Raw genomic sequence first — 72,089 nt, 5'->3', positions numbered from 1 at the left:
AAGACTGAATTGGTGAAAATTAAACCTACTTATGTTCGACCTGATCCCTAAATTGCTACTAAAGTTAGTGAATAATTTGAATGGCCTTAAGAATCCGAATTTACATTAATAATTTCTAATTTTCCTATTTTAGTAAAAAAAAAAGTTTTATTTTTATTATGTTGTTATTAATTTAACTAGTTATGAATTATTGTTTGGATTTTTTTTTAATTCCATAATTCAAAGCGCGATATTCAGTTGTAAAACGCGAGTGCATCTAGCAGCTCAAACTGAGCTGGAATTGGAGAATAGTGTTAGATGGTTACACACTTGGAATAGCAGGGTCATTAATTGAAATTAGGTTGATAGAGAAGTTAGAAGGTAAATGTTTTACATGGATTTGACCGTTGACTGACCAGAAGTTCTGACCTGGAAGTTTACCAGGACTGCCAACGATTGCTGCTAAGATCACTTTAGAGGGTTCCAGGCTCTTTCACTCACTGTACTGTTTTAAACCAATTGTTATTAATCATGTTGATGAAAAACAATTATCCTAAGGTTTTTTGGTGGACAACTTGTTAGCTAGATTTTAAAACAATGTCAAAATTCATATTTTTATTTTTAGTTTCATTTCATGTTTAGTTTGTAATAATATAATAGTAATAAAAGCAGAGAGTAAAAAGATAGTCGAAACTAAACAGAATCTTTGTGTGGTGGAAAAGTTATTAATCTCATAGCATGTTAGATATTTGTTTTAGGATTGTTTGTATAGACCTTGAAGTTGGGTAAAAACACCTGGTCTGTATTTCATATTATTACCTAACTTTTCATTGAATATGCCTACCAGAAAATATTCCATATTATTTCTTTTATGTTTTTTAATGTTTGAGCATGTTTTACTCAGAGTGACTAAGGCAGAGAATAGTCGATAAGTACTACCCAAAAACGGCTCTTCGCTTTAAAAGCAAAGATGTTTTGCGCCTTTAAAGGAGGTAAAACGTATAATAGAACTAACTTGTTTAAGTGTAATTCGAAAATTTTATGCACAATTACGTGTACTCAATCATAGATAACTCTTATTAATCTAAAAAACTATTCTAATTGTTTGTAGATCCCTTGTGCCATTTTATGCCTAGCAAACAGATTGTGACGAATCAGTCTGGAACCGCTTCCGAGACATGGCAGACATGGTAATTGGAAGTAGATTCTGTTCCTGACCATCCGTAAGTTTGTGTTAAACTCCTGTTTAATATGGATTCTTTTGAATTATATCATCAGATAGATTTTCTATGTCTTGATTCATAATAAGTTCTGTTTTCCACCGTACTTGGCTTTCAAAACTTTGTTTCTAATATTGTCAAAAGGTCCAGTACGTCCGTAAAATTATACTTGAGTGCCGTGAATTGCTTTCGGTCAACGTATGAAGGTGTGAGACTTCTTCGTCTAGAAGCTTAAGTCCAAGCCCTTTTCTTCTTCTCTGATAGAGATCTGTTCAGGGCTATCCCTTGTCAGGCAGTAAGGGTATCAGTGCATGCGTTTTGGTGTGTTCTTACAACAACTACAGGAGCTGTCACTTTTACATGGCCAAACGAGTTTTTTGTTTTTCATAATTGTGCTTATACTTACTTTTTCCAATTTTCTATGAACTTTTTTCAACACAAGAGACTTCTGCTGTATGATTGAGGTTTGTGAAGAAAACTCAGAAGTTTGCCAGCTTTTACTCGTATAAAAGGCGGTTCGTCGGTTTTCTGACACCATTTCTATACTGATCTTGTTGTCACCAACCAGTATCGTATGAATTCAGTTGCAAATCATTTATTGCAAACAAAATTTCTTTATTCAGTGTCACAAGTAAACTATCGGACAACAAATTTGATTAAAGTTTAGGGCTAATATATACCAACACTTAAGGATAGTGGTTAACGGCTTCAAAAAAAAAAAACTTACAAAATTGTCCTCTTCATGCATCGGGGCATATACTCTAATCTAAGGCTTGTTGAAGGGGTAAGTTTTTATTAGTATTTTTTTTTTTTTTCTTAAAATGTCTCCTGCTTTGTAATTTTGGAGTTAAATTTCTACTAGGAGTTGTTTGGAGGATGTTTGTTTTGGATTTTTGGTTCAGTATTGAAGGGTTGCTTATAATTTCATTTTATTATTTTGTTTACAAAAGTTTCCTTTACTAAGTAGCTTTTAAATTTTAATTAAGCCAGTAAATATAAAACTTATTGAGTAGCAAAAATCACTGCCTTTCTTAATTGCCAAGATAGTTTTCAATATATATTTTAAACGAGTTAAAAAAAATTTAAATAAAACATATAATTTGCATCTTTATTGTAATCCTTTATTAGAATGTTTGTAAAAATTTAAGTAAATAAGGACCACACAAAAAAGAATGAAAATCGAGCAAATATGTGATTCCCTTTTCGTGATTTTCTTCTTAGAAGCTCAAGAAAAAAAAAATAAGTAAATAAATTAATGAAAATGAAAGAAATCGCAGCGGAAATTTTTTTATTCTGCTATTTTCTGATCTACGTATCTTATAAGCTTTTCCCCGTGAAAAAGAAGTCTTTGAAATTTTGTATCAGTCTTCCTTCAAAGTAAAAAAAAATAAAATAAAATAAATGAATAATGTAAAAAACGTATTTGATAAAGTAATCAATAGTTTAAGTTTATGTTTTTCCTTTATACCTGTTTATTTTGTGTAATTTGGTTTTATATGTAAACCAAAATTTATAAATATTTTAGATAAAGTTTTTTGTCTTTGTAAAAATATTATTATACTTGGTGTATTCAAGTATTTGAAAAATTATATTCAACTTTGTGAAAAAAATCAATTTGCATTTTATATTGAAGGAAAAAAATTGATAAATTTAAATTTATCTTATTAAAGATAAGATTTAATGGCTTGCATTAAAAGAATAAACTTATTGTAAAATACTAATAATTATGAATTAAACTTATTATGATGTGGTTTTAAGAAAGGTAAAAGTACTATTAACGCAATTTTGAAGCAAAGTTTGTTGATTGTATGCAGTTTAATTAATCTGAGCTAAATTTAATCAGTCTGTTAGATCTGTCCGTCTAAACGCCTTCTTTAAACGTATCTGTTTCCATCATTCCTATTCTTGCCGTATTTTCTGGAATGGTAGTCCAGGTTATGTGTTTTATAGAAGGATCCTTCCCGTTTTAGTTAATGCTTTAGCAATAATCTGTATTCCTTAACTCCAGGTGAACTATCCATATCGCTTGTCTTGATTGTATATTCCATCCATTTGAATTCAAATAAGAACCAAATAATAAATCCATTCATTTTCAAAAACTTCTTTTTATGGAATCCATTAAAAATTCGGCATTAGTGATCCATAAAATTAACGGAACTTTCACATTTCATTATCTTTGTGAAGATTTTGGCTAATTTATTCAAAATAGATGCTTTCCAATTGGATCAGTTGCATAATGTTTGCATTTGTGTGTAAGTGGAGATAAATCATGAGATAGTAAGAAACTCGGGTCATTCTGTAAACGTCCTACGACCTCCGAAAGGATCCTTTCAATTCAACCAGCTGTTGAATGTTTCCAATTCCAATATATATGTTCTCTTTTCAGTAAAAAAAAATTCAGCGTAAGTCTCCTTCCAATTCTTTTCCAGTACTTTTCTAGTTGTATTGAAATTCTCACTGAACGACATTGTTAATAGTTGCTGCCTACACTTTTCCCCCATTTTATAATTGTCTCATTTCTGTAGCTGGATTTTGAGTTTCATGACACTTTTGTCATTATCGGAAATGCACAGGATTTAACGGTAACTATTCAAATATATTGTGATCAATTCTGATTTACAATTTGCCTTCTCAATATGTCTTTGAAAAATAAATGAATAATCTTAAAGCAAACCCTTTTCCTGAAAACTCCGGGCTTAGCAAATCATAAATACTTAACTTTCAATTGTGTCTCCCGCAACGTTTAAAAGGTGTGTGCAAAAAATAGAAATTTGGGAAACAAAGTAGATTAAATCAATAAAAATACAGTAAAATAACAGAAAAATTTTATTAATTTTTTTAATAACATTTTTAAGGAGACTTAGTTTATAATTATAGATTGCATATGTATAGTATATTGAGGCACACAGATTTATATTCATATGTATTACATATAATGTATAATACATTAACATTAGGTCGATTATTAAATACTATATGACTCTTCTGTGTACTTAATATATAGGCAGAATTTTTTGTTTGTTTGAGATAAGACCTTCTAATTTTCCTTGAACAGAAACTTCATTCCAAAACAAAATGAATTAACAATTCAATTGTTACCCAAATTTATTTTATGTAAATTTTATATGTACATACATATAAATAGGTGCTTTTTTTCTCAATGTGTACTTTTACCCTAATCAAAACAAATAAAATTAATTTTTTATTAAAAAGAAACAAAACAAATGAGTTATGAAATTCTGTATTGCATGCAATTTTTAAGAAACAACATGAAATTAATAAATTATAAATTTTTGTGTGGCTTGGTCGATGTAATGGTTAAAAGATTATTCCTTTAAAAAAAGAAATTATAAATTTTTTTAAATTTTGCTTTGAGATATCCAGGAATATTACCAGATTGCAATGCTTTCTACGCTATTTAAAATTTCTGGGAGAAAAGCTAATTTAAACAAAAAACAAAACGAAAAAAATAAGAAAAGGTGAATTTAAGAAAATGCGAGATACAAATAAAAATCTATTGAGTAAGTATATGGGTTGATTGAAAACATAATATCGATTTTATTGATTATTTATGTACAAAATTGGGGTAGATTACATTTAAAAAGGTAATGTAATGAGCTTGAAACTTCACCGGTCATTTACATTAACATAAGTCGCAAATGATTTAAATTTGGGGAAGATAATGACAAATACAGAATTTTGCAGCGGTCTTAATTGGTAATCACATGAAGGAACTTGAATTTCATAATTTAGAAATAATAATAAAAGATTTTTGTCTGGGACTAATCTTTACGTCCCAGTCTGTCTTTAGCTGTCTTCTTCATTTGGGAAGGTGCGTGGGTCGAGTGGCCTTGCATAGTTTATAGTCCTCCTAACGAATATCAAAAGTTTTTAATGGTTAAAAAGGAAAATATTTCAGAATTTTATTAGGTTAGGTGGTAAAAAAAAAACCTCTTGTACCTTTAGTTAGATTATTACACTTTGTAGATTTTACTTTTACTTCTGTCAGCCCTTCACCTTTGAAACTAAATAATAAATTGAAATTTATTCAAATTAAAACTGAATGTTACTAAATACATTATTAGTAAATTTAAGGCACAAGTCCTTTGATCTCCGTACTTTCTCAGTGTACTGTCAGTTCTGTGCTGTTTTGTCACTACAGAAAACAGCTCCTAGTTATTTTATAGAGTAATGAAACACATAGAAAACAATTATTAACAAATTCGAAAAAAAAAAAAACAATCTAAGGTCCTATTTTTTTTTTTTTAATACAAAACACTTATAGAAAGAAGTTTCAAGTTTAAAGATGGCTAGTTACGATTCTTGAGTTTCTACATTGGGCTGTACGTATTAATTGAGGAAGGACATCTAAGAATGAAGTATGACAGAGAATAGTCAAAAGCTTGCTGAGGAGCCCAGTTAAAGAATTAAAGGTAAGAGTTTATATGGTAAAAAATGTATACTCTCCAAAAGAGATGTGAAGATACGAAGTTAGAGTTTGACGTTTGGGAGAGGATAAAAAGAAAATAGGTCTGAATGGTGCTGGAGGTTGGATACAAGTTTGGACAAAGGGAAGGCTACAGCTGGTCGAGGTACTTCAATTTGATGAACGACATCGTTGGTATAATTGAATTCTGCCGCTTCCTGGGAGCATGGTGATCATAAAGTGCTGAGGATACGCTGTATATGGATAGCTGTCTCAAGAGTTAATACAGGCTGAGTTAGGTGTTTCCAATTAGTGGCGAGATGGAGCAGGAGACTCATCTCTCTGTTCAAAAGAGAAACACTTCTATCCAGCTCCGATATGCTTGGCAGAGTAGATGGTATTCATAAAAATGCGTAAGTGTTTGGAATTTTGTTTTATATTTTAATGCTACGTTCCTGTACATTTTAAACTAGTAATGCCTATTTTAATCCGGCGGGCTTAATGTCCAATAATAGATTGATCACTTATTATGGATGTAACCAAATACATGGAAAACGCACTTTACTTAAGTTTGTCTTAATTACAATATAAAATCCAAGAATCGAGCCCAGTACATTTTAGCTTAGCAAGCCGTGACTCTAACCGCTCGTCCAGGTTTCGCTCCTGTACAAAATTACTCTAAAATTTAATAAAATAAAATGAAAAATTAATTAATAACTGGCTTTGAGACAAGATCTCTTAAACGATCAGTTCGTAAAATATTGGTAGTCTCTGCATTTCTGCTAGTTGGGTTAGTGTGTCGATTCAATGTCTGAATTTATCGTTGATTTTGTGCGTCGTAGCACGAATGTATTTATCTTCCCTAACTAGTTATGGAGTTTCATCCTTCATCTCCAGGAAAACAGTAAGTTTATTGTAGGGAATTTCACTTCACTTATGTTTCCTTCTCACAAACTGGTAGGAGGTTACATGGTGTTTGTGTGAGTGAATTTACGCAATTCATTTACATTTATTTAATATAAATTCTTTATTTTTGAAAGATAAAAAGCTTCAATTTAGATGTAATCAGGAATTAAGTTTTATGAAACTGAAACTACATATGTAAATTTACATTAATGCTTTTCTATTCAATTGTGCAAGTTTGATTTTGAATTCTTTATTGAATATCTCCAATTGTTAGAGATTATTTTACTAAAACAATAACTACTGAACCATTGTTATTCAAAATTTACTACTGGATGAGCTTAACTTCATACTTTTACGTCCAGAAGAGCTAAAGATGAAGACTATCTTAGTAAACAGTAAGTTTTGAAACAATTTTAAATTATATTTGTAGAAAATTATACTAATATTTACAAACATGAACTTCAGGATAGAACATGTACATTGAACTAAAACTTTATTTACTTTCCTTAACTGCTTAGTTTACTGTAATGGTAAAATATGTATATCCCACTGGATACTACTCAGGCTGGTAAATATCTCTCTTTGGTTAATTAAAAAAAGGGGTCTCGTTAACAAGAGATCGCGATGATCGTCAGGAAGATCAAAAGTTGAAGCTTCTTACATTGTGTCAGCTTAGGCCCCTAACGAAATAAGGTTTCAGTGCAAACTAACAAATTAATTGTATAAATTAGGACAATAACTGTAACTTTCTTCGAAAAGAAATACATTGGTAGAATTACTAGGTTTAATTCTATTATTGCTGATTGTAGACTCTAACTGCTGATTCAACGTACTCCTTTTTTTTTGGCTGGATAATATCCGTCTTTGGTTAATTGAAAAAGGGTTTCCTCTGTTAAGAGAACGCAGTGATCGTCAGAAATATGTATGAATTTGAAGTTAAAGTATCTCTTTTCTTCATCTTTAAGCCCAGACCTGATACCGTTTGTTTTTCCTACCACCCATTATCAAGAGGTGAGAAATAAATATTGGAAGGTTTTTTACTATCTTCTAATATGCAAAATGTTTAAAAGTTATAATTATAACCTTTCAGTTTCCAATAAGTTTGAGATAACTCTATTACCCTCTATTAGTTTTCAAGATATAACCCCATATGGAAAGGAGTTCGAATTGCCGGCTCATAATTGGGATAAAGTTTAATCAAAGAAAAGTGATGGGCTAAATTTCCATCAACAAGCTTTATATGTAAGTAACCCATCAACGGTAGGTGCAATTCATAGAGATTTTCTTTCGTTGTAGATTTTTCTTGCTTTCTCTTCTCTATACTTAGTAATTATATTTTCGTAATAATTGATTGCTTTTAAAGTGACTGCTCCTTTTCTTCCTATGTTAGAATGTTTTAATAATTTCTGTTAAAATTGCAGTTAGTTTCAACAGGTGCTGTATCTAAATAAGTTCTTAAGCAAACAACCGAATCGGGATAAGATTTTCTTTAAGATACACTTTAAAGACTCAACGTAAAGGTAAAGGTGGATTTGACTTATAAATAACTCACTTCACTATCTACAATCTACAATCTTACTTCGCCTTTTCTTTGAAAAATAAAGTTCTTGTTAGTTTATTCCACCTTTGTTTCTTTAATTATCATTTTTTGAAAGCTCCATTCTTTATTAAGTCAATGTCTTTAATTTTTCTTGTTTGATGTTTGCAGCAAAGTAAAATTTTGCCTTCGCGTATCCTTTAATTAATTATTGATTTTTGTATTTTTATTAATTTTGATACATTTATTTATAATGTAATGAATAGTTATTATGTTACGTTTTGAATTGATCTTTTCCGCAACTTAACTTTCACCCCAACCATCGACCCAAAAGCTATTGATTGTTCGAATATTAAAATTACTAACCGTACATTAGGAGCTAGTTTTCCATTTTATTTATTTTTTGCTTTTGAGTGTTGATAAGATTTAATTTATTTCGAACCATTGGGGGAACGGTCTTTTAGAAATTAAATATGTGCATACATTTACATTACTTTTGTTCTGGCTGCGTACATTACTCCAAACTTGTGACTTAATTTTTAATTAATATAAACTACAAGTTTTATGATGATGCTCATTCAATTTAAATCACATATATTGCTGCAATTCTTAACTATCTAGTGATTAGCTGTTCTTCAATTAGTATTGATATTTCATTTTCAATCGAAATACGATATAATAATATGTTTTTTTCTTGAAATGTGTGACATACATTAATATGAACTGGTTTTAAGACATGCCTCCTCAGTCACCTTAACAATAGTTTCATTATCAAAATTATATCCCAAAACACTTCAAAATTAAATTGCAAGGCCTATTTATGTAGTAATACGCTTAAAATGACTTTTATGTGTAACAGTTTTCTTCTTTTTGTATAAGGGAATTGTATTGTATAGACAATTGTATAAGGGTTGATCGCCAGAAAGTGCACGAAAAAGCGAAAAGTTTAATTAAAAATACCCAACTTTGACCATTTTTATTCTATAAAAGATGTAAACTTTCTGTAAAATACAAGGTAAAGAGTTGGTTCTATTATAATATATAGCTTGTGAAGAGAGTGAAATTTATAAATATATTATTTTGGTATTTGCTGTAATTAAATAAAAAGAATAAATCAGAAATTGAAGTCCTCATATTTCAATTAAAGAAATTAGGCAGTCTATTAGAAATTCTATACATTCTGTTCTTACTTTAAAATTAGGAATAGAAAAAATAATAAACAAGATCATGCCAATGCGATCTAGCGGCAATAGCTTAAACTAGGAAGATGTAATTACATAGAAATAGTTCCAGTGATTACCGCTAGGTAGCATGAACATGTATTTTGACACTATTAAAGTAAACATTAAATAACCTCGTAACTAAACAACTGTCAGGCAAAGCAATGGGGTAAAAAGGTTACATTCGGTTTTGTCCAAATATTCACTTTATCATGTAGCAACAGTAATAATTTGCTTTATGTATAAAATGTTCTTCACCTACGTTGATAAACATTTTATATCATAAGTGTTTTAAAAAGAAGTTTTCCTCCAAAAAAATTTCCATGTTTAAAATTCACTGTTTACCTCATAATTTGATGTTTTTTTATTTATGATTACTAGTTTCTAGTTGATGCTGTTGTAAGTAAGTCAGTGAGAACTTTACATACCTTAGAAAACTGTATTGTCTATTTGCCTTAAGCGATAACTTCCTAGGAAATTAAAAAAAGTTGCTTTTGCATCATTACTGCGTTAAGAACTTCTTACAGGTAAGCTACATACATTTTTTGTGTATACTTTTATTTTTAATTACGAGTTGATCTGATTAGGAGTGTTTATTAAATTGAAATGTTTCCACAAGACAGTTGATAGTAGATGCATTTTAAGTGTACGCATGTAATTTTAAAATGTCGATTTTAGTCTTCATGATTTTGTTTAATAAAAATGTTTCAACGGTCATAAGTGGGTAGATTTAGTTCGTAACATGTTAATAATTTTATTACTGTAAAAGTAAATAGCTAATTAAGATTATGTATTTGGGAATTATGAACTTCCATGTAAATATTTACATTTCCCTCATTTAAAAGGGAGAGCAATCTCCATGAAATTTAAATTAATAATGTAAAGTTTAATTAAGTCCTAGAATTATGGACCTTGGATTTTGCAAGGTTCGCACCAGTAATTTTAAATTCTAACTTATTGAAAATTGATTTTTTTTCTAAATATTTGTAAATTACAATGAAAACAATGGTATAAATAAGACTTTTTGTTCTCAGCGTTCTTTCGACATTCTAATGGTACTTCTCAACTAGTTCAATTCAGCAAATGGCTGGGTTGATGACATTCATGATATTTTATCCAGTGAAACACATTTTATCTCCTACAGCAACTGTAAGTACATGTTTTCAGCTTACAGCATGTTGTTTCTCAGTTAAGATATTAGTTTCTTAGTTAGATATTAGTTAAGATATGTCTTATTATCAAAAGATAAATAATAAAGTATACAGTAATATATTAGATACCTAGAAAGTGCAATGATTTGCCTAAATTCAAACTATCCAGAAGGTATATGAACTTAGATTTAAGTGAAAAAAAAGTGCTTGTCCTTACACTTTAAATGATTCTCTATCATCTTAGGGCTTTTTGGATCAAATTGGTTATCTGAAGTGAATTATTAAGTAATAAATATTAGTGTTGTACAGATTGCACATTCAGAATATTTAATCATATAATTTTGTTGGTCTCTTTTCTTCTTCAAAACTGAACTTTTCGCGACAATTAAGTCAAGTATTTTAAATAGGAAGATGGGGCGTTTTTTCTTCCGATAATTCATTATTTCAACCATTTCATTATTTTGAAGGATCCTTCTATACTTCCAGCAAGTCCGGCCGGATTTATGAGGTAATTCGCATCCATTCTATTTTGGTGATAAACTAAACTAGATTCTCTAATTGTGGAACTGTTCTTCAAGTATTCTTATCTATTATATAAGATTACGCATTCCATTAAATAAATCAATGATGAAATCTCCGTACCTACCATGTTATCTTATGCAGCTGTTCTTCATGTAATTTTATCCATTGTTTATTACAGCTTAAGCATCTTAACATCAATTAAACATAATTAAATGTCTAGCTTTTTTCAAGGCAAATTAAACCTTTTTCCGAGTTAGTTGCAGAATGGTTTAATTTTGTTGGAAACAGACTAAACTAAGATTTTGTTTGTAAAATGCTACCGTATAGACTGGGACCTTCGCCCAAGAAATGAATAAGTCCATATAATCACTAACAATGTTTTGCTTTCTTGCGCTTTCATTATTAAAGATTGATCTATTTTTATTTAAACCTATACAAATTAACATTGATTTCCAAGGAGGTTGAGTTTGATTTGTAGGATCATTCAGGAAACAGTCTATCTCATTGTGTAATGTTATTTTTCAGAGTTGAAACAGGCGAAACTGGAGTGCTTCCTGCAAAGAATGTTCATCGAATTAAGCCAAAGTGAAAAAGACGTTGGAAAACTATCCAACTGCAGCTCTTCCAATTCTTTTATTATTTAGTCGATTATTTATAAAAAAATATATTTGAAGTTTGAAAATGTAATTTAAATTTAAATTTTATAATGTAGATAATTTTAAGAATCATTAACTAAAAGATGTAATTGAATTTAAAATGTGTTTGTATTTCGAAAGAAAAAAATGTATAATTGGTACCAAAATAAAGAATTATCTAGAAATTATGAAAAAAGTCATTATTTATTTTCTCTTTTCCCATAGTCTTGTATTTTTTATTATATTTGCAAAGTTACAACTAAAAACAAAGTTAAAAAAGACTAAAAATGATAAGAGGCCAATAAAGTAAAGTAAAACTAAAAATTTCGTTTACATTAAACAAAAAAAATAAAATAAAATAATAGTAGTATGAAAAAATGGCGTGAGAGAGCGTTAAAAAGCAGAAAAAGTGAAAAAAGTTGAAAAAATAGCATGAGAAAGACGTGAAACAAAAAAAAAGGATAATTAGTTCACATATTTGCCACCAGGTAGCAGCACCTACTGGACATGTTTACTATGTAAACAAAATTTAGTTTACATGTTTGCCACCAGGTAGCAGCACTAACACTGTTTATATACTACTGTCAAACAAGATGTCTCCTCAGTACGACTGCAGAGTCGTACTCGTGAGGAGGGGGTTATGTCGCTCGTCGCTCCAAAAATATCAATCTAGTCAAAACACCTCTCTTCACATAAACAATCTTGATAATATGTCATGTGTAATGGTTAGGGAGATGTGTTCACCTCGACGGTCGGAAGGCAACTATTCGCCCCACCCGGCCCGGCCCGCGCCGCGAACTTTCTTATATACCCTCCAGATGGCGTCATATCACCATGACAACGAGCTCCCCCCTACTTTTAGTTCCACCTGCTGTCACTAGATCGCTCGCGCTGTCTGTTTTACCTCTCGTAGCCTTGCTTGCACACTCTCTAGACTTCGACGGCCATTGTTGTAACCTAGCAATCTTCTTACACACTCTCTAGACTTCGGCGGCCATTTTTATAACCTTGCTTATTGCTTCTTACACACTCTCACGACTATGGCAGCCATTGTTGTAACCTTGCTTAGTGCTTCTTACACACTCTCACGACTATGGCAGCCATTGTTGTAACCTTGCTATCTTCTTACACACTCTCTAGACTTCGGCGGCCATTTTTATAACGACCCTGGCAGCCATTTTTTACCTTTTTTTATATTTTCTTTTAATTTCTACGCAATTTTTTCATTTTTTTTTTAATTTTTCATATTATTGAGAGATTAAAAGGGAAAATAAATACAATATTTTTATAATTAAATCGTTTATTATTTATTAATTATTTATACATTTTTTACAATAAATTTTTATAAAATCTTTACAACCTTAAACTCATATTTAACCACGTTGGTGACTCTCTAGACTTTTATACGTCTTCCTTTCACCCAAATTTTACCATGTTGCCGACTCACAAGGCTTATATAAAGGACCACCTTACACCCACTTTTAACCACATTGGCGGCTCACAACACTTATATAGGACAACCTTACTCATACTTTTAACCATGTTGGTGACTCACAAGACTTATATAGGACCACTTTACACTCACTTAAAATTAAGTTGGTGACTCACAAAACTTATATAGGACCGCTTTACACCCACTTTTAACCAAGTTGGTGAATCACAAGACTTATAAAGCACCACCTTACACCAACTTTTGACCAAGTTGTTGACTAACATGACTTATAAAGGACCACATAACAATCATATTTGTCTTATTTTTTTACCATGTAACTTGTATCCTATTTGTTAACTTTGTCAATATATATTTAAAAAAATTGGAAACCATATTTTATCATTCAAAGCGAAAACCTCGAAAAAATTAATATGTAAACTTCCACTTTTTGTTTTTTATGTATTTTTTAAATTCTACAGGAACTGGTAATTGCTTGGAACGTAGAATATTTTTCATTTTTTTTGTATATATAAATTGACAAAAGTGAACAAATGAATAAATAGGTTACATGTGAAGCGGTAAAAAAAATAAGCCAATAGCGAGTGTAAGATAGTCCTGTATAAGTCTAGTAAGACGCAAACAGGGTTAAATATGAGTGTAAGTTGAACTTATATAAGTCTAGTGAGTTTCTAACGTGGTTAAATGTGAGTATATGATAAACCTATAAAAGTCCAGTGAGTCGTCAACATTTTTAAATGTGAGTGTAAATTGTTCTATATAAGCCTTGTGAGTCGTCAACTTGGTTGAATGTGAAAGTAGAATTGTTCTACATAGGCCTAGTGTGTCGTGAACTTGGTTAAATGTGAATGTAAAATTGTCCTATTTAAGTCTAGTGAGTTTTGGTTAAATGTGAGAGTAAGATAGTCCTGTATAAGTCTAGTAGGTCGTCAACTTGGTTAAATGTAAGTGTAAAATAGTCCTGTATAAGTCCAGTGTGTCGTCAGCATGGTTAAATGTGTGGTTAAGATAGTGCTGTATAAGTCTAATGAGTCGTCAACATGATTGAATGTTAGTGTAAGGATAAGTCTTGTGAGTCGCCAACATGGTTAAATGTGGGTGTAACATTGTCGTATAAAATTCTACTTTGACATCAACAAGATTAAATGTTAGTGTATGTTAGTTCTTTATGTCTTGTGAGTCGTAAGCATGGTTAAATGTTAGTGTAAGATAGTCCAATATACGTCTAGTGAGTACTCAATGTATGCAGTCACTGTATGTATAACAAAAAACTTACTTATCCCAGTTACGTTCGGAAATCCGATGTTCTCTAAGCAGATTGCAGGAAAGTACTATATCGTTGCCAGGGGGTGAGATCCCACCAATTCAGGAAAATAGCCAGTAGCTGAAGCAGTGTTTCCTGTAAAATAAAAAAATAACTCAATATGTGGGTTGCACTTATTTATTTATAGGGATGTATAGTTGTGTTTTTGTTTTCAAGATTACCCTATTTTGAACCTATTCAAGTAAATATAATTTTATATCATGCATTCTTTTAGTATACTCGTATATATAGCAAAAACCTGCTTTCACTGTTCTATTTCATTACATTCGAAAAATACTTTTTACTACAGGATTAAAATCTACCTAAAATATTAGTTGGAATCCCAGAAAAAAAAGAGTTCAAGTTTACAGTACGGCTGTTTGAAGAATTGAAATAACTTCAATATAATAACAAGCAGAGAAATGGTAGCTTCAAAATTATGGTTTTTATAGGTAATGCTGAACAAACCGTAACATTTCTTAAATACGGAAGGGACATTCAGGTTCTTCGATATTCATGATTGCTCAGGCTCTTAGATAATATCGTATGGTTATTGGATATGGTAAAACATCTACTGGATGAATTTCTTATCTTTTCTTATTATTACTCGTGAGATTTTTTGGGTCCACTTCAAATGATTGCGGTCATTTTCCCTCTCTATGACCTCATTAATCTTGAACGATAAATGTATTATCTGTAATGAAACTAATAGTCTTATGTGTTCTATCAATTTCTGTTTTAAATTTACAGCATTGAACAGTGTAGGCAATACAGTTTTTGTTTATTAAAAAAATACATGCGTAAGCTCTTTTTCTTATTCTCATTTAATTATATTTATATTAATTACTCACTTGTAAATGCATGTAACAGGAGATTGAATGCAAATGGGGTAAATTTATACAAGTGTTTCAAGTAAACATACCAAGCTTAAACTAATTGCCACTCGTTACTTACGAATGTGGTCTTAACAATTTATTGAAATTACAAATTTTGTAATTTTTATTATATATTACTTGGGAAACTTGTTCACAAGATCAAACGCAAACCATATGTCTTGGATTGTGGCAAATACTTTTCATCCAATTCAAATTTTAACTAAAAATGTTCATGTTTGAAAAAACAAATTCTAACACAATTGATTTTTTTAAGTTTAAAAAAACACAAACCAACAAAACCGAAAACGTTGCGTTAAATAAATATTAATAAATGTTTAGGAAAAAGAAACAGATCTAATAACAAGGGCAGAACAATTAACAAAAATGCGTTTTGAGCGGTTGTTTTATTGAAAAAGAAAAGCTTATCTCTTTGAACAATATTCCATTCAACCTATATTTGTGCCAGTAAGAAAATTAATATAATCTCCTTTCGTAGTAACATTTTATTTCCATAAAAAGACAGCATGATGTGTTAAAGATCAAAGAAATAATTCAAAATATATCCATTGTCGTGGGAATGAGTTTATGTGACTTCTCTACAGATATTATTTACTCCCTTTTTCTTAACTACAGACTGCCGTCTACTACATACTGGTATCATCAAATCGTTCATTAGTACTTTTATTGTTACCCATTGTTTATTGTACAATACCGTTTTCTTAATGTATACAGTATTTCTCGTAAAAGAAAGATTCGGAAACATATCGAAAGATCACATCTAAATTTATTCGAATTCATTTTTTATACATATTGAGGTCTGCCAAATTAGTTTGTATCATTATCCTCCAAAAATAATTTAAATATCAACTAACAAGATAACTTGCGTTCCCCATTTATGAGGAATAATGTATAAAAATGAATACTTAACTGCAGCTGAGGTGTGCAAATGGCTTGATTACTTTTAAATTACGGATACAAACGACCCAAAACCTGTATTGTCTATTGTTTCATAAAACGATAAGTCAAATCCGACAAATCTAGGGAAACAACTTTACATCAGGTCTCGATTTCCAGCCGAGATACAATACTCCAACGAGTGAATACATGGCTTAATCCGTCAGCTAGGTTTCTAGTATTTTTGCTTCTCTTAAATTATTATGGCCATAGGCGCCCCTTATCTTACTTCAGGCTTACGTCTCCTTCCCTTAACCCAAATGACAAAGCTAGGCACCAAAATTTAAATTTTGCCTTTTTCACACCATCAAAGATTAAATTTCAATTGCTCGTTTTATGTATATACTTAAAATGACATTTCTTAAAAAAAAAAAAAGAAATGAAAAAGGGCGGATCACGAAAGATACATAACCTACAGTTAATTTATTTGTTTTAGTAGTAATAAATGTCAAATTTCTATTTTCACAGTTCTTCACAAAAAAAAAGGGCTGTTTTTTATTTAAAGTTTAAGAAGATACAAAGCAAATGTACTTACTCATACTCAAAAATCGAATTAACTTCATTCTTTTCTTTTGTCCATTTAGTTCATGGAATTATCTATACCAAAGACATTAAATTAGAAAATATTCCAGTTTTACTGTCACACTTTACAGCAAATTGCTTTATGCACATATCACATATATCTAATAGTTTTATGCGCTGAGAATTACCTCTTGCTTACAAAACTCTAACTGATCTTGCAGTGAGAAATTCAATACTAAATTTAAAACCCGTAATGAATGTATTGTGTTATCCTGGAACAAGTTCTTCTTTCATCATTCTTAACTAAGATATTCTTGCTTCTTCAACCAAAAGCATGATTATTAAGGATTAAAGACTTCACTGCTATTAATAACTGAAATATTGATAATATGCTCATTTTTCAAATAATTACTGTAAGGAAAACTCTATTTCCTTTTAATGTTGGTCATCAAACACGTTACAATTCTTAACATTGTTGTAAGAAATAATTCAGGTATATTTTTTTTAAGTACCACAAGACAAAAACACTGGAAATAATCGTGATTTTTAAAACCTATCAACTATTACTCTTAAGCATTCAGAAGGAAACTTCATAAAACGGTAGCGCTAAAAAAAAAAGAAATCAAAACAACTAAACTAATGTTACAAATCACCTGTTGTTAACAGAAATAAAGGTTATAATCAGGTTACATAACCTACACTGAAAACATAATGTTTTAAGAAAACATCAAAAATTTAAATAAAAATTGGAATCAAAATTATAATAAGAACATTTTCCTCAAAATAAGTTAATATATTGCAGATGTGTAAATCTATGGAATTTGAGACTAAATCGATTTTTTTCAAAACACTTGTTTAATCTCTCAACTACATTTCTAATGTAGATAACCCGACCTAAATTCATTTCCACAATGTTTGAATATACTAATGTAATTCAACGTGTCAATGGTTGATCTACTTTCCAAAGGCGGTCTCGATTTACGATCCCCGGGTTATCTGTTCTTAACTGATAATCGTGAAGGGGCTCTTAGTATTGATAGTAAAATTACTCAATTTCACCAGCAAAAAAATTCTACTTCTTTTAGCCAATAGGACCTACTTCTCTAATTTGAGAAACGTTCTTAATGGCTATCGGTTTATAATTGATTTTGTATTTTTTGAAAAAAGGATGCACAATGTGAATTTTCTATCTTCTTAAGTTTCTTTATTGCTAATAATTGTCGTGTTTTATTTAGAAAGCAAAGATTTAATATTTTTCCCAAAACGAGAGAGTACTGAGAGATTAAAACAGCTTGTCATTCTCCTGCGATTCTATTCTGTCAGCAAAGGAAAACGTCCTTACAAGCTCTTAAAAATAATGCATTTTTTTTTCGCACAAAAAGCCATTTCAAGAAAAACTGTAGGCCTAAAGCCTTTATTCTGACGAGGACATTCAAAATTTACGTACATCTATATTTCTTGTAGGCATCACTTTACTTACAGGGTACAATAAAGATTAAAGAGCAAAATGAAGAATGTCACATCTTAATTTCAACGAAATTTAAAATCTTTAAAAACATTGTTGCGATCTTTTGAGCAAGTGTTTTTAAACAATATCGCAAATACGCCCCTTTAGGTGAACATAACTTAATAACGTTGTCATCTGTAAAGTCGTAATGTTGCAAGTATTATGGAAAGAAGAGTCTGTTTGTAGTTCCATCAAATCCATGGAGATGCATCTATTAAATGTACTTAATAGAGGTATACTTTGGAACCTGGGGATGGTGTTGAAGAAGCTTGCAATTATTGATTGATCTTATTGTACTGTAAAGACTCCTCCTAAGAAATAGGGAAGATATTATGGATTTTAGGGTATTATTACAGAAAAGTGTAAAGTGTTTTTTAAGAGAAAGAGATGAAAATTCCAAACAAAGTAAGCACTCTCACTTTGAAATGGGTTGCTCCACGTCAGAAAGAGTTGTGGTGAATGTTGTTTCCTCCCTAACCAATAGATTAAATGATTTATTTTTGTAATTAAACAATATACTTTTTTTTTTTAACAGAATGTTATTTACATTGGTGATAATAGCTCTGGCACTACTCTTCATATTAGATTACAATAAACGCCAATATTGGACTAGAAAAGGTGTGCTACAGACGCCATCATTACCATTGGTTGGCCATTTTTTACCATTGGTTACACAACAGAACACTCCAAATGGGGTTTATGATAAGATCTATCAAATCACAAAAAAGAACAGTCAACCATATATTGGTATTTATGAATTTTGGCGTCCAACATTAATTATAAAAGATTTATCACTTGTTGAGAAAATATTGATAAAAGATTTCTCCAGTTTTTTGGATCATCCCAGATGGGTTTTTGATAAGAAATCCATGTTACATGATAGCCTATTTAATATGACAGGTATTTTAATTTTAGTGAATCTTTAATTATATTCAATTATTTAAAAATATTAAAATAATATCTAGCATTTATCAAGTATCTTTGGAGAAAGGGGATTTCCATAAATGAAATGACGAACTAAGAAAGATCTGAATACAAAATAAGATTCTAATAGAAACAGTTTTACTGTCGCGGAAGAAGGGCTTCATCATTCATTACCTGCAATTTCTACCATTAAACATGTTTTAATTTCTACTGTAAATTCGAGTGACTTTCTTAGTATCATATAAAATTTAAAGCTCTCATAAAAGATAAATTTTCTTTGCCAAGGCGACCGATGGCGAGCAATGAGATATCAGATGATTCCTTGGTTCACAACAGGTAGAATGAGATCTCTGTTTCCACATTTAATCAACTGTATCACCATACCTGATGGAGAATTTGAAGCAATGAATGTCTTTCGAATAATAGCAGCCGACACTATTGCTACATTTCTTGGCGTAAAAATTGATGATAAAAAGGAATTCCAAGATATGAATAAAGATTTGCATGATGTCTCCATTATGAGGTAAATTACTTCGTCTAAATGAATGTTTTTTGTTACTTTTGATGAAAATTTATTAATAATTTTGATTTCAGATACTATAGATTGCTATTAGTAGAACATTTTGAAAATTTTGCTGAATCTTTGGGATTAGCATTTCTAGATAGTTCTACTGAAAATTATTTCATCAATTTCACCAAAACTGTACTTTTAAATAAAGATCATTCGTTAGTACAACGTTTACAAAAATTATTAGTAGGTAGAAAGGTGTGCATGAGGAAGAATGATCTTTACAAGAAATCTGCAGATAATGAAATCTATACTTACGGTAAAATAATATTTTTATTTCAAGTTCTACTGCCCGTAAATAAAGACAGATTTTTTTTTTATTACAATTAATTACGTGGATGTCCATCTTCTTGTAGAAGTCACTGAAGAATTGATAGAGAACGTGGTAGCACAACTTCTACTGGGAGGTTTAGATGTAACATCAAATACTATGACATGGTTCTTGATTGATCTAGCTTTGCATCCTGATGTGCAAAAAAAAGCTCGTGATGAAATCAGAAATGTTTTAAAAACTCATGGTGGTTGGTCTTATGAATCGGTTCAGGAAATGAAATATGTTGCAAATTGTTTGAAAGGTAGAAAACAAATCAGGTGTAAACATGCATTCTAATTCTTACCTTTTTAAAATAAATTTTCGCTTAAATAATCCAAGTGGATAAAATCTAAAAATTTTATAGACTTAGCACTAATGGAAATGAAAGTTTTTTCCAATTAACACATTTTTGTCTGCAGGAATGTATTGCATTTCTATTCGATAACTAACAAAATTTAGTTACAATGTTAACAGTAGTTGAGCTGTTACCACAAATTAACAGAAATATAGAAAGGTCGAGAGTGTAATAATAGTTACCCATATTTTCAGATTATTATTCATTCAGAAATATTTCGCTTACCTTTTATTTTGTACCTGTTTCTCCATTTTTATTTCTTTAGAATCTATGAGAAGAAACGCAACATTTCCATTTATTTTTCGTCTGTGTACCTCAAATTACAAAACCCCGGATGGCATAAAAATTGAGAAAGGTACTAAGATTATCATACCAGCCACAAGCAACCAAATGAATCCATCCTTTTATTCAGAACCGGAACTTTACAAGCCAGAAAGGTTTGGACAGGAGCAAAAGCAAACTGATCTTCTTTGGTTACCATTTGGAGAAGGACCTCGAAAATGTACTGGTAAATATTTGTGGGTTTGTATGTGTTAACGTAATATATAATATAAAACGGTTGCATTTCGCCTTGTCTCTTGGTTGAAGCACAGTTTGAAAGACAAACCGATGTTCTTTTAGTGATTTGAATGAGTGGAAACTGAAGACTACATTTTTGTACCTTCATCTCGAAACAGATGATGGAATGTTCACTGAACTTCTTGGATAGGTTGGACAAAATTAGCTGCTTCTTTTCACTTTATTTCTATAAAAAGGGATGAATAGTTCCTATTTAAGCAACAAAAATATTTGTTCACCTCTTTTCCGTTTTCAGGGATAAGATTCTCACAGATGGTAATGAAGACTGCCTTGGGTCGTATGTTGGAAAATCATGAGATCATTTTAAGTGAAAAAACCAAAAAACCTATTGTTGTCAATCCAAGAGCATTTTTGGGAAGGCCAAAGACAGAAATTATTGTTAAATTGAAGAAAGTGCAATGAAATAAATTTACACTTTTCTTTAAAGGTTGTGTATATTTTCAATTACGTTTATCACAAAAAATGCAGAGACAATCTTAAATAAAAGTAACTAACGAGTGTAAATAAACCAAGTTCACTTCTTTTAAGCATATACTTTTAACTCTTAAAAGGCTAAGAAAGCTCTGTAAAAATTTTTATTTTTCACTGTCTTAAAATTTTACTAAGCTGTACTTCTTATTGCAATAATATTAATGACTTTTCCCCACATTCATTTAAGATTGTCAACATTTTTATGAATAAAATTGTTTACCTACATTAATTATTTCCATTGACTTCGGCCGGTTCGTTCAGTTGCACGAGAAATGTAATATAATCCTCTTCTTGAAAGTTACTAGAACCTTTTAGAACACAATTTCCACTTTTTATAACTTCTTTAACATCCTCTTCAAACTTCTGTAGATAAACAAATTGTTAGGTTAGATTAGAAACTAATTCGCAGCTACTGAAGATTTCAGAACGATTTCTGCAACCGAAGTTTAACCACTCTTAAATCACTTTTTGCATTAAAAGGTTTTTAAAAATGTTTAACTTTGATTTTTTTTAGTGATTTATTCGCTTAAAAATATAAATTTTTATAAAAGCAGGAGCTCAGCGCGTGAAACTAATACAAAAAGATATCTTTTTTTCATATTACATGAACATAAACGAAACACAAAATAAACATACACAAACACTTTGATCTCTAATTTCTTGCAAATATTAGCTCAACTAAATTGCAAAGCTATTCAATAATATAAACAAAAAAAAAGGTTGCCTTGTTAATAAAAGATAAACATTAAAACCACTTACAAGTTGTGTGACATCATCATGTCTTGTAAGGTATATATTTATCTTCTGGAGGACATCCAGCTGCAGTTGCCATCTTCGAGGAAATTGATTTCATTACCTGACTAAACGCTTCTGTCGATTCGAAGTTTTTCGCCATACTGAACGTTTAGAACCCATTCGTCCTTTACGTCGATACATCTAAACATTAAAAAAAAAAAGACTCTTGATAGACCTATGATACTAAGATATTCATAATAAGAGAATATGAAAACTAATAGAAACCTGAAATTTAAGATTATAAATGCAATTAAGATTCTAGGAGCTTGTAACTTTGAACGAAATGTTTTCAGGTTATTTAAAATGTAAATAAAACTGTCAGTGTCCAGAATTCACTTGTAGTTAAAATGGTTAATCAAACACAGGTGATGTTTAATGTAAAGTAATTTAAATAGGAACTTTATTGGCTAAAATTACTTATTTAAGTTTACAAAGAAGGAAAGGAAATCCATACTTTCACTTCGATATTAGGCCACACCTCCGGATAACTTATCTTGAATTTTACCCTTAATCCTTATTTACATTGTAATTTAAGTAAATCAACAACTAAAAATAAAATACTAAAAAGTACTGTTGGTTCTTCATAGTTCTTGGAAAGTACATTGACCATAGCCAATTGGTTTTTAAGCCAGCATTTAGTTAGATTTAGAAGTTCAAAATCCTACTCTAGGAAGACAATATTAAGGAAGAGTCACCAGTTTTAGGCTGGATGAATACACAAACTAATATAACTTACTAACTACAACTGTGTACAATACATATAGATAGCTAAGTAGGATGGAAATGAAACAAAAAGCACAACACACTGCAGTATCGTAACTTGGAACTAGACCCAATAAGTATAATAAAATATAGCAGTGAGCATAGAGCAATGAATGATTGAAATTTTACGATTAATGCAATCAATTTTTAAGAAGTAACACATCATTTTAGGTTCTTTTTCTTGCTAATTTCGTTAGAGATTTTTTATTAAAAAATTAACAAAAAGGGAAACTAGAAACTATAATAAACGCAAGCCTTGTAAGTGAATCTCACCACATTTGTTTTATACGCAAGAAAGGACAGCAAAAGGAACACTTTTTAGCTTAACGATTCTACAATTATTATAAAGAACTGTAGTGATTTATAATCATTATTTCATAATTTGTTCTTGGGGTACACCTTTTAAAAACATGAATAAAACTTCTTTTAAAACACAATTAATCTCATAATTAAACTATAATTGATAAAATAAAATAATACATACATCAAAAATAAAACTTCCACAAGAAATTTATGGTTACTATGATTATTCTTGCAAGATAATTAAGAAGAACTGTTTATAACCTTATCGCAGTTCACTCATCTCACTTAGAAAGGTTTTTTCTTCTGTAATAATTGTTTGTATATCATAATAAAGTATTGTAATTTATAATATCAGTACTTGCATATTGTTTAAATCAAGTGTTAGTGTCTTTGAGGTTTATGTAAGTTTTCATTATGTGTTAATGTCCTTCATCAGAGAAGGATTTATAAAAGAAAAAAACAGAAGTTAAGTGAAACAGATGTTCTAAATTTTACCCTCTGCATTTGCTACCCTGGTGTATTTATTATTGTTATTTTCAAAAGATAATTTGATGGAAAACTTGAAAGCCTCATAGTAAAAAGACTTGTTAAGTTTATAAAAGGTTGGTCTAGTAACTAGACTCTAGTTCAATGTTAGCCCCGATAGACGTACTAATACTAAGAGCTTTGATTTTATTGTACGAAAGAGTTATTTAGCAGGATGTATTAAACTGACATATTATTTATGGAATTTTACATATACAATAAAAAGTGATTGTAATTTATTTTATGAATTTGAATGTGATCATTTTCCAATAAAATGTTTTTGAGTTGGCAAGTCAAGTAATTTGAGAGTATTCACAGATCCCAATAATTGAAACTTCTTTACAAGTTTAAAATCAGGTGAGATAGTCCATTCGCAAAAGTTTTCTTTTACTGCATTTATTACATTACATACATATATTCAATCATTCTTAAAACTTAGAACTGTTGGCGTTTAAAATATTTATAAATGTAGGCATTAGAATATTTTAAGGATGGTTTATAAGTATAAATTAGATATTAAGCCAATCGTAAGCATAAATTGGTGATTTTAGGTTTTCCGATTTTCTTAAAGTTTAGACATTTTATTAAATACTTTATTTCTGGAAGTTTTAGTTTTATTAAATATATTATTTAATTTTTTACTTTAACGGAATCTGTCAAATCAGAGAAAACCGAAGTAAACCATGTCCTACGTCATGTTTTAGGGTAAAATAACGTTTAGGAATTGTTTTATAAGTTTCAGCCTTATATTATATGATAAAATATGTACTCGAATTTGTTTTTAAAGTTATTATGTAACCTAAAATAGAATTGATTGAAGCAATTTACAGTAAATAATTTACGATATGTTTCTGGAAGAATTGATAATCTTTTTTAAGCAAAAACTATCTTGAAAATGATCATATTGTTCGTTTCATTGGTGTATATCCTTTAAATTCATACTAAAAGTTTGATTTTGATGAACAGGATCTATTGATACAGCAAAAAAAAAATAATAGAAGAAATTATGTTTGGAATCGTATTTGTTGATTTAATGGAAGATTTTGAATCGAAAGTCTAGTACAATGTGATCCAGTTTGGTGGTAAGGGTAAAATATAATTGAAAGTATCAGTACTTTTGTTTGCTGTTAGCGTTCTCCAAAAATTATCTGGTAATGGGATAACTGGAATCTACAAGAAGTTATACGTCACTTTTCTTAACTTTTTTTTAAATCGATTTCTTTTTGGAATGCTGTACACCCTACAGATAGATAGATAACTAGATTTGTATTTATTCGCTTGCTTTTGTTACTATGGTAGCGGGTGGGATACTAAATAAATTTTACAAGCTTTATTGAGAAATATTTTGAGAGATGAATCGTCTTGCTCCAATGCTGTGAGAAATTGGATCTATGCAGACTCTAAGAAATGAAATAAACTGGGTTTCTAAATTGAGAAATCTTTTGATTAACTTAGGTTTCTCTCAAAGGTGGGTTAAGAATGATGCATTAACAGTAATGTTAAGTTTACAAAAACGAAGTCTTATTTTAATTTATCATGATCTGTTTACCGTTTTATAACCCCTAATTAGTCTGTGAGAACTTTGTCTAAGATTGAATGTAAAAGAGAATGAAGAAAAGAAGTCTCTCTAAAACTGGGTCTTCAGGGAAAACGGCGGTTCCCAAACGTTCGAGTAGGTTCTGTCTGTTTCGATATCGTCGTGACGCTTCAAATAATTACGAATACGATCACTGTCGTTTTTTTCCATATCAAACGCAAGCGCGTCGCTCGTATATTGCAATAAAAAGTTAAGGCAGCCTGCAACGAAACCGTTTTACTCCGTTCTGCGACGTTCCGTTCCGTATTCCGCGTATGTTCGTGTTCTTATAGACCTAGCGTAAGAAGGCATTATAGGGAATTATGCTGTTAAGTTTTTATTCAAAAGAATTGGTACATGCTTTCGTCTGATTGTGATTATCGATTTTAGCTTTTAAATGTAAAATGAAGATCAATCCAACTATTCTTATGTTAGATTGGCCCTTTTACTCAGTCTGTAGAAATTTCTACATATTCTAACTGAAAGTCTCTACTCGCAAGACAATCTGCTTCAGAAATTAGCAATTCGTAATTCTTGTGTTTTCTTGAAGTGTACATAATTTAATTATGTGATTTGGTTTGGAATTTGAGTTTATATAGACTATTTACCCTTAAAGTTTCTGTATTGCTTGCATTTATTGTGAAAGTTCCTATTTTGTTCTACATAAAGATAGCTTTAATAATGCCCAAATTGAAGGCTGCAGATTTACATCCCTGTTAGCTAAATATTGCTCTCTAACTGCGTTTTATGTAGGGATAATCGTTTCACATTTCAATGATTTGTCACTTTTAGTAAGCCTGCTAATGAAGTGTACAATGATTAGGGGTTAGTGGGTATTAGAGATATATTTGGGAGTTCATAGACAAAACTCAGTGCAATTGTTGAAGCGATACTTTGTTTGGAATTTTTTTCAATGCATATGGACTGGATTTGAGGGATAGATTCGCCGGATTAAAGGGATTGATGACCTGGGTGATTAGGGGGAGGGGATTGATGACCTGGATTAGAGGGATAGATTAGCTGGATTAAAGGGATTGATGACCTGGGTGATTAGGGGGAGGGGATTGATGACCTGGATTAGAGGGATAGATTAGCTGGATTAAAGGGATTGATGACCTGGGTGATTAGGGGGAGGGGATTGATGACCTGGATTAGAGGGATAGATGAATTCTATTGTAAAAACGATTGTTTCAAATATCTACTTATATTATGTATGTAAATATTTTTAACTTTTCAGGGGTTGTTTTATTCGTTTGTTGTTTTGTCTTTTCAGTGGTTTGTTAGTTGTATTCTTAGTTGTTGTTGCCCTCCCTTTCTATAAATTCCCTTATTCCGCCATTCATGCCAAAATCCCTTCAATAATTTCTCAGTTAATCGTATTCCTTAATCGCTGGTTTTCACCCTGACCCTTCGCAGGTAATGCGTCTGTCACAATGTTGACATCTGCTACCCTGCATTATACAGGGTCAAAACTTGCTGGAATACGGTTAGGCAAGAATGGTTTATTTTTTGGGGGGGCAGAAATCTGAGCTCTACCTCCTCGTGGTGCCCCCCGGCAAACTGCTCTTATAAGCAGGCTAACAGAGCCAGTACTAAAACTACCTCAAATTTCAGCATTTGCAGCCTTTGGATCTGGAAACAGTCCAATGGTTTGTGATGCTCTGAGGAGTTGATACCTTTTAGTATTTAAGATCTCCTCAATCAGCAGGGGGTTTAGCTGCGTTTAGGCAGATTGTCAAAATTATCCCCCAGAATTTGTATAACATATGTAAAACTACCTTCTCTAATCTTTTCTGTTAGTATCTATATTTAAATTATATCTAAAATTGGAATTATAGGCCTGTGTATAATTTTTTATTTGATAATAAGGGCTATTATTATAGCACATAAGTAAATTATATTAACTTTATAAGTAAATTTCCTACATCCTGCATCCTCAAATTATCCGGCATGTTCTCTTGTTTTCATTCTAAATTCATAATCAAATGACGGTTGGAAAAAGTAAGGAAAAATTATGGTGTTGACTAAGAAAGTCTGTTACTTGTCGCGTGGTTAGCTAGAATGCGCCTCAATGCATGTATAAAGTATATTTTAACGAACTCTGCAGGAAGAAAGGTTTAACACACGAATACAAACATGTCACAGTCGTTGGGTGAAGCCATATTGGGGCCATGCAACAAGTGGATGCTGTCGGCTTCTGATAATCTGATACGTCTTAGTGATACTAAAGTGTCACTACAAGTGTAGGTTTTTATTACGTGTGATTTTGGTTTTTCTGTGCTTGAAAATAAAAAAAACTTTAGTGTAAATGTGATGTACATGATTACTACTTAACCTAGAATGTGTTTTTTATGGAATACAAATATAGTAGGTAATATTGGACTTTTATTTGTTGTTTTTTTAACTGGAGTGGTTCAAGTAGTGAAATTGTTAGGAACTCCCGCAAGCCCTTTCTCTTACTGCAACATTGAATCTTACTAACACAGTCACTTACTTACCATTCATGATTAGATCGTGCAGTAGGCCAATAATAACACGGTGTACAAAAGTGAAGTATGTACTCTTGTTTTAGTATTACAACATCACGTGCCGCGCTCATTTCAACCCGGAAAATATGGTTTAAATTTTGGAGTTTAAGACCTTTCTGGACACCCCTTCATCCGGTTCTTCTGGAAGAATATTTAATATAGAAGAAACTAATTGTTATTTAATGAGATTGTTTTGTTTTTGAGTTGCTGTTTACTCATTATCTGTAGACAGATACTGACTGAATTGGAGGGGAAAAAAACTTCTTTGGTACAGGGTTCCTCAGATCGCTGGAAACTCAAAATCGAAAATTGCACGAATGCATAGGGAAAATGAAAATGAATCTTAATTAGTAATAAATAATCCATCTTATGCTTCAATTTATCACATGAATTTTTTCACAACATTGAGTCACAATTTTGTAGGTCTCCAGTTGAGAACTCCGCATTAAAAACAACATTTGTTTAAAATAAATATAAATAACTCAGTAAAATAAATTAATCAAAATTAATAATATGTGAGAGAAAATAAACTAACTTTTTCTCAGAGAGATATTATCCTCTTTTGCTTCTTTTTTTTCTTAGTCAAATAGAATCTTCAAAAAGCTCGTTGTAGTCTCGAACTCGTGTCAAAAGTCCTCATGTTTTTCTATTTCATCTTTTTTGATCATAAATTTAAACAGAAACGTTGGCACAACACGCCGAGGACACCTGGAAAAAATTATCTTAGATTAGTATAATACCATGATTAATTTTATTTAGCATTAGAAATATTTTTTGTAGTTTTAAAGTAAATTATTTAAATTATTAGGTTTTAGGCTGAAATTAACTCATCCAGTTCGTACAGATGAAGTATAGAACATTCATAAAATCTCAGTTGGGTTTAAAAGAATTTTGAACTGGCTGCTACCACAAAATTTTCACTTAATTTTGAATTTCAACTTGTTTTTCAAACTGGAATGATTTCCCGTTTCATAACTGGCAATTAAAAGTGTCTTATAAAATAGTCATAAAATTAAAACATTTAATACTGTAATTTATTTTTAAAATTACCAATAAAAGTAAAATTGGATAAACAGTAACAATTTTAAACATCAATTAAATCACAAGATTCACATTCCTAATTAATTTTACATTTTCTAACTTACCTTATCCTAATCAAAGGTTATTTAAATTAAGAGCACTGTCAACAAAATTGAAGAAATTTACAATTCAATTACGGATGACGTCCTTTTCACAGGTGGATGTGACCTCATCATTTGACCTTTCGAAATAGTTAAAATATTAAGTTATTAAAAATGCACTTAATAAGGAAACAATTTTAATGAGTTTATTTTTATTATTGCCAATAAACACCCAGTAAAGTAATGATTGCTATCATAACTAATGTAAAAATGCTTAAATTAAATACGAGAGCTGATCCTAACACCCTACTGTGTCTGACCTAAAGGCAAAATTTTGAAGTAATTACAATTCTTTGAAGTACATTAATTATATTACATGAACATAAAAAAAAATTTTATTAAATGGGAATTAATATTGACAAAAATAACTTACCTCATAAGTCAGAGTACATACTTCTTACTCCGAGTAAGTTACTCGTCATCTTTAATCACAACTAACATATGCATATGCTAACTAGATTATTTTGGAATAACCAAAAACAAAATATTCTTACTAATTAGTGGTTATTTTAAACTGTTTTATTTGTAAATAATTCCATTTTTATTGCTTTCATATTAAAAATTAATCAAATGGAAAAATAAAAAATAAAAGCTTAATTTTAAAGAAGTAAAAACCAATGAATTGAAATCACTTTATTCTTCTCAAATACTCATAACCAAAGACGAGAAAACATTAAAATAATTATATTTAAAAATTATTATAACAAAAACATAGCCAATAGTTGAACCGGGATCACGAAAATCCACCTTCATTCTGCCAACCTCGTGCCTCAACACAATCAATATCAATTTTCTTAAAAACTACTCCTTCATTCTTCAAATAAAACCAAAGGAAATTTCTCCTTTTCCGTTGCTAATACTTTCAAAACAGGCCAACCACCAATGTACTAGCTACCTGTGCCCTCGTAATAGAATACAGGTGAAAGAACATTCACTATTGTTGGCCAAATTAAGGGATTTTTCCTATTTAAATTTTTTTCTGCTGCTAGTACTAACAAAACAGGCCAACCACGAATGTACTAGCTACCTGTGCCCTCGCAATAGAGAACAGGTGAAAGAACATTCACTATTCTTGGCCAAAGTAAGGGATTTTTCCTATTTAATTTTTTTTCTGCTGCTAGTACTTTCAAAACAGGCCAACCACGAATGTACTAGCTACCTGTGCCCTCGTAATAGAATACAGGTGAAAGAACATTCACAATTCTTGGCCAAATTAAGGGATTTTTCCTATTTAATTTTTTTTCTGCTGCTAGTACTTTCAAAACAGGCCAACCACGAATGTACTAGCTACCTGTGCCCTCGCAATAGAGAACAGGTGAAAGAACATTCACTATTCTTGGCCAAAGTAAGAGATTTTTCCTATTTAATTTTTTTTCTGCTGCTAGTACTTTCAAAACAGGCCATTCACGAATGTACTAGCTACCTGTGCCCTCGTAATAGAATACAGGTGAAAGAACATTCACTATTCTTGGCCAAAGTAAGAGATTTTTCCTATTTAATTTTTTTTCTGCTGCTAGTACTTTCAAAACAGGCCATTCACGAATGTACTAGCTACCTGTGCCCTCGTAATAGAATACAGGTGAAAGAACATTCACTATTCTTGGCCAAAGTAAGAGATTTTTCCTATTTAATTTTTTTTCTGCTGCTAGTACTTTCAAAACAGGCCATTCACGAATGTACTAGCTACCTGTGCCCTCGTAATAGAATACAGGTGAAAGAACATTCACTATTCTTGGCCAAATTAAGGGATTTTTCCTATTTAATTTTTTTTCTGCTGCTAGTACTTTCAAAACAGGCCAACCACGAATGTACTAGCTACCTGTGCCCTCGTAATAGAATACAGGTGAAAGAACATTCACTATTCTTGGCCAAAGTAAGAGATTTTTCCTATTTAAATTTTTTTCTGCTGCTAGTACTTTCAAAACAGGCCATTCACGAATGTACTAGCTACCTGTGCCCTCGTAATAGAATACAGGTGAAAGAACATTCACTATTCTTGGCCAAAGTAAGAGATTTTTCCTATTTAATTTTTTTTCTGCTGCTAGTACTTTCAAAACAGGCCATTCACGAATGTACTAGCTACCTGTGCCCTCGTAATAGAATACAGGTGAAAGAACATTCACTATTCTTGGCCAAAGTAAGAGATTTTTCCTATTTAATTTTTTTTCTGCTGCTAGTACTTTCAAAACAGGCCATTCACGAATGTACTAGCTACCTGTGCCCTCGTAATAGAATACAGGTGAAAGAACATTCACTATTCTTGGCCAAAGTAAGAGATTTTTCCTATTTAATTTTTTTTCTGCTGCTAGTACTTTCAAAACAGGCCATTCACGAATGTACTAGCTACCTGTGCCCTCGTAATAGAATACAGGTGAAAGAACATTCACTATTCTTGGCCAAAGTAAGAGATTTTTCCTATTTAATTTTTTTTCTGCTGCTAGTACTTTCAAAACAGGCCATTCACGAATGTACTAGCTACCTGTGCCCTCGCAATAGAGAACAGGTGAAAGAACATTCACTATTCTTGGCCAAAGTAAGAGATTTTTCCTATTTAATTTTTTTTCTGCTGCTAGTACTTTCAAAACAGGCCATTCACGAATGTACTAGCTACCTGTGCCCTCGTAATAGAATACAGGTGAAAGATCATTCACTATTCTTGGCCAAAGTAAGAGATTTTTCCTATTTAATTTTTTTTCTGCTGCTAGTACTTTCAAAACAGGCCATTCACGAATGTACTAGCTACCTGTGCCCTCGTAATAGAATACAGGTGAAAGAACATTCACTATTCTTGGCCAAAGTAAGAGATTTTTCCTATTTAAATTTTTTTCTGCTGCTAGTACTTTCAAAACAGGCCAACCACGAATGTACTAGCTACCTGTGCCCTCGCAATAGAGAACAGGTGAAAGAACATTCACTATTCTTGGCCAAAGTAAGAGATTTTTCCTATTTAAATTTTTTTCTGCTGCTAGTACTTTCAAAACAGGCCAACCACGAATGTACTAGCTACCTGTGCCCTCGCAATAGAGAACAGGTGAAAGAACATTCACTATTCTTGGCCAAAGTAAGAGATTTTTCCTATTTAAATTTTTTTCTGCTGCTAGTACTTTCAAAACAGGCCAACCACCAATGTACTAGCTACCTGTGCCCTCGTAATAGAATACAGGTGAAAGAACATTCACTATTCTTGGCCAAAGTAAGAGATTCTTCCTATTTAAACTCTTCTTCTGCTGCTAGTACTTTCAAAACAGGCCATTCACGAATGTACTAGCTACCTGTGCCCTCGTAATAGAATACAGGTGAAAGAACATTCACTATTCTTGGCCAAAGTAAGAGATTTTTCCTATTTAATTTTTTTTCTGCTGCTAGTACTTTCAAAACAGGCCATTCACGAATGTACTAGCTACCTGTGCCCTCGTAATAGAATACAGGTGAAAGAACATTCACTATTCTTGGCCAAAGTAAGAGATTTTTCCTATTTAATTTTTTTTCTGCTGCTAGTACTTTCAAAACAGGCCATTCACGAATGTACTAGCTACCTGTGCCCTCGTAATAGAATACAGGTGAAAGAACATTCACTATTCTTGGCCAAAGTAAGAGATTTTTCCTATTTAATTTTTTTTCTGCTGCTAGTACTTTCAAAACAGGCCATTCACGAATGTACTAGCTACCTGTGCCCTCGTAATAGAATACAGGTGAAAGAACATTCACTATTCTTGGCCAAAGTAAGAGATTTTTCCTATTTAATTTTTTTTCTGCTGCTAGTACTTTCAAAACAGGCCATTCACGAATGTACTAGCTACCTGTGCCCTCGCAATAGAGAACAGGTGAAAGAACATTCACTATTCTTGGCCAAAGTAAGAGATTTTTCCTATTTAATTTTTTTTCTGCTGCTAGTACTTTCAAAACAGGCCATTCACGAATGTACTAGCTACCTGTGCCCTCGTAATAGAATACAGGTGAAAGATCATTCACTATTCTTGGCCAAAGTAAGAGATTTTTCCTATTTAATTTTTTTTCTGCTGCTAGTACTTTCAAAACAGGCCATTCACGAATGTACTAGCTACCTGTGCCCTCGTAATAGAATACAGGTGAAAGAACATTCACTATTCTTGGCCAAAGTAAGAGATTTTTCCTATTTAAATTTTTTTCTGCTGCTAGTACTTTCAAAACAGGCCAACCACGAATGTACTAGCTACCTGTGCCCTCGCAATAGAGAACAGGTGAAAGAACATTCACTATTCTTGGCCAAAGTAAGAGATTTTTCCTATTTAAATTTTTTTCTGCTGCTAGTACTTTCAAAACAGGCCAACCACGAATGTACTAGCTACCTGTGCCCTCGCAATAGAGAACAGGTGAAAGAACATTCACTATTCTTGGCCAAAGTAAGAGATTTTTCCTATTTAAATTTTTTTCTGCTGCTAGTACTTTCAAAACAGGCCAACCACGAATGTACTAGCTACCTGTGCCCTCGCAATAGAGAACAGGTGAAAGAACATTCACTATTCTTGGCCAAAGTAAGAGATTTTTCCTATTTAAATTTTTTTCTGCTGCTAGTACTTTCAAAACAGGCCAACCACGAATGTACTAGCTACCTGTGCCCTCGCAATAGAGAACAGGTGAAAGAACATTCACTATTCTTGGCCAAAGTAAGAGATTTTTCCTATTTAAATTTTTTTCTGCTGCTAGTACTTTCAAAACAGGCCAACCACGAATGTACTAGCTACCTGTGCCCTCGCAATAGAGAACAGGTGAAAGAACATTCACTATTCTTGGCCAAAGTAAGAGATTTTTCCTATTTAAATTTTTTTCTGCTGCTAGTACTTTCAAAACAGGCCAACCACGAATGTACTAGCTACCTGTGCCCTCGCAATAGAGAACAGGTGAAAGAACATTCACTATTCTTGGCCAAAGTAAGAGATTTTTCCTATTTAAATTTTTTTCTGCTGCTAGTACTTTCAAAACAGGCCAACCACGAATGTACTAGCTACCTGTGCCCTCGCAATAGAGAACAGGTGAAAGAACATTCACTATTCTTGGCCAAAGTAAGAGATTTTTCCTATTTAAATTTTTTTCTGCTGCTAGTACTTTCAAAACAGGCCAACCACGAATGTACTAGCTACCTGTGCCCTCGCAATAGAGAACAGGTGAAAGAACATTCACTATTCTTGGCCAAAGTAAGAGATTTTTCCTATTTAAATTTTTTTCTGCTGCTAGTACTTTCAAAACAGGCCAACCACCAATGTACTAGCTACCTGTGCCCTCGTAATAGAATACAGGTGAAAGAACATTCACTATTCTTGGCCAAAGTAAGAGATTCTTCCTATTTAAACTCTTCTTCTGCTGCTAGTACTTTCAAAACAGGCCATTCACGAATGTACTAGCTACCTGTGCCCTCGTAATAGAATACAGGTGAAAGAACATTCACTATTCTTGGCCAAAGTAAGAGATTTTTCCTATTTAATTTTTTTTCTGCTGCTAGTACTTTCAAAACAGGCCATTCACGAATGTACTAGCTACCTGTGCCCTCGTAATAGAATACAGGTGAAAGAACATTCACTATTCTTGGCCAAAGTAAGAGATTTTTCCTATTTAATTTTTTTTCTGCTGCTAGTACTTTCAAAACAGGCCATTCACGAATGTACTAGCTACCTGTGCCCTCGTAATAGAATACAGGTGAAAGAACATTCACTATTCTTGGCCAAAGTAAGAGATTTTTCCTATTTAATTTTTTTTCTGCTGCTAGTACTTTCAAAACAGGCCATTCACGAATGTACTAGCTACCTGTGCCCTCGTAATAGAATACAGGTGAAAGAACATTCACTATTCTTGGCCAAAGTAAGAGATTTTTCCTATTTAATTTTTTTTCTGCTGCTAGTACTTTCAAAACAGGCCATTCACGAATGTACTAGCTACCTGTGCCCTCGCAATAGAGAACAGGTGAAAGAACATTCACTATTCTTGGCCAAAGTAAGAGATTTTTCCTATTTAATTTTTTTTCTGCTGCTAGTACTTTCAAAACAGGCCATTCACGAATGTACTAGCTACCTGTGCCCTCGTAATAGAATACAGGTGAAAGATCATTCACTATTCTTGGCCAAAGTAAGAGATTTTTCCTATTTAATTTTTTTTCTGCTGCTAGTACTTTCAAAACAGGCCATTCACGAATGTACTAGCTACCTGTGCCCTCGTAATAGAATACAGGTGAAAGAACATTCACTATTCTTGGCCAAAGTAAGAGATTTTTCCTATTTAAATTTTTTTCTGCTGCTAGTACTTTCAAAACAGGCCAACCACGAATGTACTAGCTACCTGTGCCCTCGCAATAGAGAACAGGTGAAAGAACATTCACTATTCTTGGCCAAAGTAAGAGATTTTTCCTATTTAAATTTTTTTCTGCTGCTAGTACTTTCAAAACAGGCCAACCACGAATGTACTAGCTACCTGTGCCCTCGCAATAGAGAACAGGTGAAAGAACATTCACTATTCTTGGCCAAAGTAAGAGATTTTTCCTATTTAAATTTTTTTCTGCTGCTAGTACTTTCAAAACAGGCCAACCACCAATGTACTAGCTACCTGTGCCCTCGTAATAGAATACAGGTGAAAGAACATTCACTATTCTTGGCCAAAGTAAGAGATTCTTCCTATTTAAACTCTTCTTCTGCTGCTAGTACTTTCAAAACAGGCCAACTTCGAGTGTACCAGCTACCTGTGCATTTTTTAAAAGTTGTCTTCCAAACTCTTAAGATACTTTCCTTTTCTATAAGTTTAGATTACAGAGAAGAGAACGTTCTCCATTCTCCGATCTATCTATAAAATGTATCCTATTTTTAACTCTTTTTTTTTATTGATACTTCCAAAATCGTTGAACGACAATTCTATGATACACTCGTGAGCTAAAAATAGAATGTCTGAGATAAGTTATTAACTATTTCTATTTAATCGAAGGATATATTTTATTTTAAACTTATTTCTTTTTCTTCTGGTTTTCCGAATTTAGCCTATCATACTTGCTCGATATACCCGTATGCTAGAAGTAGAGTAGAGAATATCGAATGTTCGCTATTCTTTGCTAATGTTAGTGAAGTTTCTTTTTTTTAAACAGTTTCTTTTACTGCTACTACCCTATGCTGGCTAACTAGAATTTTACTATCCATGGCCTGGGAACATATTGTAGAATGGTTATCATTCGAGGTTCTTGGCCAATTTGAAGGAAGTTTCTAATTTTAAACCCTTATATCTCTACAGGTAGGTCCGAAATTGGCCAACTACACTTGTACGATATACTTGTGGCTTAGAAATACAATGCAAGATAATAAACATTAACTATTCTTGGCCAAGTAAACTAAGTTTCCTTTTTTAAATCCTTATTCTTTACTGGTGCTTCCAAATCTGGCCGATTACACTTGCTCTAACTATCTGTGGCCTAAAAATATGTTGTCTTCAAGCTACAAGTTAGAACATTCTGTAATCTTGGCCAAACGATAGAAAGTTTTGGTGCTTTTAACCTTTTTTTAACTTTTGTTTGTTATTGAGCTAGATTCAAGAGGCTTCCATTTATGTAACCTGCATAATAACCTACTTTTGATGTACTTGTTGGGATGTTGGGAATGAGTGGTCAGAGATAATAAACAGATCTTAATAATATGTATAGCTATTTAGATTGATATTTACTATTGTGTTAATCAAATGCATTATCTTGAGGTTTTGAAATAAATTTAAGCGTTGTTTTAGACTGTCGTCAAATTGTGCATTTTTTGGAATCTTTTTATCACAGGTAAGATCTCTTTTAAAAAAAAGGTAGTACTTTTCTTTTATTAATTAGATTTGAAGTTTGAATTGCATTTTTTGTTCTAGAGTTATTATAAAATGATCAAAGCCTTGCTATTAATCAGCACAACTTTGAAGGTATAAAGCAGTATATAGGTGAATCCGATAGTGTAGCAAAGTTATGGTGATTCTTCATCTTTAAATCGGTGTAAGATTAGTGCTTCCAGGTTTTATGTCTTTTAAAATTCTATCTTATTTTATATTCCCTTTTTCTTAGAAAAAATATTTTGGGCGTGTAAAGTTTTCTCCGGGTAGGTTGATTTCTGTGAGGTCCCCTGATTATGGATAAATTTTTTTTAGTTTTTTAGTCAGTGTGTGTACCTGTCTGGCACAAATAGTATCTTGCAGTGAAACACAGACATGAAAATTTTTGACTCTCACTGAACTTTTTTATTATTTTTTTCAATTGTCTTATTTGTTATTTTATTAGAAGTTTATTTTCATGTTATATCTATCGTAATTTCGAAAGTTTGACGCGTTCGCAATGTTTTCCTTAATAGTTAATAAGAGAAAGTAAACTGAGCTTAAAGTTTTATGTATTTCGTTTTGGTAATCAGCTCACCTTCTGTCACTAAGTTTTGGTGAAAATCCACATTTCTGGGAAGTACGATTTTAATACAACAATTTTGCAGTTTCTTACAATTTACTAATAGCTCCAAACATTAAATCATTTTCATACAGTATGATGCTAATAAATTTCCTGATATTTATAATATTTTCCTCGAAAAATTGATTTTAAGGAGGAATCTCAGGTAATTTTTGTTCCATGTTTTTATCTTTTAGGAGGAAATGCACTTGCCATTTCTTCAACAATTTTGGCCTCCTAACAACATTATACTTACACTCCGCAATGCATTAAGCACTCATTGCATATGTATTTTTTTTCTTTTCTCTTTGAAGAGAAGTATTGCCCTCGTGCGAATTTTCGATTTTGAAGTTTCGTCGCAAATAATAAACTTTCATATGGTTCTCATGTAAGAAAAAAAAGTACTTTTTAAAGTTTGTGTTATGCGCAAGTGTGTTAAACATAAGTCATAGACGAAGAATCGCAGAAAATGTTGTAATTCGATGATACCGTCTGAAAACCTGGTGATACAGTTTTAGTCGAAATCGTTCAATCGAAATCGCCAGTTTTCTGAATCAATTATTTGGTTTTTTTACTTTTTTGCTTGGTGAGAGTTTCACTTTAGTGGGATTAAGTGGTTATCAGGCTCTTCTCAAACGGTCCATTATAACATATTATGGATCCAATTCTTGTATTTTGATTCCGTTTCTATATTTTTGTTGAAAAACACTCCAAAAGTTTCTCGAAACTTTTATATTTATATTTTAATGATAGCAACACATATTTATGCCAGTTAGATAAATACTTATCAAGCTAAGGAAAACTACATTTCTTTTTAAGGTCCCTTAATAATTCTAAATCTTTGTCCTCATTATAGGACACGAACATTTTTGGACTGACAAAAGCCCTGCCATTAGAGCGTTTAACCCACTTTTTCCCTGAATACCCTTAATTTCTTCATTCCTGCCCAAGGAAAGGGATACAAGTTCTGATATTTTGCCACCCATTTCTTTCTATTGGTTTTTTCCTTGATCTTCTGACGCTCATTGTCGCTGCACCGCGAGTTGCATAAAAAAAAAATATTTTGCAGTTTCTTTCTTTGGTCATCCTTCGAAAGAAATCCGCATTTATAACGTTATAAAAATAAATAAAGTTAGCAATAGATTAAATATTTTGCAAAACTTAAAGTTTGAAATAGTTTAATTAGAGTTTAAGCCAGATTATTTTTTTTAAATTATTTCTTTAACTATAATTTATTTCTGACATTTACTCCTTGAATTTATGACCTTTGCAGGTAATCTGTGGCGAGCAAAGATGACACCGTCATTTACCTTCAGACGTTTGAGAACTTTATTTCCAAATTTAATGGAATCCATAACTTTACCTACAGAACAAGAATATGAAGCTGAACGAATATTCTGGCATTTATTGGGGTCTAAATTTCCAATTAGATCAGATCAATCTTTCGAATGATGTATCTAATTTTTGGGTGAGTAATGTTAAATTTGATAGATAAAATTTGATGGCAGTTTATTAGAAGCATACATTCATGGCGCTTTAGATACAAGGCCGATTTTCTCAGAGTGTATCCACTCATTCTCTTCTAAAATCTAACCATACGAAGCATTAAAAAGACTTTTTAATACTAAGATTTAAATATTGACAGAAAAAATGAAGACTTTTATTAAAACTGTCCAGTAGGACAGTCGAATGAGGGTTTAAAAATGTTTATTGAAATTTGTGGAAGGGAAGATTTTAATAAAATAACCACTTCTAGGGGATCTTAAAGTCCTTATGAGTGTCTTAGACTAACATCGCTATACCACTGACTATAGAGACATTGTACTTGGTTACTGAGAGAAGAATAATTGACATCTACAACTTCGCGGTTTTCGTTTCCCTCTAGTAAACTCTAGCTTGATTACCTTACCCAGACATTCACTTTTACTAATTGTACATTTTCAAAATCAACTACTGCCTACATTCAAGACTTTAAAAAAATTAAGTAAAATCCAAAAAATAATTGAAACTTTTCAGTTTCTCAAGTTGGCTACCCTGTTTCTTAGTTCATCGTGTAACCTCACATTACTTAACCATGCTTGTCATGCTTATTTTTAACGTGTCAAGCTTACTACGTGGACTCGAATTGTAGACGAAAGTGTTCAGTTTCTTTTGAGTTTTAAGGGAATGAATACTGTTAAAATTTACTCGCAATTTGGTATAGGTTGTAAATATCAAGCGGACATTTCCAAATAGGCTGATTGATTCAAATAGTGACTTAATAAGCGTGCATGTTTTTGAAACTTGAGAAACAATCGCTACACCGCTTCATGTTTTATTTAAAAACAGAGATGCTTAAAAAATGCAAAACTGTGTGACTCTAAAAACCTGTTGAGGAAAGATATAGATTTAATTCAGGACAACGTACTTTAACAAATGTTAAATTTTGAACAACTGAAACTGTTGGAAAGTGAGGTTGTGAAGTCGTGACATATGAAATCCGCAATAACGTAAGAAGGGAAAAAATGTTTACTTAACTGGCTTACATTTCGAGAAAATGAAGTTATGTTTTAATCAATAGACTGGACGTATAAATTAATAATTTAATTTGGAGTTTAATGAATTTAATTATTTTTATTATTGTCAGACGTAAGTGATATGCTTATAGACGGACAAGTGGGCATGTTTTTATTGGCTGGTATTGATGTGAACGTAAACTGTTTGATATGGTTGGTCTATGAACTGGCGCAGAAATATAAATTCATAATTTAATTTGGAGTTTAATGAATTTAATTATTTTTATTATTGTCAGACGTAAATGATATGCTTATAGACGGACAAGTGGGCATGTTTTTATTGGCTGGTATTGATGTGAACGTAAACTGTTTGATATGGTTGGTCTATGAACTGGCGCAGAAATATAAATTAATAATTTAATTTGGAGTTTAATGAATTTAATTATTTTTATTATTGTCAGACGTAAGTGATATGCTTATAGACGGACAAGTGGGCATGTTTTTATTGGCTGGTATTGATGTGAACGTAAACTGTTTGATATGGTTGGTCTATGAACTGGCGCAGAAATATAAATTCATAATTTAATTTGGAGTTTAATGAATTTAATTATTTTTATTATTGTCAGACGTAAGTGATATGCTTATAGACGGACAAGTGGGCATGTTTTTATTGGCTGGTATTGATGTGAACGTAAACTGTTTGATATGGTTGGTCTATGAACTGGCGCAGAAATATAAATTAATAATTTAATTTGGAGTTTAATGAATTTAATTATTTTTATTATTGTCAGACGTAAGTGATATGCTTATAGACGGACAAGTGGGCATGTTTTTATTGGCTGGTATTGATGTGAACGTAAACTGTTTGATATGGTTGGTCTATGAACTGGCGCAGAAATATAAATTCATAATTTAATTTGGAGTTTAATGAATTTAATTATTTTTATTATTGTCAGACGTAAGTGATATGCTTATAGACGGACAAGTGGGCATGTTTTTATTGGCTGGTATTGATGTGAACGTAAACTGTTTGATATGGTTGGTCTATGAACTGGCGCAGAAATATAAATTAATAATTTAATTTGGAGTTTAATGAATTTAATTATTTTTATTATTGTCAGACGTAAGTGATATGCTTATAGACGGACAAGTGGGCATGTTTTTATTGGCTGGTATTGATGTGAACGTAAACTGTTTGATATGGTTGGTCTATGAACTGGCGCAGAAACTGGATGTTCAAAGCAAAACCAGGGAAGAGATATGTAAGACGAGTGCTGAAACAACATGAAGACGTCTTTTATCTGGCGGTTCAAGATATGAAATATATCGTCCAGTGTTATCTTGGTTAGTAGAATCAGTTATTGCTTGAGTTAGAAATGAAGGAGTTCTTTCATGACCCTCCAAAGCTTCTCAAACTTCTAAGTCTCTGTCATGGCAACCATTGGCTTTTAATCTCACCTTAGCCAATTCGCCACTCCTACTTGCTTCTCTCCTAGCATGACCTTTCGCAGAAGGTAAAATTTTAAATTTTCCAGAAAGTCTTAGGCTCCATTCCCATGTTTGTCCTGAACTGGTATAACCACTTACACAACTTCTGACGGATTAACCGTACCAGAAAGCTCTAAACTCATAGTACTAACTCTCTCAATACTTATGGATCCAAAGTTTTATCTAGAATCTGAGATTTTCAGCCTAGAAAGATTAGATCCAGATGAATCGTTTAAAAAGTTCACGTGGAAACCATTGGTGAAGGGCCGAGGAAATGTTTGGGTAAGTTATAGAAGTTTCGGGTTATAATTGTGTACAATAAAAATTTGAAAAATATAATTACATTAAACTGTTTCAGGTATGAGACTTACACAACTTTTGCTAAAAACAACGACGAGTGGAATTTTAGAGAATCATGAAATATCACAGAATGGAAAAAAAACGTAAGTTTTTTTGTAAAGAATGATATGAAATCATTTTTGGGTACTTAAAAATTATTTTCAAAACCAGTTATCTTCTATAAATCTTTCTTATATACATATGTAAAATTGAAAAAATGAAATTATTGAAGATAATCCGAGATTTATGTGAAAAAAGTGTGATTTAGGCCTTTTTACTCGCATTTGCAATGTTTTGTTCAGAATTCTTTTGGGGATAGATTGAAGTGTATGTTACTTATATGACTGGCCAAGGAAGTGTTCTCATCTCAATCGAAGAACTTTTCTTTCAGTTTTAAAGAAGGTAAGTGCTTCATCAAGTATGCTTCACGTGCAATCCGTAGTGATAACATTCTAAATTTAAGTGTATTTTCATCGATTAATAGAAGTAGTAACTAGCATTTTACCTTTTTGTTTATGTGTGTAAGTTGAGTTTATTTTAAGGCACAAATTGAAAGAATTGCAATTTAATGTTATTATTTTTCATTGCTATTTGTAGAATTTGCTTAGAAAAGCAAAGCTTTATGGTAGATTTTCGTTCGATTGGAATCTTCGCTATTAACATAGGGCTTTCTGGAATAGTTGGGGGTCAATTTTAGTAATGTGTCATTTCCAACGGAATCTATTGAAGTATATCTAATAATAGCTGACTATAATTTATCATAATTTGTATGGAAAGGAATTATTGAGCAACATGTTTTAGTATCTGTAGTGTTGATTATTACTCAATAGTTTAGGTGGATGATAATTTTCTCCTTTCTAATTTTTAAGAAAGATTTAGGTGTAACAATGTTTGTGTTGAAATGAAGGCCTTCAACGCTTCAGCTCTTTCTGTTGGTTTTTCATCTCAAGATAATCTATTTATTTCTGACTTCTCATTTTTGTATAAATAAGTAATTATCTGTAAGGTGAGATCTCTGTTTTAGATTTATGAAAATCAAGGATGAACGGTTTGCTCTTGACTTTCGTATCTTCTCCTTCATGCTATCATCTTTATTTATTCACATAAAAGTTTCGTTATTTCGTAACTCCTTGAAATGGTATTTTTATTTCATTGATAATTGAAGTAATATTAAAATACTGTACGCTATACACATCATTAGTCTAATTTAGTGGCAAAGCTTGAACTTCATTCATAATTTCGATATCAAAATTGCATTAAAACAGATTTTAATGTTATTATTTTGTTCTTCAGATGGAACCTTCGCCCAAGAACTGTCCTTTGTCGACTTGCTTGTTGCAGAGATGGCCTTTCATCACATCCAGCATGTAAGTTGAGATAATTCGTATCTATTTCTACATTCCATTAAATAAATCAATGATGAAATCTCCGTACCTACCATGTTATCTTATGGAGCTGTTCTTCATGTAATTTTATCCATTGTTTATTACATCTTAAGCATCTTAACATCAATTAAACCTTTATTCCGATAAATTAAATATTTTCCTTTGAATCTGAATAAGAAGTTGTAATTTCGTGCAATAGAATCTTTAAATTAGATTGAAAAAATAAGACGTCAAACATTCATATTAATCTAAACTATTTTTCTGTGGTACTAAACATTTTTAACTAATGAAACTTGTTTTCAAGAACTATCTGTAATTAACCCCATTGCCAATGAAAACATATTGATTCATCGAAATTAAACTTATTTTTATTGATAAGTTCTTTAAAAAATAGTTTAAATGTCTAGCTTTTTTCAAGGCAAATTAAACTTCAACTGGTTTAATTTGTTGGAAACAGACTAAACTAAGATTTTGTTTGTAAAATGCTACCGTATTGCAATAAGTGCAAGTGAATTTCTATCATTTACTAAGGTTTTAATATATGAAAACTTTCAGCCCTTGGCCGACTCGCAGCCCAGTAAAGCTGAGACATAATCTAAAATGATTACTTTTGAGGGAATTTCTTTGAATCTTGCAGCACTTCCGTAAATAAGAGGTGATTCCCATCCATCTCTATTCCTACAATATCCAAATAAGGAAATCTACCTACCACTCTGTTGTCTTCCAGGTAATCTTATCCATTATTTATTAAAACTTAACCATTTTAACGTGATTAAACCTTTTTGTTAAAGAAAGTTTTAATTTGATTGGAAAATTGAAAGGTACGAGAAAAAAAAGTCGGAGTGTTTATTTATAAAATGTTTATTTCACTTAAAAGACTACAGTAAACTGCTATTTTGATAATGAATTAAGTCCATATAATCACTAACAATGTTTTGCTTTCTTGCGCTTTCATTATTAAAGATTGATCTAGTTTTATTTAAACCTATACAAATTAACATTGATTTCCAAGGAGGTTGAGTTTTATTTGTAGACTCATTCAGGAAACAGTCTATCTCATTGTGTAATGTTATTTTTCAGAGTTGAAACAGGCGAAACTGGAGTGCTTCCTGCAAAGAATGTTCATCGAATTAAGCCAAAATGAAAAAGACGTTGGAAAACATCTATCCAACTGCAGCTCTTCCAATTCTTTATTATTTAGGTCGATTATTTATAAAAAAAATATATTTGAAGTTTGAAAATGTAATTTAAATTTAAATTTAATAATGTAGATAATTTTAAGAGTCATTACCTAAAAGATGTAATTGAATTTAAAATGTGTTTGTATTACGAAAGCAAAAAAATGTATAATTGGTACCAAAATAAAGAATTATCTAGAAATTATTAAAAATGTCATTATTTATTTTCTCTTTTCCCATAGTCTTGTTATTTTTATTATATTTGCAAAGTTACAACTAAAAACAAAGTTAAAAAAGACTAAAAATGATAAGAGGTCAATAAAGTAATGTAAAACTAAAAATTCCGTTTATATTAAACAGAAAAAATAAAATAATAGTAGTATGAAAAAATGGCGTGAGAGAGCGTTAAAAAGCAGAAAAAGTTGAAAAAATAGCATGAGAAAGACGTGAAACAGAAAAAAAAAAAGGATAATTAGTTCACATGTTTGCCACCAGGAAGCAGCCCTAACTGTTTATATACTACTATCAAACAAGATGTCTCCTCAGTACGACTACAGAGTCGTACTCGTTAGGAGGGGTCCATGTCGCTCGTCGCTCCAAAAATATCAATCTAGTCAAAACACCTCTCTTCACATAAACAATCTTGATAATATGTCATGTGTAATGGTTAGGGAGATGTGTTCACCTCGACGGTCGGAAGGCAACTATTCGCCCCACCCGGCCCGGCCCGCGCCGCGAACTTTCTTATATACCCTCCAGATGGCGTCATATCACCATGACAACGGGCTCCCCCCCTACTTTTAGTTCCACCAGCTGTCACTAGATCGCTCGCGCTGTCTGTTTTACCTCTCGTAGCCTTGCTTGCACACTCTCAAGACTTTAGCAGCCATTGTTGTAACCTTGCTATCTTCTTACACACTCTCTAGACTTTTGCAGCCATTGTTGTAACCTTGCTTAGTGCTTCTTACACACTCTCACGACTATGGCAGCCATTGTTGTAACCTTGCTATCTTCTTACACACTCTCTAGACTTCGGCGGCCATTTTTATAACGACCCTGGCAGCCATTTTTTACCTTTTTTTATATTTTCTTTTAATTTCTACGCAATTTTTTCATTTTTTTTTTAATTTTTCATATTATTGAGAGATTAAAAGGGAAAATAAATACAATATTTTTATAATTAAATCGTTTATTATTTATTAATTATTTATACATTTTTTACAATAAATTTTTATAAAATCTTTACAACCTTGAACTCATATTTAACCACGTTGGTGACTCTCTAGACTTTTATACGTCTTCCTTTCACCCAAATTTTACCATGTTGCCGACTCACAAGGCTTATAAAGGACCACCTTACACCCACTTTTAACCACATTGGCGACTCACAACACTTATAGTATAGGTGTAAGAAAAGGAGGGCCTATATAATTCTTGTGAGTCATCAACATGGTTATATGTGAATGTAAGATGGTCTAATACAAGTCTTGACAGTCACTAACATGATTAAATGTGAGTTTAAAGTGGTCATAGTTATAAGTCGTGTGAGTCGCCAACATGATTAAATGTGAGAGTAAGGTAGTCCTATATAAGTCCTGTGATTCCCCAACATGGATAAATGTGGGTGTAAGATAGTTCTATATAAGTCTAGTGAGTCATCATGGTTAAATGTGAGTGTAAGAAGGTACCATATAAGTCTTGTGAGCCGTTAACATGTTTACATTTAAGTGTGCTGCATAAGACTAGTGAGTTGCCAATATGGTTAAATGTGAGAGTAAGAAGGTCCTATATGTCTTGTGAGTCGTCAAAATGGTTAAATGTTAGAGTAAGATAGTCCTGTATAAGTCTAGTGATTACTTAGTGTGTTCATTATGTATAACAAAAAACTCACTTACTTCAGTTACGTTCAGAAATCCGATGTTCTCTAAGCAGATTCCAGGAAAGTATCTATGTCTTTGACGGAGGTTGAGAACTCATCCATTTCAGGAAGATATCTTAGGTGCTGACGTAGTGTTTCCTGTAAAATAAAAAATAGCTCAATTTGTGGTTTGCACTTATTTATGGGGATGTACAGTTGGTTAATAATGCTTACATTGTCAGATAAGAGTTTTTTTTCCTCTTACTTCAGTTCGAATTTGTGGGGACTGATAAATTTCTGGACTTAAAGGGATTCCGTTTTTCTTAAGCAATAAATTCATGATCAATTCAAGAAAATAAAACAATGGAGGACAATTTAAAAAATTGTACTCTCCCTCTTCGTTTAATAATCAATTTAATTTCATACTAAAGTTGGCAAGTTCTCAAACTACTTTTTTTTATTATTACACTATTTTGAAACTATTCACTCCTTATTCATGAAAATAAATTATATATCACGCATTCTTTAAGAATAATATATACACATATATTGCAAAAAACTTACATATTAATGTTTTGTTCAGAAATCCGATCTCTGTACAGCCCAATATATAGCACTGCAGGAAAATATGACGATACCAGAGGTTTCAACCAATTCCGGAAGATAACTAGTATTTGATGAGGTGCTCCTTGAAGAAAGAAAAAATAAATGGCTTAATATTCAATGTAAAATTATTACTTAGAAGAATTTGCAATTCAAAAAGTAATGTTTATATCTGTAGATCAACTTAATTAAGTAAATAAAGAGGAATTTAGAAATTATCTGAGTTTTGATTCTTCCCTTAGTTCGAATAGTGTAGAGAATGGCAAACCAATACTTAAAGGGATTACTTTTCCCTTAGGCAATAAACAAATATTAAATGATTAACTCAAGTGAATACAGTTTTGAGAACAAATTGAAGAAATTGTACTTAAACAAATTGTACTTTTTCGTGTAATAATCATTTGAGGTTCACAAACTACTTACGTTAATTTGAATTCATTTCATGTTTTCAAAACATAATCACAATGTTTTATACAAATATGTAGTTTGGAGATTTAATAAAATATTTCCAAACCAACGGCTCTAATTTACTAATGTCTAACTTTCCTACCATGATCAACAAATGGAGTACAATAAATAAGTAGCATTGTCTGTAATCGTAGCAGTTTCAAAATCTATATAAATTTGTATAAATTTTGTTTTCTCAACTAAGTTTAAATTGTCAATATTTTCAATGATTGGTCGACAAAACTGAATATTCAATTTCTCAATAAACTTGTTTTCAATCAAATTACCGGAACACCTAAAAAAGATAACTGAAGATACTGATAACAGTCTCAAGTTTTCGTTTTTACATGTTTGTTACTTCAAAGTAACAGGAAACGTTACGAAACGAAACAACATTCATTTAGATGAAGTAAAAAATTTAATGGGCCTTAGATTTGAACAAATTCCAAATGAAATCTGGATAGATCGAAAAGATTATATTGAAAAAACTATTAAGTAAATTTAATATGGGTGTAAACCCAGAAAACTCAGATTACGAAGAACTTAAAAATAGTATCAACAATCACTATTATGTAAAATTGCCAATACAAGAATGAATAGGAAGCTTAATGTTATTGGTTGCAATACTGGCAGAGTACTGATCAAGAACAAAGAATAATTATATAGAAAAACTTGTTAATTCATACATGAATTCAATAGTAAATATTCCACCTGAGAAACAGGAGAGGGTAGAGGTACAAATTTGGCAATAAACTGCTCTCTTACACGAGTGGAAAAGCTCAATAAACTAGAAAATGCTGAATATAATGTTTATAGTTATGTGGATAGTGATTGGCTTATATCTATAGATTGCACGTTTCCGAAATAGCATGGGAAACTTCATGCATAATGGCATGGTAGGTAATATTGATTATATTACCATGATGTGAAGATAAAGTTTAGTGCAACCTAGTGAACTATATCCCTAAAATTGACATTAAATTTGGAATGAATAAAAGTCTTTGAGTTTGACTTTTCAAATAAGAGATGTTATTATTACTTATATTAAGTAATATAAATATATAATATATTAGAAACAGTATAACAATATAAACAAGGAAATAGAAACTAGGCTTTACTAACTTTTCCTCCATTATGTTCGCTCAATCTTCACTCCTCCACAGGTATCACACTAGAGATTAATAAAAAGAAGAAATTATTTCTTTGTCATCATTTCAGTTTGGAAATGTCCTAACTGGATCCCTAATCTCCACTTAAGAATGTCGACAACTGAGCTCGCGAAGCCATCTGTTTGGTTCCCCAAGAGTGGTGGCCCCCCAGACTTGTTTTTTCCCTGAGTCAGTTGGCGGAATTGGGTGAGCACAAGAAGAGAGGGGAGGCGCTGGTAGGATGTCAAGTCAAGCGTCACTGTGAGGAGTAATGTCGGCCATGTTAGCTTCAGCTTTTTCATGTTGTGCGTATTAACTAAAACTTTGGTTTGTGTTTACCAGGTTATTATAAAAACTGTGTCTTAGTTTATGATTTAATGAGCTCAAACTTTTGGACCTTAAGGATAGAGACTCACATAAGTACAATAATCATTATATTAATTTCCCCACTGATATACGTATATTGTCTTGGACAAATAACTAGTCTAAGTAATTCCCTGTTATATTGTGCCCTGTACAACAATTATTGTAATTAACTTCCCCCGTTATATTGTGCTTGTACAAACAAATTAGTCTAAGTAATTCCCCGTTATATTGTGCCCTGTACATTAATTATTGCAATTAAGTCTTCCCTGTTATATTGTGCCCTGTACAACAATTATTGTAATTAAGTCTTCCCTGTTATATTGTGCCCTGTACAACAATTATTGCAATTGAGCCTTCCCTGTTATATTGTGCCCTGTACAATAATTATTGCGATTAAGTCCTCCCTGTTATCTTGTGCCCTGCACAGTAATTACTACAATTAAGCCTTCCCTGATATATTGTCGTGTACAATTAATTAGTCTTATTAACTTCCCCGTTGTATATTGCAATAATTATTACGATCACGTCTCCCCTGATATATATATTGTGTTGTACCAATACTTATTCATTAAGAGTAGTGCGTAATCCGCACCAAAGTGTTATAAGAGCCATATTCCCTGTGGCGTTCAGATTTATTATTATTTCACCTGTTGTATATATATATACTTGTCTGTATCTCTTCGGAGACTTGTTAATTGTGAATAAAGTTCATGGTGAATTTGTAAAGTGTTCTGAAGACTGGTGGCGTCCCCCACTTTTCCAGCTTTAATTTTAACTGCGTCTTTTTCCAACCCCCTTCCTTTTGACTATTTTTCATGGTGCCGAAACCCGGGAACAGTCTTCAGAACGCTATTCAACTGTTTTTTAATTTTCTCTGTACCTTGTAAGTAATCTCGTCTTTTCTTAAAATAATTTGTTTATACCTTAGTTTTATTTCAGTAATATTTTAATTAATTTTAATTTAATTTAATTTTTAATTTAATTTAATATTTCAGTAATAGTATTTTAATTGAATATTGACAGTCTTGATTGACAACTGTCGGGTTTTTCCTTTTTTTTGTTATGTTCAGTTGTGTTTAGTCTATATAACATTGTTGCTGCTTTATGGTATCATTAGTAAACGTAGTTAAGTTAGCACACGTTGCTTGGTACATTTTGTAGTACTTACTTATCTCCATTTAGGAATTTGTCATTGATTTGGAAATTTATTGTACGTATTGTATTTATGTTTTTTTTTTTGTTTTTGTTTTGCAATGCAACTGGTTCATTCCTTGCATCTGTAACAACATTTGATATTTGTATTTGCCTTTGATCTTATCTATATTGTTGGCTTTTGCCGCCTAACCTCAGCAGATCAAATGGAGGAACAGGCACAGGTCACCCCCCCTCTCTCACCAGCCACCCCTAGTCACCCTGTCTTGGAGGAAACTCCCCGATTTCCTCTCCAGTCGGAACACTATCCTGACATCTGTGAAGTCAGATGTAATCATTTAATAGCCAGGTTAAACCAATGGACCCGAAGGGTCAGTGATCTTTCCCCCAGCTCCCCTGAAGCCTTGGAGCTTAGCCGCAACTATTCTACCATGTTCGCCTCCCTGTCCCAGACTGTGGACAGGGAAGCATGGGGGTGGTTGCGTGCATTGTCCCCGGAAGTCGGTGGCCTACTAGCTGCGTCTCTGTCGGAGAGCCATGAGCGTGCTGAGGCAGCTCAGTTGACCATCATTCTGCCTTTATTGGCAACAGCCCCCGTCCCCACTACCGCTCCGCCAGATCAGGGTTTTTCGGTCCCAGCAGTTGACGAGTCCGTAATTGAGCTTGCCAGGCGCCAGCTGCAGGAACTAGTTATCCCTAACATTACCCCTTTCGGGGGGGATGTTTTACAATATAAAAGCTTTAAGGCCAGTTTTCAGGCGGAGGTGCATAAGCTTTCCTTACCGGCTCCGAAAAGGCTTGAAGCCCTCCGGTCCTCTCTGAGAGGCCCCCCTCTTTCCATTATACAAAATGCTCCGTCCTCCGAGGAGGGATATTGTTACGCCTGGAGCACCCTGGACTCCAGATATGAGGGACAATTGCGTGTCGCCAGTGCCACGATAGAATCCTTTTTGCAATTTCCGGGCGCTGACCCAGGCATTGAAGAGTGCATCGCGTGGTTGTCGCGCCGCCAAATTATGCTGGATCAGTGTCATATTCCGCACCCGCTAGATTTTTTATTGTGCCATGTGACCCTGTCTGTTCTCCCCCCTGGCCTCCAAGAGGAGTTCAGAAAAAGGTACCTGGGATCCTTTGATCTCCTCCCCTCGAGTAGTCAGGTCCTCGAATTTCTCAAGGACCAGGAGGATAGGTTTTCCCCCAAATTAACTTCCAGTCTGTCACCTCCTGCCTCGTTGACACAGCTCACTCCTAGTCATTCTTCACCTTCCACTGTTCCGCAGCCTCGCTCTGCGTCCCCCGCGCGCGAAACCCAGGCACAACCGGAGTCCTCCCCCAAACAGGTAAGGCGCTATACCCCTAAGTCTGTAAGGTTCGTTCCGCGTCAGAGGAGACCATCGCCCCCTCCTTCTCCGGCCCCAGCTCGACAACCGGCCTTTTCTACCTCCCGTACACCGACTTCCTCTACTTCAGCGGCCCCCCAATGCTACCTGTGCGGAGATTTTCACCGCCTGGCAAAATGTCCAGAATATGTGAACATGTCGATTAGCGACAGATGGAACTTCGTAGTAGAGCGAAAACTGTGTGTCAATTGTCTTTCAAGACAGCACTTAGTGTCTAGGTGCCCTTGCCAGGTCGGTTGCGCGAAGTGTCATGGAGAACACCACACCTCACTGCACCCTCCTCCACCCTCCACTAGCTTCAGCCAGGGAACACCCCCTGTGTCTGGTATTCCGTCGCTCATGTCCCTACAGATCCGTCGGCCTCAAAAATGTAGTCTCCCACCAAGAAGAACGCCCTCCCCGGGCCCTTCTGAATCTCCTCCTCCATTTTCTCGGAGTTCGCTAAGTCCCCCCAGTCCTTTTGAGCCTCACCCGTACTTAGCCCAGGCCAGTGACTTGAGGTCCCGACCCACATCGCCGCCCTCCTCTTCTTCCAGTCTATCCCCCGTACTTCCCACCATCTACTTTGGCCGCCATCCAGCACCATTCCGTCAGCCAGAACAATAGGTTCTCGGCAAGCGCGATACCCCTCCGTTGTCCACTGTAGTTTTTTGTCGTCGCAGACACTGTCGTCTGTGTCATTCGGCAAAGGTTCCCCGTCAGTCCATAGTCAAGTCTTTCCCCTCCGATATGTCAGTCTCCCCCACTGCCCTGGTGTATCTCCTTGGAGGAGATGGCCAGTGGTATCGCGCTCGTGCCCTGCTGGATTCAGGCAGTGAGATCAACTTAATGACTAAAGCTTTTGCCAAGGAAAGCAAATTGACCTATAAACCCATGTCAGGCGGTGTTCGTGGCATAGGGGGCAATATTGCCACCCAAGTCGTGGGTCAGGTATCGACCAATTTAAGACAAGCCCACCCTTTTGCACAACTCAAAATCCCTTTCCGCGTAGTTACCAAGACTGTCCCAGATGCACCATCCTCCTACTTTCCTGTCAAGGATTGGCCACATCTAATGGACAAACCTTTAGCCGACCCAACCTTTAATGAACCCAGGCCAGTAGATGTGGTCTTCTCCGCCTCAGTCTTTGATGCCATCGATCTCAGTAAGATTATTCGTTCCCAAAATGGTTCCCCTAACGCAAGATTGACCACTCTTGGTTGGATCATGTCTGGTCCCTTGAGAAGCTTCCCCACGAGAAGGGTTCGGTTTGACCCCTTCGTCAAGGACAGCAGGTCCAATTCTAAATTATATCGGACCTATTATAAAATTTTATTCAAGCATAAGTATGGCCAATTGACACCCCCTAAGGTATCTTCTAACCAGTCTATCCTAGAAGATGAGCCTTCGATCGGTAACCCTCCGAATAACTCTGAGTCTGAGCCAATTGTCCCTTGTGACAACCCTGAAGAGTCAGACCAGCCCACCTTACCCAGTTTGTCAGCATCCTCCCCGCAAATCCTATCCTCTTCCTTACAGGAAGCAAATCTTCAAGAACCTTCTCGTCCGATTGTAGCTAGTCAATTCCCCTCTCCGAAACCACAACGTTTAATTAGAACGCGGCGTCCACTGCAAATTATAATAACCACTCCTGACCCTGTAACTCCTCCTACTACCAGACCTACTGCGGAAGACATTCCCTCTGAAAGTTCCGCTCTACCTGTCAATCTCTCTTTAGTCAATCCTGTGTTGGCAACTTCGTTTAAACCAACAGTACTTCGCCTCAGCTCTGGAAAGGCTTCACCACCTACTCCGCACCCCCCTGACTTAGTCTTGTCCCGTCTTATGGAAAAAATGTTCGCCCTGGAGGAAGTATCTGAAGTCTCTCCCCTTACGCCAGAGGAGTTGAAGGCCGAGGAGTGCTTCTCTAAGTCTCACTCTCGACTCCCTGATGGTCGGTTTTCAGTAGCACTGCCATTAAAAACCAGTCCGTGTTGCCTCGGTGAATCTAGAAAGATTGCTTTAAAGCGTCTCGTACAAACTGAATCCCGTCATGCCAAGTCCCCACATCTCCGTGCTCCCTATGTGGAGTTTATGAAGGACTACTTAGATTCCAATCATATGGAACTGGCCCCTCCTCTCAAGTCAGGTCAAATTGCCTATTATATTCCCCATCATGCGGTACACCGTCCAGACGATCCCCCGGAAAAGATTCGTGTAGTATTTAACGCTTCCCAGAAGTCCTCTTCAGGCATCTCCCTCAATGAGCTCTTGCTTCCCGGACCCCGTTTACAGCTCGATATCTGGAAGGTGGTTACCAGATTTAGAGTGGACAAATGGGTCTTTACGGCCGACATTCGCCAAATGTTTAGACAGATACAACACCCCCCGGAAGATAGGGATTTATTACGCATACTGTGGCGATTTGATACGAGCCAACCAGTGCAGGAATACCGTTTGTGCACGGTGACTTATGGAACCACGTCAGCTCCTTACTTAGCATGTCGCGTACTCCAAGAATTAGCTATTACTTCCCAAAAGTCGTTTCCTCTAGCTTCTGAGATACTACGTGAACGCACCTATGTTGATGACGTTTCTGGGGGAGGTTGCACTCCCACTGAGGCACTCCAATCTCGAGATCAATTAATTAAACTATTGGGTCAAGCTCAAATTGAACTTCGAAAATGGGCATCAAATCATCCACAGTTACTGGATCAGATACCCCCTGAACACCTACTCCCAGCCATGTCTTCGGTCTGCCTAGAAAATGACGAAGAGTCTCAACTAAAAATTCTGGGACTTTGTTGGAACCCTTCTCATGATTACTTTCATTTTCTGATTCGTTCTGTTCCTAGTGTTCAAACCAAAAGACAATTAGCCAGCCAGATAGCCAAAGTCTTTGACCCCTTGGGATGGCTAATTCCCATAACAGTTTTTGCCCGTGCAATATTTAGAATAGTTTGTCAAGCCTCGTTTGATTGGGATGACCCCCTGCCCTCATCAATTGCCCAGGAATGGTCTCAGTTTGCTGTTTCCTTGCCGGATCTGTCCAAAATACGCATACCTAGATTTTTGTCATTACCCAATCCTAAGTGCTATTTAGTGGGTTTCGCTGACGCGTCTGAGCGAGCCTATGCGGCAGTGGTGTACCTTGTGTCCCAGTCTGAGAACACTGCCATTAGCCTGGTCATGTCTAAAGCCAGAATGGCCCCCATGAAACCGGTCACGCTCCCTCGTCTGGAGCTCTGTGCGGCCCACCTACTTGCCCTTACAATTCACAAAGTCAGTCTGCTGTTCCCTCAGATAACCACCCAAAATATCCTAGCCTTTTCTGATTCTACCATTGCCCTTGCCTGGATCACAGCAACACCACCTCCGCATTGGAAGGTGTTCGTGGGTAATAGAGTAGCGGCTATCTTGGAAAAGGTTCCCGCCTCGCAATGGTTCCACATTTCGTCCTCACAAAACCCCGCTGACTGTGCCTCACGTGGACTACGACCCCAAGAATTAGTGAGTCATCAGCTATGGTGGGAAGGTCCCTCTTGGCTGAAGTCAAACCACGAGTCATGGCCCCTTGGGCAAGTTAGTGCCGATTTGTCTGACCCTGTCGTGGGAGCAGAAATTCGCTCCCAGGCCTTTAATGTGTCAAATGCAATGTCCTGCCCTGAGGAATTAGAGAATAAATTTTCCAGTCTGTATACTCTGCAGAACGTAGTGGCCTGGTGCCTGCGATTCGCCCACAATACTAGAAATCCAGTACGTCGTATGTCAGGTCCATTGAATGTAAAGGAACGTATCGAAGCCCTGCGAGTCCTAATAGTCCGAGCCCAACAGCACTCGCTTTCCGAGGAAATTGAGGATGCTCAGTCCCCCAGACCTAGATTACGCCTCGTCAAAACCTTAGGCCTATTTCTGCACACTGATGGAGTGCTGCGAGTTGGAGGGAGACTCAGACTGGCCGACGTCCCCGAATCTCAAAAGCACCCTGCCTTGTTGCCTTCGCAACACCCCTTCACCGCCTTGGTCATACAAGATGCCCACATATCCAACCTCCACGTAGGCCCCACTGCCACTCATGCGTTTTTGAGAAGTCGATATTGGATTGTTAATGGTAAGAATGTTGTCCGCCGACAATTGGGTACATGTAACAAGTGTTTCAGTGTCAAGCCAACACCCTTTAACCCCCTCATGGGTCAACTGCCAGAAGGAAGAGCCAGCGCTTCATCACCCTTCACCACCACTGGCATAGACTACGCAGGCCCCTTCAACGTGAAAATTGCTTCATTGCGTTCAGCCAAAGTCCTCCAGTCTTATCTCGCCATTTTCGTCTGTTTTTCCACCAAGGCCATACACCTGGAACTAGTCACGGACCTCACCACACAAGCATTCTTAGCTGCCCTAAACCGTTTCGTTGCCAGGAGGGGTGTGCCGAGTCACATTTGGTCGGATAACGGCACTAACTTCGTCGGAGCCAAAAGAAGACTCAAGGAGGTATCTGCACTACTAAATGACGCCAAGTCTCAGGAGGCCATTCTGAGAGAATCCAATAAAAGAAGCATCGAGTGGCATTTCATCCCCCCTCGAGCACCACATTTTGGAGGTCTCTGGGAAGCTGCCGTTAAATCTACTAAAAGATTACTGAAGGTCACGTTAGGCACTCAAGAGCCCACCATGGAGTGTTTCCTCACAATCATTTGTCAAATTGAAGCCATATTAAATTCCAGACCCCTTACCGCTGTCTCGTCCTCGCCAGATGACCTGCAAGTCCTGACGCCAGGTCACTTTCTGATTATGCGGCCTATGACTGCACTACCTCCCGATGGCTCCTTAACTCCTCGCACTGCACTCAAATCGAAATGGGCAATGGCACAGCTCACTGTTGGACAGTTTTGGAAAAGATGGCACAAGGAATACCTCCTCGAGCAGCAAGCCATGCTAAAATGGCATTCGCCTTCCTTCCCCGCGGCAGTGGGACAAATAGTCATGATCATGGACGACAACCTTCCTCCACTGCAGTGGTCCATGGGCCGAATAGTCAAGCTTCATCATGGCCGGGACAATGTGGCCAGGGTGGCCGAGGTCAAGACAACTTCAGGACTGATCAGCCGGCCTGTCCGGAAGCTTTGCCCCCTGCCAACTCAGTAAGTGGATCTCTGCGAGTCCACTGCGGGGGAGGATGTTTGGTTCCCCAAGAGTGGTGGCCCCCCAGACTTGTTTTTTCCCTGAGTCAGTTGGCGGAATTGGGTGAGCACAAGAAGAGAGGGGAGGCGCTGGTAGGATGTCAAGTCAAGCGTCACTGTGAGGAGTAATGTCGGCCATGTTAGCTTCAGCTTTTTCATGTTGTGCGTATTAACTAAAACTTTGGTTTGTGTTTACCAGGTTATTATAAAAACTGTGTCTTAGTTTATGATTTAATGAGCTCAAACTTTTGGACCTTAAGGATAGAGACTCACATAAGTACAATAATCATTATATTAATTTCCCCACTGATATACGTATATTGTCTTGGACAAATAACTAGTCTAAGTAATTCCCTGTTATATTGTGCCCTGTACAACAATTATTGTAATTAACTTCCCCCGTTATATTGTGCTTGTACAAACAAATTAGTCTAAGTAATTCCCCGTTATATTGTGCCCTGTACATTAATTATTGCAATTAAGTCTTCCCTGTTATATTGTGCCCTGTACAACAATTATTGTAATTAAGTCTTCCCTGTTATATTGTGCCCTGTACAACAATTATTGCAATTGAGCCTTCCCTGTTATATTGTGCCCTGTACAATAATTATTGCGATTAAGTCCTCCCTGTTATCTTGTGCCCTGCACAGTAATTACTACAATTAAGCCTTCCCTGATATATTGTCGTGTACAATTAATTAGTCTTATTAACTTCCCCGTTGTATATTGCAATAATTATTACGATCACGTCTCCCCTGATATATATATTGTGTTGTACCAATACTTATTCATTAAGAGTAGTGCGTAATCCGCACCAAAGTGTTATAAGAGCCATATTCCCTGTGGCGTTCAGATTTATTATTATTTCACCTGTTGTATATATATATACTTGTCTGTATCTCTTCGGAGACTTGTTAATTGTGAATAAAGTTCATGGTGAATTTGTAAAGTGTTCTGAAGACTGGTGGCGTCCCCCACTTTTCCAGCTTTAATTTTAACTGCGTCTTTTTCCAACCCCCTTCCTTTTGACTATTTTTCACCATCCATTCCTTAAAGCTATACAGACATAGGAAAAAATGCTTAACAATATTAAATCTGAATATTAACTTTACTTTCTGTAAGAAAGAAAGAGGCACGTATAAAAACGAAGTTTACTATTTACATGAGAATTCATTTCTATGAGTTTCTTAATAATTATTTCGTTTTTGCCTCAGAATTTTCTACTATGTTTAAATTTAATTCATAAAATATTGTTTATTTTGATTTAAGTACTTTCTACCAAAATAAATTTGGTATTTTTATTAACTAAAAACGAATAATAATTGAGAACTTTGATTTTACTCGCCGCAGCACACATTTTAATTCTATCCCTGACAAGTTTCGGGCTTTAAACCATCCTTAGAAATGGACTAATCAGAACAGATAACACACAACCTCTTTGCCACGTTACTATCTCGCCCACCACTGGTTGACTGAATGAGGGAGGTTACCTGGTGTTTATATGTATTATTTAAGACTCCAAATGTTAATGAATTGAACCACAATTTGTCAAAATGATGAAACAATAATTAATGAAACCTAGTACTTGTTAAGGGTTATATATTTAGTACATATTTTAGAACGTAAAGTTGGAATTTTATTTTACATGGGGGGCGCGAATTTAATTTATGAAAACGCGGAATTAAACTAATTTCATTTGAACAGGGAAACAATTGTTGCTAAAATATTGATGAATATAATGTTTTTGAGATTGACTCTTACGTTTTGCAAATTACTATTCTTTCTAAGATGTCCATCCGTTTTCTCTTCTTTCTTTTATGTAACAGCGTCATTGTGTTATTGATACCGTCATCCTTACTCGAGGTTTTCAGGACTAGTTACTTGAAAAGGTTGCTTAGTTTGTATGTATTGTTTCCAATTAAAGTAATAGTGTCGAAAATGTTGGAATAGGCTGGACATATAACCCTTATATTTGGCTATTTGCACGTAGCGAGTAATAGGGTCTGTGGGCTCTATGTTTATTCCGAATTGTAAGTTGTTGTCTCTTCTTGGAAGTGGGATAACCAGCAAGTTAATAGTAAAAATAAATAAATAATATAAAATAAGAATAAATGTATTTTCGATAGCACAAAATTGGAAGTACAGAAACTACTTACGTTCTATCATTCAACATTTTCAACACTTATATGTTCCATACTTACCTGTAGCCCTAGAATTTGAATTAAATATTTCCGAACTATTGGAACTAATGTGCAAATTTTTATACTCGGACAACATTCGAAACAAAATAAGTATTATTGCCTTTTGTCATAGCAGTTTGACAATTGATTCTACAATTCTTTTGTTTGCTTTTTTTAAATTAATAATGTCTTTGAATTTGCTATTTTTAAAATTTGGCGAACGAGATGTTTACATTGTTAGAATCTTTTGGAGGATAAAATAAATTTTGAAAAAATTTCATTGAATTTTTTGATCTGTTGGACATAAAGTAGCGCCCAAGCAACAGTACTAACTTACAGAGTAACAAATTTTTTGAAGAGTTACGTTGACTTTAAACTCGACAGAATACTTACTTAACGATCTAACCAAATTTGTGAGCAACTCATTTAAAGTATTGGGAAAAAGAAACAATAATAATAATAATAGTAAAGCAAAATTTATTTATCTATTTTATAGAAAGGTAAAATAATTGCTTTCATAGTAAAAATACGATGAGTTAGGAGAAACATTTATGTAATTCTGAGTCAGTAATATGTCTTATTAAAAAAAATCCTTGAATATTATTAGTTTATCAATTTATATTGAATATTATTTATATTATCAATTTATAAACAATTTTTGCTATTACAAATTAGAATTACAGACATTGTCACCCTGTATATAATTAAATAATTTTGTTATACTGACATATCAGTTATTTACTGTAGCTATCAACATGAATAATAAAAATGTCTTGTATGAAATTAAAGTATGAATTCAACATACCATTGCGATTTAGTGGAAGTCCAGTTATCGATCTTGCTGAGACAGGCTTTAGATTGAAATTTTTTCTGCATTTTAAACTGTTTAGAGTTTCCCTGGAATTAAACGTTTCATTAATGTATTTTGTTCGTGTTGTTTTTTTAACTGCAAAGGAGTGCGTTACTGAGGGATTTAGCTATAAATCAATACAAAATATATTTTCCAAAATTAATAATAAAATTTGTTTGTTTTTCTATTTGGTTCTATTCTACGAATTTTTATTTTAATAATACAAAATTAAAATATAAAGTGTCCTATTTTGCTGGCGGGTTATAACGTCTAACTACCAATTAGATATCGTGAACATACATACTTAACTATTAATATTTTCCCTGACAAATAAAAAGTAGTTATACTCGGGATTCGAACTGGGGATCTCCCACTTACAATGCCACACTTCATAACCACTAGACCAATATCTGTCCTTGAATTAATAATACAAATTTAGAATTTTAGCAATGCCCCTTAATAGTAAACAACTGGTGAAACCGTACATTCTGCTGAAAAGGCACATTAGAAAGGTGCTCAAGATTCAATTCCTTAAGAACATCTTAAAATTATTTTTTCAGGGAACAATCTTCAAACCAAATTGGAAAGCATTTAGAGAGGGAAATCTAGAAAGTTTAAAGGCAAGCAACATGGTGTTATTTTTTAGAAAATCTGGAAAAACTATCAGTTTATTCGACTTTTTGTTGTCTGTTGTCAGTCAAAATGTTTACAACGGATGTAACAGTAGAATCAAAACGGAATACGAGTATCTAGTTTAGGTTCTTTTCTACACACTTTTGATTTATGAGATTCTATTTAACGCCCACTATAGATTATTTATGTTTTAAAAGAAACGACGCACCAAATCAAGTCTTTAAAGGCTAACAATTTATTCTTGTGACTTAATTTCAAGTAAAGCAAGATTAGAGGTATCCAAAAACAAAGGTTAATAGGTTATTTTCATTCGGATTGTCCCTTTACAACTCACTCTCACATATTGAAATATAACATTACAAGTAAACGTTATTATTATTATTTAAATGAATACAGTATAATTCCTTGCAATCTACGAGTATGGCTTAGATATCTTTAATCAAATATTAATTAAGATAATGTCTGAGAAGAAGCCTCAACTCTATACCCTCGGTAGGGTTTATAAATTTAATACTGATTCCCCCTGCCCGTTATGTGGAAAAAATTAAGATGATCTAATTCATTCCTTAATTATCTGCTCGATATTAGATGTCTTAAAGCTATGTCCACACTTGAATACAAAGTCGAGCGATTGTCTATAGGCATGTATGGGGACTGTCTATAGACATGTGTTCAGACTATATATATAGACAGTATAGAGACTTTGTAGCGTGTATACACTTGAATGCCTTGTTCTTCATTAGTTGCTAAATATGACTGACCTTGTTGGGATCGCTGCTTGCGCAGTTATAATTTTGGATAATGAAGAAAAACGGAAGAGACGTTGGTGGAGGCGTGAAATTTTTGCGGAGGGACCTCGTTTCGGTTGCAATTTACTTTCAACCCTAAAAATAGAAGACAGCATGGGTTTCCGAAACTTTACCCGTTTGACCCCAAGTGATTTCGAAGATTACTCCAGCATTTAGGCAGAACTATTGAGAAAAGAGAAAGCAGATGTAGAGAAACCATTCCACCATCTCTGAGATTGGCAGTGGCGCTGCGTTTTCTGGCAAGTGGAAAATCGTTCACCAGCCTCATGTACACTTTCTTTTAGCTTTCTTTTTTTACTACGATTTTTATAATCGGGGTTAGTCACTTCCCACAAACAAGCAGCCAAGTGGAAATCTTCTAGACATTGCCTATATACAGAAATCGCTCGACTTTGTATCCAAGTGTGGACAAGGCATAAGATCTAAGTATCTACATATGCATAACATAAATTTTTCTTCCTGTATTCAACCTAAAATTGTGTTGGAGAGTCTCATATGTTTCGACTCGGTGAAATAATTAAAATATATGTACTTTTTTATAATTAGCTCTATAAAATTTAGAAATTTGTTTTCGTTAATTTAATAGCTCTTTTTCTTTTTTATTTTATTGGCAAAAGTGAATTTATTTTTGTTTTTGTTCTCTTTCTTTTTTCATGTATTTTATCTTTTGAATTTTATCCGTGTAAAGGCACGAGTCAACCCCTTGCTACAATTGTATATTATAAGCAAGTTATTATTAAGGGCGTGCAATAAAAGTGAGCACACTCGTACATAGAAACAGCACGCCCTTCAAATGTAATGTCAATAAATCGGACTTTCCCTTTTATTAAATACTTATTTTGGACCAAAAATACATTTTCCATGAAAATCTAATGTTCGAAATTAAATTCATTCATACTACATTTCTAAGTAAAATCCTTAACAAAAACTTACAGTTTTAAAAGTTATGTATAAGGGTTGATTAAACGCCAAAAGGTACACAAATCAGCTAGTACCCAACATTTCATTCATGCTTAGTTCATATAATTTAAGTAATTTTGCTGCATTAACTTTTCCTTCACATTTTTTAGAATTTATTAGATATCACAGACCCTTATGCTGGCCATATTTATCTACAAAATATTTGTTCAAGTAGCACTGTAGATTGACTTTAATATCTATTAATATTAATCTATAATAATCAAACTATTAATTACAGGTTAAAAAATTCAAAAACTTTTTGAAAAAATGCTTACATCAACATACATCAATGATTTTGTTTATTTTATTTATTTATTTTTTTAAATCGTCTGTTTAAGTTCATTCTTCGATTAAAGTAATTGTTATTTTATGTAGTAGCCAAACGTTTATAATTAAAGGTAATAATTATCTGGCTTTATCGCAAATAATATGGTTTTCTTCAATTACATTCTCAATCTAGGTGTTCTTCCCACAATGTTGTATACATGTAATATAAAATAAATGAGATATGCATACGTTTAGGACATCTAATTATTCCAGTATTTTACTATAAGTAAAATTAGGGGGTCTAAATTAAATTACAATTGAGAAATGAATAAATAATGTTGAATAATCTACTTGTTATTAACTGTGTGTTATTTGTGCTCACGAATATTTCGGTAAGACGAATTCAAGACTGAAATATTCTTTTAAATCCGTGATTCAAATTTAAACAGTAGCCGACTCTAACTTTGTCTTTTTCTACTTTTGCATATATCGTATATATGTGACATCTCAGAATAAAGGGCAAATTAAAGCTAAATCCGAAGAATAATTCGGAATAGAGTTAAAATAAAGTACCTATTTAAAAACGGATGGATATGATACATCTTATCATAATTATAACAAAATAATATTATGAATGAACTGGCCAGCATAAGGGTCTGTGATATCTAATAAATTCTAAAAAATGTGAAGGAAAAGTTAATGCAGCAAAATTACTTAAATTATATGAACTAAGCATGAATGAAATGTTGGGTACTAGCTGATTTGTGTACCTTTTGGCGTTTAATCAACCCTTATACTTAACTTTTAAAACTGTAAGTTTTTGTTAAGGAGATTTTTGTACCTTTTGGATAGATTTTCATTTTTGTCTATTTTGCGAAGTTACATATCTGCTTTACAGATTTGTTTAAAATTTGGAATAAGCAATTCTATCATTATAACCTGAAAAGGTGTTAAGTCGGAACTGTAACTACCACTGGAGAGATCTTTATAAAGAATGATTATAGTTGCCATCCTCAATAACAATTTTTTTGAGAAAGCGTTTTGAATAAAATAGGAAGGTATTTGTACGTAACTAGCAAAATTAAACTGCGATTTCAGTACTTCCTTTTAAGAGAAGTAAGAAAAACAAACTGCGAATACAGTACTTCTCCCAAAAAGGCAAAGATTTTGAATCGAACGACAATTCATTGATGTAAATCGGTTCACCCATTGATAATTTTAACAGTTGCAAGACTTCCTCTTAGTAGGTGTAAGAGCATGATGGCACTTCACTGCCACGTAGAGGACCTTTAATCACTTCTTCGTGCTAAATTTTATCAAAATCGGACTAAGCGTTATGGAAATATTGGTAATAATAGTTTTAGAAAGGGCTTTACTTGGGTGGGGCAAACTCCCCTCCTTATGAGGCGTAGCGTCGAGACTTTTAAAATGCAAATCTGTACAAAATTTCGATTCGAATGACACTTTATTCATGAAAATCAGTTCACGTGTCGATAATTTGAAACGATTGCTATACTTCCCCTTAACAAGTGTAAGATTAGATCGTCGCTTTAATGTTATGTAGGGGAGCCCTAACCCTATCATCCTACCAAATTTTATCAAAATCGGGCCAAGATTTACAGAGTAATTAGTAATAATAATTTTGGAGGGGCTTACATAAAGGGGGCTAACTCCTCTCCCATTCGGTGTACAGCGTCGAGACCCCCAAAAGGCACATCTACATAAAATTCCGAATCGAATGACACCTCATTCATGAAAATCGGTTCACGCGTTTAGGCGCTACGCAGTTTACAAAAAAGGTAACAACAACAACAACAAGAAGAACAAGAACAACAACAATTTTTGAAAATGCCGTTTTTGCACATTTTCGGCAACTTTTTTCTCAAAATCTATCAGATCTAGGTTGTTGCAAAAAAATTACAGTTATAAAGGAGGGTTTGCCCTACATTATAAAGAAAATTTGGGAATTTTATCTTTTATAGAAAAAGAGAAAAAAATTGTCAAAGTTGGGTGTTTTTCAACGTTACGCTTTTTCCTGCAGTTTTTGATGATCAACCCTTATACAACTGTCCTACCGGACAGTTTTAATACTATTTGATAATTTTATTCAATAAAAAGAATTGAAATTTCCTACAATACTAAACTATTTGGGAATAGTTGCTATTGATTTCTCTAAGTATGAACTATTTTACGACAATTAAATTAGAAGATGAGGCGTCCAACTATACAGCGGAGCTAATTGCTATTTTAACGGCTTTAAAATATATTTATTCGTTGTCGGAGAAAAAATATACCATTATTAGTGACAGCCAGAGTGCGTTGTGTAAATTATCACATATACACAACCAGTCTGCAGGAATGAATCACATTATCGCAGAGATTGTAGAAACTATTGCCATTTTTAAAGAGAAGGGAGTCTGCATTAATTTTTTGTGGGTAAAAAAATTAGCCACGAACCGAATAATTTATAACAAAATAAGCCAATTAAATACCGAAGTCCTCACTCACAAATATTGGACAAAAAAGAAAGGCCCCATTTACACAGAAAGTTTTATTAGAATCTCTACCTTTAGAGATAAGGTATATTCGAATAATAAGTTAGATGTGTACAACTTAAAATACGAACATTTATTGAGCGAATTAAGTGTTAACACTTCCTTCGACTTGATAAAGGTACCGGAAAAGATGAGAACTGCGGCCTTCGAAGATTACATTTCTTCCCATTATCCGGGCTCATATCGTTTATTTACAGATGGGTCCAAAATCAATAATAAAGTCGGAAGTGCTGTGTATGATCCGGTTCGGAACTATTTTACGACAATTAAATTAGAAGATGAGGCGTCCATCTATACAGCGGAGCTAATTGCTATTTTAACGGCTTTAAAATATATTTATTCGTTGTCGGAGAAAAAATATACCATTATTAGTGACAGCCAGAGTGCGTTGTGTAAATTATCACATATACACAACCAGTCTGCAGGAATGAATCACATTATCGCAGAGATTGTAGAAACTATTGCCATTTTTAAAGAGAAGGGAGTCTGCATTAATTTTTTGTGGGTAAAAAAATTAGCCACGAACCGAATAATTTATAACAAAATAAGCCAATTAAATACCGAAGTCCTCACTCACAAATATTGGACAAAAAAGAAAGGCCCCATTTACACAGAAAGTTTTATTAGAATCTCTACCTTTAGAGATAAGGTATATTCGAATAATAAGTTAGATGTGTACAACTTAAAATACGAACATTTATTGAGCGAATTAAGTGTTAACACTTCCTTCGACTTGATAAAGGTACCGGAAAAGATGAGAACTGCGGCCTTCGAAGATTACATTTCTTCCCATTATCCGGGCTCATATCGTTTATTTACAGATGGGTCCAAAATCAATAATAAAGTCGGAAGTGCTGTGTATGATCCGGTTCGGAACTATTTTACGACAATTAAATTAGAAGATGAGGCGTCCATCTATACAGCGGAGCTAATTGCTATTTTAACGGCTTTAAAATATATTTATTCGTTGTCGGAGAAAAAATATACCATTATTAGTGACAGCCAGAGTGCGTTGTGTAAATTATCACATATACACAACCAGTCTGCAGGAATGAATCACATTATCGCAGAGATTGTAGAAACTATTGCCATTTTTAAAGAGAAGGGAGTCTGCATTAATTTTTTGTGGGTAAAAAAATTAGCCACGAACCGAATAATTTATAACAAAATAAGCCAATTAAATACCGAAGTCCTCACTCACAAATATTGGACAAAAAAGAAAGGCCCCATTTACACAGAAAGTTTTATTAGAATCTCTACCTTTAGAGATAAGGTATATTCGAATAATAAGTTAGATGTGTACAACTTAAAATACGAACATTTATTGAGCGAATTAAGTGTTAACACTTCCTTCGACTTGATAAAGGTACCGGAAAAGATGAGAACTGCGGCCTTCGAAGATTACATTTCTTCCCATTATCCGGGCTCATATCGTTTATTTACAGATGGGTCCAAAATCAATAATAAAGTCGGAAGTGCTGTGTATGATCCGGTTCGGAACTATTTTACGACAATTAAATTAGAAGATGAGGCGTCCATCTATACAGCGGAGCTAATTGCTATTTTAACGGCTTTAAAATATATTTATTCGTTGTCGGAGAAAAAATATACCATTATTAGTGACAGCCAGAGTGCGTTGTGTAAATTATCACATATACACAACCAGTCTGCAGGAATGAATCAAATTATCGCAGAGATTGTAGAAACTATTGCCATTTTTAAAGAGAAGGGAGTCTGCATTAATTTTTTGTGGGTAAGAGGTCATTGTGGTATAAAAGAGAATGAAATTGTTGATACACTTGCAAAGGAAGCCACCAATAGTGGGGAAATGGCTAATTATAAATTACCACACACCGATATCAAGCGTATAATTGCAAAAGCAGCACTACAAAAATGGCAGACAGATTACAATAATGGTGATAAAGGTAGATTCTATAAAACTATGGCAGATCAGTTACCTAGACAACCATGGTTTAAGGGAACTGGCACTAATAAATGGGTTGTTACGACAATAAGTAGGCTGAGAGCGAACCACGCGGTGTGCGGATCGTATCTACACAGGATCAACAAAAGGTCCTCTCCTCTTTTGCGTAGATTGCAATGAGGAGGAAGATTTCAAACATGTAATAATGATATGTCCACGTTATGTGGTAGAAAGGAAACGAATGTTTGACGATATATACAGGTATTTAGATGCACCATTTCGCTACGAAGACATTATATTCTCCACCAACAGTTATGTGCTTAAGTCGATAGCAGAGCTAGCAATGAAATATGAATGTATTTAGAAGCTATAGCCGAATTAGAATGAATGGAACAAAATGCTTAGAGAAGGATTACGTGATTTTAATTTTGGTTAAGCGAGAAGGATGGCAGGAGCACAGAGTGCTGCTCCATCCATTAGCAGTAGTTTATGTAAATAGCGGTATATAGTAGAATGATGAATGTGTGAAGCGAATGTATTTGTAGGTAAGAACGGAGAGTGAGTGATATTCTAGTGATAAGCACCTAGACGATGCTGGCTGTATGGCGGAAGCCAATGCCAAAAAAAAAAAAACAAAAAAACAAAAAAAGTATGAAAAAGAAGTTACTGCATAAAGAAAACTTAAATATTTGATTAAGAGAAAGAGAAAAAATTACATCAAACGAATTATTCATTCTTCACCTAAATTTGTTTATTCCTTTCATTAGACTATTAAAATTACCCTTATTGGTAATTTGCATATTATAATAACCCAGCGATCTTATACGAGTATATGAAGCAAATAAATTTCTTTCATTTTATAGTGCATGAAAACTTTATGTAAATGAATCAACATGGGTCAAAGTTTTTTTATTATGCTGACTAATGCATTGATTTCTATAAAAGTTGCAGCCTATTTTATTTTACCTAATAAAGAAGAGGGTAATTGCAAAAATATGGAGATACTTACGAAACAAGTAATTACTACCTACTACTTGTCTCATAAATGTACCGCTCTAATTACAACTAAGGAAATGTTTCAAGATTTTAATACAGATCTAGGAACCAGTTTTATGCAGATAACTCCTCAAGAGAAGTGTGATCAAGGATTGGTGGATATTATTGCTGAGGGCTTTAAACAAAACTGCGACGGGTAATTGTAAAAACAAAAAAAAAATCATTTAGAATACAAAATAATATAAATTAACGGAAATAATCACTTGCTGTAATGTATTATATAGACTAATAAATATTTGACCCATTTTTACAGTTACATTGTACAAGTAGAAGACCCTTTGTGTTTTCTTAAAATATGGCATACATCACTTCAAACGACCTTCCACAGGCTTAATCCCAAATTTTTCTTTTTACCCGATTGTAAAAACAAACGAAATCATGCTATGGAAATACTTTCTGCTCAAGAATCAGATATTACAGTAAATATCGTTGTAGCTGAAATAGACTTCAACGACACCAATACGTCTAAGTTTGGACTAAATCATCATGAAGGTGCAATAAGATTAAATTAATTGGAACTTTGAATCAATTACTTGTATTTATTTTTACATATTCCAAAATTTCAGACTGGCCAATAACATTATGGACGAATGACTTTAGCAAACTCGCTAGTTCACCAAGGCGAACAATAGTTATTTATTTAACAAGTGTGGAAAGTAGTACTTTTCCTCACGCGAGGCAGGGTTTGCACGCACGAGCGAGCGAAGCGAGCACAAACGATTGTGCATTCTCTTTTAGTAAAAGGACAAAAACTTTACAAAATATTACCTTCTACACTTCAACGCAGCTAGGGTTTATCACCAACATCCATTACACCCACGATTTAATTAGTTGAATTGGTCCTGAGTCTGGTAGTCCAGATTTTCTCCTCTTAGAAGCCCCACCAGCACATGTATATTCTGCCACTGAGAACACTGGTCCAGATGTAGGCAGTGAATTCTTGGATCTAATGACAGAAGATAATGGTACGCCAAAATACAAATAATTTGGTGTGATCATTCACACGAATTAATCATGCTAAATTCTGTAGTAAAAAACGCTTATAATTGTGCATTCTCTTAAAAGTTATACTTCACAATGTTAAAAGAAATGCAAGTGCCATCATCAAAAAATAATATCCGCGCAACAATGTTGTACATCCGGCCGATAAAATTTCTTTAAACTTAAAATTTTGACACCGAGTTTAACCCCTTCTTAAACAGTCACAAGTTTTTTAACAGCATGACAAGAATCGATAAAATTGGGATATATATGGAAGAAAGTAATTAACGCCACAATTACCAATATTCTGGTATTATTACATCTATACAGAGCCTCACAAAAGTTTTCATACACCCTAATATACCCTATATACCTCACAAAAGTTATACATTGATCTATCAATATTTTATTTTAAAATGTATGATATCTTCACATAAACAAGTCAATTTTGAATCTTAACCTAATGAAAGGCAAACGTTAAAACAAGTAAATATTGGCAAAAATATTTGCTCAGTAGCTTTACTTAAATACCCAAATAAAGATGAGTCTGTGTGGTAAAAACGTCTCCGTCGAAGTAAGAAAATTCGTAATTTAACGCTGGAAAAAATTGAAAGTTACCGAAAGAACAATGAAATAGTCAATGCGCTGTTTTCAGAACTGCAATCCATAATCTAAAATTTTAAATTCCCGTTATACAAAATTATAGAACAGAAAATTGAGCTAAACCCTCATATTAGTGCCCCTAAAATACGGTTAGAGATTAAACAGATTCAGAGAACTGAATTAAACATGATAGTGTAGAAACTGTGAGGAGGGTTCTGCGAAATGTAGGATACAGTGCTAGAGTATACCGCAAACAAGCAAGCAAATTTATATTTGGCAAAGGATTAAAAATGGGATGAAATGGTTTTCAGTGACGAAAGCAAATTTAATCTTTTTAGGTCTGACAGGTTTGGAGAAGAGTGAATAAGGAGCTCGAGACGAACAATATTAGAACAACCGTCAAGCATGGTGTTGGATCAGTTTTGGTCTGGGGTTGTATGTCGTCCTCTGCTCCTGATAACCTGTATTTTATAGTTGGGCTCATGGATCAGTGTGTGTATGCTGACATTTTAAAAAAGTATTTAAGGAAACAGCTAATCAAAATCACTTCAATACTGATCATTTTATTTTATGTAGACTAGATAACAACCTTTAATTTTAATGCATTCCGCAAACCAGTTGTCACGCAAAACTTGGGTTGAGATACATGATTCATTACAATTATTATAAGGAAGAAAAACAAAAATAATTTGTCTTAATCATGGCAATCCCTATCATTAAGCTTGTACACTTCAATTACTCTCTACAGGAATTCAACACACATCACTCTGCAAACGTCGCTTCACAAAAATTTCAGTTAAATCAATAACACACCTGTAACAGCTCCTTTCAAATCAAGAACCCTTACGCGCACTTCTTCTGACATGAAGTCGAATAAACTCCACACAGCCATTCACAGCTCAACTATTATCGCACGGCTTTGTTTTATCAATTTTATTTCCCTTTCACTATACTGCACTGTGCATACGATCAAAATAAATACCTACGGCCTGTAGTCTAAAGAATTACCAACACAAATAGAAAAACGGTGAGTGAAAACCTCAAAGGCGAAAAACTTCATTATGCTAAGATTAGTAGATAGCATCCAAACAAAATATAAATTTAAACTTTCGATTTTTCGTTTTTGAGCTCTCTAGTTTCACCACACTGAACATTTTCAAAAAACATAGAATAATTCTATTTCGTTAATTTGTCTCGATTACAATATGCTTACTTAGCCTACAGTAAGTGAACGAAAAAGTTATTGTTTCATTATAATCAAAACTAATTAATTAGTTAAAAAACAAACATACTACTACATTCTTCTACTAAAGAAAATAGTACATCAGTAAGACTCTAAAACAAATAGATATAATAACTAAGACTATTTTGCACCAATCACGAATTTTCTTTCATGAAAGAGTAGATGTAGACTCCAAACTTCTGTCTGCAATTGCCAGAAATATTGGAAAATTATAGCCAGTTGGACAGAAAGATGTGGAGATAAAAACAACTATTAAGGCCGGGGATCGATGATTCAATTAGGGTACACCCAACAAAGGATATTTTGGAGAGAAGATAACCAGTATTACGGCGAGGTGGATGATAAAAATGGAATTGACCTTATTTTTATATACAATAAAAAAAATGAAGGAAAATTTGGAATTTTATAGCTAATTAGGGCAGAAAAAAAGATTTTAAAGAGATTACTACTCCTAATAAGACCGGGATAGATAGTATACTGGGTCGGACCTAATTTTGACCACTAAAAAAAAACAAAAAAAAACGAACAAAGCACTTCGTATACAATCAGAACATAGGTAAGCACTAAAATAATGTAAATAAACTAGACACGATTACGATTACAAAATAAAGTTAAACATGAAACTTAATGCTCGATGTCACGGTAGATGCAACCTTGTGCTACCTTCTCTTCCCCGACTCAGTGTTGCCACTCGGTTACTAGCTTATTATTTTTTTTAACTCAGAGATGGGTACTGATTAAAAATACAATATAATATAAATTTACTTAATTAATTTTTTAAATTTTAATCAGAATTTAATTGTTGAAATTAATCGTACTTTTGATCATTTGACAGTTAGATTAGATTATGGGAGGTGGGGCCTATGCCTCACGGCAGCGCAGCCAAAAGAGGCTTATTGTGCCATCCCCTTTTGATGTAGTAGATAAAACCTCCCCTACTAAAGAGGTGGAGGACTTTCCCTACTAGTTCTTTTTGCGCTACTATCTACTTTGGTCTCAAAGATCCAAAGGTTTCAAAGCGCAATTACTCGATTGCAACGCAATCGTACAGCCAGTGAGAGGCCGTTTCCTCCTCATTCTGACAAAATCTGCACAACGGCTCTGAACTAATAAGCCCTGTACTATGATGACTATGTCCTATGTGTTCTGTGTAAATGTATTGGAGGGGAGAAGTTACAGTATATTTTGCTCATGTTCATGTTGTAAGGCTGGGATATCCGCAGGGACGCCAAGTACCCTGAAGAAGTGGCTAATCCACTTCCCCCTAAGGTTCATTTGATAGTTTGTGAACTAAATTTCTAATTCAATCGTTAATAAAAAAAAAAACATTATTTTAATCGTTAATCAAACTGATTTAAGCACTCACTAAATGACTTTTCAAAATGGTTTGTACCACGTTTTGGCGATGCCACCTTTCTGAGTATCTCCTTCAAAAACTTTTCGATTAATTATTTAGACTTGGACTTCACAAGCATACGATTCACTAAACCAAGATAGGTCCATCCTTACA

The 72,089-nt window shown here is 33.6% G+C and overlaps 1 protein-coding gene and 5 long non-coding RNA genes across 15 annotated transcripts in view; 3 read left to right on the top strand and 3 right to left on the bottom strand.

Annotated features, from left to right (window-relative positions):
* Positions 1–2,218, top strand: part of LOC141451619 (uncharacterized) — a 12,869-nt gene extending 10,651 nt beyond the window's left edge. For all 3 annotated transcript variants that reach the window (XR_012456944.1, XR_012456946.1, XR_012456945.1), the window contains one exon: positions 1–2,218. This exon is cut by the window's left edge and continues 6,336 nt beyond it. This is a non-coding gene — a long non-coding RNA (uncharacterized lncRNA).
* A 3,022-nt stretch (positions 2,219–5,240) lies between these two features.
* On the top strand, positions 5,241–11,790 carry LOC141451621 (uncharacterized). 4 transcript variants are annotated; one of them, XR_012456951.1, is made up of 4 exons: positions 5,241–6,926; positions 7,341–9,815; positions 10,323–10,437; positions 11,487–11,627. It is a non-coding gene; the product is annotated as an uncharacterized lncRNA (long non-coding RNA). The 4 variants fall into 4 exon arrangements; XR_012456953.1 differs by having other exon boundaries at positions 5,243–7,542; positions 7,662–9,815; positions 11,487–11,790; XR_012456952.1 differs by having other exon boundaries at positions 5,243–7,542; positions 7,622–9,815; positions 11,487–11,790.
* A 20-nt stretch (positions 11,791–11,810) lies between these two features.
* Positions 11,811–18,746, bottom strand: LOC141451622 (uncharacterized). Its single transcript, XR_012456954.1, has 3 exons — positions 16,889–18,746; positions 16,714–16,775; positions 11,811–14,445 (listed from the first exon to the last, which is right to left on the bottom strand). It is a non-coding gene; the product is annotated as an uncharacterized lncRNA (long non-coding RNA).
* Positions 15,016–21,372, top strand: LOC141451615 (cytochrome P450 6k1-like). The gene is made up of 7 exons (XM_074123078.1): positions 15,016–15,149; positions 18,743–19,107; positions 19,417–19,654; positions 19,726–19,958; positions 20,056–20,274; positions 20,633–20,875; positions 21,182–21,372. The coding sequence occupies exons 2-7, from the start codon at positions 18,744–18,746 to the stop codon at positions 21,346–21,348; spliced, it is 1,464 nt and encodes a 487-aa protein (XP_073979179.1). The 5' UTR covers positions 15,016–15,149; position 18,743; the 3' UTR covers positions 21,349–21,372.
* LOC141451618 (uncharacterized) lies at positions 20,026–29,571 on the bottom strand. Of its 3 annotated transcripts, none has more exons than XR_012456941.1 (7): positions 29,461–29,571; positions 29,052–29,167; positions 28,442–28,614; positions 27,877–28,047; positions 22,177–22,353; positions 21,642–21,780; positions 20,026–20,163 (listed from the first exon to the last, which is right to left on the bottom strand). It is a non-coding gene; the product is annotated as an uncharacterized lncRNA (long non-coding RNA). The 3 variants fall into 3 exon arrangements; XR_012456943.1 differs by having other exon boundaries at positions 27,877–28,044; XR_012456942.1 differs by lacking the exon at positions 20,026–20,163 and having other exon boundaries at positions 21,599–21,780.
* Positions 29,572–46,222: 16,651 nt separating this feature from the next.
* On the bottom strand, positions 46,223–71,570 carry LOC141451620 (uncharacterized). 3 transcript variants are annotated; one of them, XR_012456949.1, is made up of 6 exons: positions 70,629–71,570; positions 68,521–68,698; positions 59,504–59,595; positions 48,416–48,464; positions 46,808–46,931; positions 46,223–46,402 (listed from the first exon to the last, which is right to left on the bottom strand). It is a non-coding gene; the product is annotated as an uncharacterized lncRNA (long non-coding RNA). The 3 variants fall into 3 exon arrangements; XR_012456948.1 differs by having other exon boundaries at positions 70,150–71,568; XR_012456947.1 differs by having other exon boundaries at positions 68,521–71,564.
* Between the last annotated feature and the right edge of the window lie 519 nt (positions 71,571–72,089).

Source organism: Rhodnius prolixus, unplaced genomic scaffold (genome assembly GCF_049639745.1).
Source record: "Rhodnius prolixus isolate KJV_2025 unplaced genomic scaffold, Rpr scaffold_14, whole genome shotgun sequence".
Taxonomy (NCBI): Eukaryota; Metazoa; Arthropoda; class Insecta; order Hemiptera; family Reduviidae; genus Rhodnius; species Rhodnius prolixus.
The sequence above is the reverse complement of the archived record's forward strand: the minus strand, read 5'-3'. Positions and strand labels throughout refer to the sequence as shown.

Excerpts from the sequence above, each read along its gene's own strand:
- LOC141451615 (XM_074123078.1), top strand. The coding sequence starts at position 18,744 with ATGTTATTTACATTGGTGATAATAGCTCTGGCACTACTCTTCATATTA. Across the intron at positions 19,108-19,416 it reads TAGCCTATTTAATATGACAG|GCGACCGATGGCGAGCAATG; the intron begins GTATTTTAATTT and ends TTCTTTGCCAAG. Across the intron at positions 19,655-19,725 it reads CATGATGTCTCCATTATGAG|ATACTATAGATTGCTATTAG; the intron begins GTAAATTACTTC and ends TTTTGATTTCAG.